Source organism: Leucopleurus acutus (assembly GCF_964270905.1).
Source record: "Leucopleurus acutus genome assembly, chromosome: 11".
Lineage (NCBI taxonomy): Eukaryota > Metazoa > Chordata > Mammalia > Artiodactyla > Delphinidae > Leucopleurus > Leucopleurus acutus.
The window spans coordinates 4,715,639-4,787,475 of record NC_139152.1 but is presented as its reverse complement, the minus strand read 5'-3'; the positions used below and the strand labels follow the sequence as shown (position 1 = coordinate 4,787,475).

General features: G+C 45.2%; 1 protein-coding gene across 2 annotated transcripts; it reads left to right on the top strand.

The window, feature by feature from the left end:
• The first annotated feature begins 15,860 nt into the window (after positions 1-15,860).
• PARP11 (poly(ADP-ribose) polymerase family member 11) lies at positions 15,861-50,688 on the top strand. Of its 2 annotated transcripts, XM_082850862.1 has the most exons (8): positions 15,861-16,025; positions 33,463-33,591; positions 34,455-34,575; positions 36,902-36,977; positions 40,044-40,116; positions 40,196-40,326; positions 47,869-48,020; positions 49,769-50,688. In XM_082850862.1, the coding sequence occupies exons 1-8, from the start codon at positions 16,008-16,010 to the stop codon at positions 50,083-50,085; spliced, it is 1,017 nt and encodes a 338-aa protein (XP_082706988.1). In that variant the 5' UTR covers positions 15,861-16,007; the 3' UTR covers positions 50,086-50,688. The 2 variants fall into 2 exon arrangements, with proteins under 2 accessions (XP_082706988.1, XP_082706989.1); XM_082850863.1 differs by lacking the exons at positions 15,861-16,025; positions 34,455-34,575 and having other exon boundaries at positions 33,489-33,591.
• Positions 50,689-71,837: the final 21,149 nt, after the last annotated feature.

Genomic DNA, 71,837 nt, shown 5'->3' with positions numbered 1-71,837 from the left:
AGAAATTCCTGCCATCACGGAGCTTACTTTTTTATAGGGAGAGACAGACCATAAACCACCAAACAAACAAGACTAAAAAGGAAATATATATAATGTCAGTTGATGATAAGGCTGTGGAAATACTCAAGCAAGGCAAGGGAGTTAGGGAGCTTTTTCTGAACGCTCGTGAGGCAGATCCAGTGGAGCCTGGGGTGGGGGGGAGGGGAGAACTGCTGGGCCAGTGAGTGAATTTGAGGGCTGGGACCCCGCACACGCGTGGGGGAGCAGGCCAGCCCATCCCTGGGGATGGTATAAAGGCAGAGACAGATAGGCTGGTACACGGGGTGACCGGAGCTCCTATAGCCAGGCTGGTCACCAGGCTGAACACGGGGCCTGAAGGGAGGGGACAACTCAGGAGCCGGGACCAAAGGCCCACGGAGAGGTCGGTAAGGGGAGACGTCTTTAGTTCCAGTAACTGAATCTAGAGGACAGACCTTTAAACCATGAGACACAGGAGAGCTGCGAGTCACAAGGAAATGAAGACCATGGAAGCTTCCATCAGAGCCTGAAAACCGGGGACGGGATGAACCCTCTAAGAAAGAGGGGAGCAGAGAGAGGAGCCCGGGCCAAGGGGGCGCCTTGCAGGAACCCCCACTCAGGGAGCCGTGTGTGTGTGTGTGTGCGTGTGTGCTTGTGTGTGTGTGTGCGCACGCACTGGGGTGGAAGAGGAAGCAAAGAGCCTTGCTTTGTCTGTCGGTTCAGACCTACTTTCTTGCCTGAAGAAGTGGAGACAACGGAACCTGCAAAGGAGTGGAGAGCATCGCTTGAAGGAAGGAAGGAGCCGCCAGCTGGGCCACCAGCCTCGGGAGGCCACGCAGAGGGGGATGGTGGCTTCGAAAGTCTCCAGACTGAGAAGAGGAAGGTCCCCGGCTTTCGAGGGAACAGCTGCAGTAGAGGAAGGTGGGCAGATGCCTGTCGCGGGGGCTTAAGATGTGATTAAAGGACGGAATGGAGCCAGCACGTGGGTGGCAGGTTCCACATGTTGAAGTGGTGTCCCTACCAAGTGAACAAACAGAGGAAAAGCCATACGGTGCCTCCAATGACCAAGCAAGACCTTTTAAGGGAGTTGGAGGATGACATCAGGAAAGGGACCCTTGGAGCGGGCGGGATGGTGGAGACGGTGGTTACCACGCCCACACGCGGCCCCGGGCTGTTTCTGTCTGGGCTTCCTCAGCAGATCCGGCAGCTGCAGGACATGTCCAGACCCTTCACTTGTCTCCGAGCCTCCTGGCAAGATGGTGCACAACAAGGACACGGGAAAAGGAGAAGCACGGTGTCCTAACATCTCCCAGATCTGTCTGGGTGGGAGCCTCCACGGCTGGCACGAGATAGCGTGAAGCAGAAGGTGTGGGTATCGGTCTTGTGTTGCTTTCCTCATTCTCTTTTTGACTTATTTCCCCACTTGTCCCTAAGTCTGGATGCAAACGTGTGTCTCTGGGGGGCGTTCTAACAGAGCTCTATTCAACATGAGAAGTCCGACGGTTTCCTCTTGCGGATGGTGACTTCAGGGCTGGACCCTGCCTCATTTGGGAAATAATAACACATTGTGCTTTGGGTCCCAAAACATCCTCCTAGAACCACCTTACGAAGGCCTTCATGGACACACATAGCCAAAACCTTCAGCCACAGTAGAGCAGGACCACTTCACGCCCCCCTCCTGCTATGTACTCCTCTTACGCTCTTAGAGAAGGTCTTATTAAACCTTTTAGAGCTAACGCACCAGTGAAAATGTTTACTCTGGGAAAGAACTCCTGTTTTTCTTATATTTTAAAGATACATGTACTTATTTTTTTATGCATTGATTAATTTATTCATCAATACGTTAAAGTGCAGAAAATAAAGTTTAAAAAAGATCGCCTCTCCACTTAAGGGAACAGCCATTTTCATGGAATAAAACAGATATTGCTGATAGTACGTGAAACGTGCCAATCCTGGGCCCCGTGTCTGATGTACGTGATCAGATTTACTCTTCAGAACAAATTGATGAGGGACGTAATTACTGTCCCTATTTTATAAATGCGGAAACGGAGGCTCAGAGACGTTCACCGGCCCAAGAAGTGGTAAAGGGCAGAGCCAGGGCCCCATGCCCCATCTGCTCCCCTGAACGCACGTTTCTACATCATTGGGATCCCCTGGTGGGGTTTAATGAGCATTTGTTCACCACCGCGGTGATGAGGGGCTTCCCCGTGGGAGGAAATCCTGCAACCCATCCCTTCTCATCCTGCACTAGTGATGCCCTGGTTCCAGGAGGACCTGGACTACCTCCATTCCTGTCTCAGGAGAGCCTCTGGGGGTGGAAAGAGGCAGGAATGGAGCCTCCTGCTGGTGGGAGGCCGGCTGTGCAGATGCTCAGGGGCTCACAAAGCAGCCCCGTCCTGTCCCGGGGCCCCTGGAAGCCTGACCTTGCCCTTCACTTGCTCAGGAGGAAGGAGGGGCTGATCTTACCCTCCTCCCTTGAAAGATCCAGCAGGGGAGTGGGAAGTATCAGACACCAAGCTGGAAGGGAAGGGGAAAGACCGGCACAGCAGGGGTCCAGGCAATAACCCGCCTGGAATTTGCAACCTGGAATGCTGGGGGGACGAGGGTCAGGGGTTCAGGCACGGGAGGGATAAGGCTGGCTTCCCAGGTGTAGGATTTCCCAGGGAAAGTACTTCCTTAGCTCCTAGTGACAAGGTTTGGCAACAGCAGGAGCTGTGGCTTAGGTGGTGTCATTTCTGGATGATCGTTACATGAAAGGGAGCCAGGGTGCAGGAGTTTACGTTCCCACGTCTGACGATCCGTCCAGCAACACATGTGGCTGGGCTGTTCCTTCAAACACTTTTGCTTTTGCTTTCCTGGAAGGAGTTCCAGTGTTATCGTTATGTTTAACAGTTATAAACACTCCCATGTATTACGAGCTTACTAAGCACCGGTTTCACTTCTCTTTGCCTGGGAAATTTGCGTTTATCACCCCCAACCAGGGCAATGAAAGCGCTGTACAAACACTGCTTTACAAGCTGGGAGTGACTTGTTAGTCTGCAGCTCCATTATAGCAAGTAAGCGATGCGGCCTCTCCGTCCCTGACTTCTCCTGGAGATGGAAGACTCCCCCTAAGGCAGAGGTAGTGACCCCAGGGAACTGAGAGAGCCTCTTCTGCCCTGTGTGGGGAGGTCTTAGGAGTGGGGAGAAGGTGTTTGCTAGTGTGGCCCAGGGCACTCCCCACGGGAAGAGAGATGTTCACTTCCTCCTAAGTTCTGGGCTGTAGCCTCACCGATCACTGTCACAGCTCTTCTCATATCACAGTTTTTTGGCAGCCTCTCCCCCAAGACTGCGAACTTCTTGTAAGCAAAGTCTCTGCATCTTTTCTGTATCTCTGCATCCCTAGCGCCATGTCTGCAGCAGGGTCTGGTCCCTGGGGGATGCCCAGTGCCTGTGTTTCTGACACGCTCAGGAAGCATGTGAGTAGCTTATTTTTGGAAAGACTTGACTTTTCCTTTGTTACGGTCTCATCACAAGTCTCTCCTCACAACTCTAGTACTTTTATGACAGTGGTGTGATCCTGCAGTGTTCTGTTAAGATTACTCACTACAGTTTACAACGTACTACGGACAAGTATCTCACAAATGGGGTGCGGGGGAGAGCCCGTCCTGCCTTTCCATGTGCTAATGTCTTTGCGGGTGTTCACCTGGTACTGATGTAGGACACACAGAAGTCGTTCTCCCTTACTAAGAAATGTAACTATACTATTTAGCAGGTAAGTATAAACCTGGCCTCCGACCCAAAGCTTTAGGTATAGGAAAGGTTGGACTAGCATAGGCACCAATGAGTCAGGCTCCATCCTGAACCAATTAGTAATTTTGTACATTCAGCAACTTTTCTCCAATCCCTAATCTGCCCTGGCTTCCGGAAGAAAGTGAGCCAGTTTGGGCTTCATTATCAGCTGTGTTAGAGTCCCTTTTTTGTCTTGAAATATATCAAGAGGTCAAGAGTTCAACTACTGGAGCTCACCTTTCCTTGACTCCTAAGATGAAAAAGGCACTTCCTGGTGTTAGGGAATTACCTCGATGTTCTTTTTTTACAGCATAGAGACTTTTTTTTTGGTTTAAAAACATTTTTTTAACATCTTTATTGGAGTATAATTGCTTTACAACGGTGTGTTAGTTGCTGCTTTATAACAAAGTGAATCAGATATCCCCATATCTCCTCCCTCTTGCATCTCCCTCCCACCCTCCCTATCCCACCCCTCTAGGTGGTCACAAAGCACCGAGCTGATGTCCCTGTGCTACGCGGCTGCTTCCCACTAGCTATCTATTTTACATTTGGTAGTGTATATATGTCCACGCCACTCTCTCACTTCGTCCCAGCTTACTCTTCCCACTCCCCGTGTCCTCAAGTCCATTCTCTACGTCTGTGTCTTTATTCCTGTCCTGTCCCTAGGTTCTTCAGAACCTTTTTTTTTTTCTTTTGGATTCCATATATATGTGTTAGCGTACGGTATTTGTTTTTCTTTCTGACTTACTTCACTCTGTATGACAGTCTCTAGGTCCATCCACCTCACTACAAACAACTCAATTTTGTTTCTTTTTCTGACTGTGTAATATTCCATTGTATATATGTGCCACAACTTCTTTATCCATTCATCTGTTGATGGACACTTAGGTTGCTTCCATGTCCTGGCTATTGTAAATAGAGCTGCAGTGAATGTTGTGATACATGACTGTTTTTGAATTATAGTTTTCTCAGGGTATATGCCCAGTAGTGGGATTGCTGGGTCGTATGGTAGTTCTACTTTTAGTTTTTTAAGGAACCTCCATACTGTTCTCCATAGTGGCTGTATCAGTTTACATTCCCACCAACAGTGCAAGAGGGTTCCCTTTTCTCCGCACCCTCTGCAGCATTTATTGTTTGTAGATTTTTTGATGATGGCCATTCTGACTGGTGTCAGGTGATACCTCATTGTAGTTTTGATTTGCGTTTCTCTAATGATTAGTGAAGTTGAGCATTCTTTCTTGTGTTTGTTGGCGATGATAATGGCCTGGAATTCATTCAACATCCAGGAGGGTTTATTGAGCACCCCGGGAGTGATGCGGAAACACTTCCCAAGGGAATTGGTAATGGGAACTGGGTCTTAAAGGAGGAGTAGAATCTGACTGAGTGAGGTGGCTGGGAATAATAGTCCACCTTGGGGAAGTGACCTTAGGACGGGGAAGAGCCCACACACACTGAAAAGTGGGCATGTCCACCTGAATGGAGAGAAGGCCGGTACCTGGGGAACATGGGTGGGATGGAATGTCAGGCCAGGTGTGTTGGCTCTGAGTGACACACTGAGGTGTTTGGATTCTAAACCAAAATGTATCCGCAAAACAAAAAAAGGAGGACCTACTTACAGCACAGGGAACTCTACTCAGTATTTTGTAATAACCTATAAGGGGAAAGAATCTGAAAATATATATATGTGTATACGTATATATACACATGTATATATATCTCTGAATCACTGTGCTGTACACCTGAAACTAACACGACATTGTAAATCGACTATACTTCAATTAAGAGAAAAAGGTAGAACAATTTTGCTGAGAGGACACTGAAAGCCAAGATAAATGAGAACAGTTAGTTAGAAAATGTTAGCTGGCTCGAGACGTAGCACAGAGACCATCAGACCTTGAAGGGGCCTTCAACTTCATCTGGTCCAAATGCCTATTTCCCAGATGGGGAAATTACAGCTGAAATAAAATCAAAACCTGCCCGCGTGCGCTCAGCGGATAAAGCCAGAGCTAGAAACTAGTGTGGTGTTTTTTCCCCGCCCCTGTCCCCTTAATAAATTCAAATCTCCAGACTTAGACAAATCACATCCCAGGTTGCTCAAAGAACTCCCAGAACCCTTGTCAATAATGTTTGAAAAAGCATGGAGAATAGCGGAACTGTTAACAGACAAGAGAAGAACAAAGTTGTCCCGATTCTCAAAAAAGGGGGAAAGGGGCACATTATAAAAACGAAAAGCCAGTCAGCTTGACAATTATCCCTGGCAGAATATTCTAGAACAGAATTTTAAAAAGCTATTTACTCCACGACCATTATTATAATGATAGAAACGAAGGGGGAAATAACCCACAATTTGACCACTTTAACCCATCAACTGAACAGATTATTAAGTAGACTCTTTGTAAGTCTTTAGAAAAGCAGAGATCGCTCAGAGCCAACCCGAAATCTCAGAAAACAAAACACGTCTTCATTTATTCCTTTTTTGATGGGGATGTTGGACTAGTAGAAAGCAGTGACGTCAAAACCATACTTGCTCTTAGCGCGGCGCTTGACAAGATCCATCATAATCTCCTTGTGGCTAAGACGTGAACTGGCTCCCAGCCAGTGGGAACAGCCATGGCTGGTGTAAGAATTGTACCTAGAGACTGCTGATTAGTGTGTATATCAGCCTGAAAGGACGCTATGGTGGTGAGCCATGGAGGTCTCTCTTCACTCTTCCCTGAGAGTATTTTTGTCTTACAGGGGACACTTATCAGATTTTCACATGACATGGCCAAGGAGGAATAGCTAATATGAAGGACCCTTGCTGTGTTCTGTGAATTATGTTAACTATACTTTTCCCACAAAATTATCACGCTTAAATCGTACCACCCTGGGAGGCAGGTAGGAATGTTATCTCCATTTTAGAGAAGAGGAAATCGATGGTTTGAGATGAATCGGTTGCTTAAGATGACACAGCTCAGGAGGGGAGGGAACAAAATTTTGAATCCAGGTTTTTGTCTGGCACCAGAGTCGGAATGAAAAGATCGTGTGTAATTTGGACAGACCACAGCTATGAGCTTAAATCCACATGGTATCACAGAGCTTAACACCTGCATTTTAATTCTAAAAATCAATTGCATATCCAAGGATTGGGCCGATCTGACCTACCACACCCATGGGAATGACCTGGGGGTTTTAGTTGCCCACAGGCTCCATCGGGAAAAAAAAAAAACAAAAAACAAAAAAAAACAGTGAAGAGAGTTAACCAAATTTTGGCTGCATTTATTGATAGTGTTTAAATCAAGGCAGTTAAGGGTCCTGCTGGCTATGTGATCAAAACATATTTGAAGATAAATCAGAGAAAAGTAACCAAGAAAGATGCAGAAACTATGTTGTATGAAAAATGGTTGAAGAAGCTGATACTATTTTAGGCTGAGAAGGCCGGAATCATCACATATTCAATGAGAAGTCATATAAAAAAAACAGCAGAACGGGATCCGGGAGTAGAAGTTATGAAGGGCCAGGCTTTGGCGCAATCCGAGGACGAACTTTCTAACTGTTGGAACTGTCTGGAAATATAAGACAGTGGTCAGTTTGCAGTTACCATGAGAGTTTAAACAGACTGGAGAGCCCTCGTTAATGTGGAAGTGGTTACCGTGGGAGCTGAGAGGGAGACAGAGGCCACACATTCTTCCCTCCAAACCCCAAATCCCGACCCCGCTTAGATGTTCGCTTATCGGAACTTGGTTAGTCGTTAGAGTTCAAACAGTGAATTATTCATCAACTGACCCTTCAAATAATCCTCACACAGATCCAGATTTGTTAAAACCATATGGTTTCTTGGGAAGTAGGAGAGTTCCTACTGTAATTCCTAATTGCATTTGGGGCTACCCGAATTCAGGTCAGCATTATCTCACTGGCAAAGACCCATCCGTATCAGAATAAGAATCTAAACCTTATCACCAACTCTGTTTTCGGACACTACTTAGTTAAGAGATTTATGGTTCTTTACTAATACTTTTACCCCGAAGTATATTATACTGCTTTCATTCAGTCCGGACCATTTCGCTGATTTAGGGTAAAACAGTACAGTTAGATCATCGCTATTCCAGAAAGCTATTCTGACATGTGCCTGACAAAAGCTGATCGTGGTCATCCGGAAACAAAGGAATTCTCCGGTTTATTAGGAAGTGTGTGCTCACATTTTAACATCAGAGCCATTCTTGCCTGTCTGCCAGCGCCATCTAGTGGTTCAATGAGCACATTTTTTTCCAGCCTGGGAGTAACAACCCAGTTTTGAATAATCTAGGAGGGACCACCCTGCTTTTCTGGACCCCAGAATATTAGGATTGGAAGAAACCTCTTGGGGCCCCAATGTTTAATACCCGTGTATCATCCAGGCAGGCCTTCCCCAAGATCCCACCCAGAGATATCAATTTCTAGTCTAGTCTCCAGAGTGAGTATGAATCCAGGAGGCCAGAGTGAAAATGAACAAATTGAATGGGAGAGATCATAGTGATTTTTCCCGTCTATTTCCTTGTCATTTCAATTTTTTTAGAACTCAGGGCAGCTTAAGACTTGATGCAAAGGCTTGTGACCGGAGACTTGCAGAGATGTTGCAGAAACAGCCCCGGAGAGTAGGTGGCACTAGATAGGAAAATGCACAAATATCCTACAAAGCGGTGTAAGAACTTAATTTTTTTTAGGGCACTGATTTTTGAGAAGTGGTTGCCGGGCAGATATTGTTCAAGTCTATGCCAATGACAAGACTCGTCTTAAACCGTTTCTTATTTAACCCACTGGGCTTTGAAGAGAAGGATATTATGTACATTCCTGTTCTTGTTTCAGGTTATTCAGGATCGAGGATAATGTTGAGGATATTCTATCAAATTATTATAAGCCCAAGACAAGCATCCTCCCAAATGCTACATGGAGATGGAGGTGTTTGGACTGGATGATGCTAAGATCACTTTTCTCCTCTGAGAGTTTCTTATTTGGTGATTTGAGACCGTCCACAAGATCGATAAGGTGTGCCTTTGTATTAGGGGCACCCAGCCCATGAGATCCAGGACTCGGCAGGGTAAGAGCCTCCTTGTTGCTTTAGGCGCACAGGTGAGTCAAAGCAAGGTGAACTGGACCAGAGATCTGATCGCTCCTGATTCTCAGCTACTTCCTGTCCCTGGCATTCTTTACATGGTTTATCTTATATCTTTGTCAAGTCTTACATGTGGCTCTCTTTTTAGTATCCTCCAGTAAATGAAAAGTTCCTCAAAGGCACAGAGTGTATCTTTTGCTTCCTGTATCTCTTGCCTGACATATCTGACCCCAGCATCTCTTTATGGCATCAAATCATGGGCTGTGAGAGCTGCCAGCCACCTTGGAGATTACCTGGTCCACTTATCTCATCAGATGAGAAACACAGGCCCCAAAAGGGATGTGACTTGCTTAACACCATTCAGCTCATCAGAACCAGAACTTGGATCAGCCCCTGAATCTCCTGACTGTCCTAGACATTAACACGGCACATCCCATAGTGGCAGAGAGGCAGGACGCCTCCCCACCCCCAGCTGGGAGCAGCTAACCACGAGCAAGAAACTGCTCCAAACCCTCATGTATGTGAATATTGCCTTCTACTCCATAATATGTACGTGTTTGTTTTAACATTAAAATGTTAGAATTATTTTTTCTCGTAAGGAAAATTGATACTGAAGTTATAATGGGAAAGAGTCGTTTGTCTTCCTTGGCATAAAGCTGTAACCCTCAGAGTCAAAACAGAGTTGTAACTTTTGTGCTTGGAGCTGAGGAACCGTGAACATCTTTCTGAGTGTGGCTCTGGGTCCCTGAGGATAGAGGTCAGGAGGAGGGGAAACCAGGGAGGGGAAAGCCAAGATCCTATCTTTTTAAAAAATTGATTGTTTTAACAGGCTTATTGAGCTATAACTCACATACCATACAATTCCTCCATTTAAATTGCATAATTCAGTGGGTTTTGGTATAAAGGTGCTTTGTTTTGAGTGAACGGCTACAAACACACATCCCCACACAGCGCCTGATGGAGTAGAAGGAAAGGCGAGATCTCGTTTTTAAATGCAATTTACGCTGCACCCTGCCTCCTCAAGATCTGTAGGGCGTTCTTAATCCACAGAAGCACCCCTTCACTGCTCCCCAACTCCCCTTCCCAAGCTGAACGGAAGCTCTATCCATAGACAATTATTTAATTTTCTGGGCAGAAGCAATGGACCGCAGTGATGAACTTGCAGGAGACGCAGTTCTAGGGTTGGTAGAGAAGGGAGCAAAGGGCCAGGGAGAGGGTTGTAGGTGATAAAGCAGGGAACAACACTGCTTTTTTAAAAAGAACATACATTTGTCCTAGCAGAGTACTTGAATTCCAATTGCGACTGGGTGACGGGGCTGGTTGTAGAAGGGGATGGCTAGAAACCACGCAGAGTAGTGATCAGGAACACAGGTTCTGAGGCCAGGAACCGAGGTTCAGATTCTTGTGTTTGGACAGGTTCAATCATATCTCTGTGCCTCAGTTTCTTTTCAGGTAGAAGGGGTTAAAGAGAGTACCTACTTCACAGGGTTGCTGTGAGAATTCTATTTGTTAATTACATAAAGCGCTTATAACAGTGTCAGGCCCTAAGTTCGTGTTATACCAGGCCCTGTTCCACCTGCACACCTTCTCCTCAAACACATACACACACAAACACACACACACACACATGCTCTCTCTCTCTCTCTGTCTTAGGGACTCTGACCAGCTGTTCCCTCTGCATGGAATCCTCTGTGCCCAGATATCACTCAGCTTGTTCCCTTACTTCCTCAAATCTTAGCTTCTCAATGAGGACCATCTTGAATACTCTCACCATCCCTTACCCGTATCTGTGTTTTTTCTATAGCGCTTATCACCTTACAGCATACTATACAACGTGCTTGTTTATCACATCACGTTATCTGTGTCCATCCCCCCACACCCAAGCCCCAAGCCTGCCCCCCCTCACCTTCCCCAGCACATAAATTCCACAAGGGTAGGGATTTTCCTCTATTTTGTTCACTGATACAGCCTAGGAAGCTGGGGACAGTGCCTGGAACATTGAGGGAGCTTGCTAAATATTTGCTGAATGAAGAACCGAAGAGCAACTCATATTAGATAATCTGCTGTGGTTTCCTGACCTCCCTGGATGTGATTCTTAGGAATGTCTGCAGTGACCCAAGCGCAGGCGGGACACCCTCCAGCTGCCCTTTCCACCACTCAGGGCTTGTACTTGCCTCCCTCTCTCCTAGTGACCCAAGCGCAGGCGGGACACCCTCCAGCCGCCCTTTCCACCACTCAGGGCTTGTACTTGCCTCCCTCTCTCCTAATTTTAAAAATGATATCCTATTGACGTGCTTTCCTGCTTCCCGCTTCTCACCTTGAAGCTTCTCAAACGCTAAGTCGTTTCTGTTGTCTCTTTCCAGATCATTCCTATTAAGTTCTTTTTGACAATGCGATGACCAAAACCCTAGAGTGGCATTCCTGGAAGGAAAGCACCAGCCAGGAATGTCACAGCCCGAGAGCCTTTTCAGAGTTCTCCATCCTCTAATTAGGATGGCCACACATCTCAGCTGCCGCTTTGGACTGTGCTGTGAGCTGCATGTTGATGTCTACATCTTCCCCCCACCCCCGCCGCCCCCCCCCCCCCACCCAGCAGCAAAAACTAATCATCAGTGGTATTTGCAAGAGAGCCTTTCCGTTCAGTATGAGTGAATTAGTTAGCACTTCATTTTTTTTTTTAGTTGAATTTAATTCCTTGTCCTGTTTCCTAATTAGGAAGATTTACAGGATTCATTCTGATTTTTTGGAAAAAAAAAATTCCTTCCTAGGGACGCTTATCTCGGCTTCAGCAAATGTTTCATCTGCTTGTCTCACCTCTTAATTCCTGCTGGAGTTGTTAACTGTCAGACTCCAGCAGCAGGGCTGATTCTGGCGCTGCCTCACTGTTGGCTCTTTTTCAGACTGAGGCTGGGTCTTTACATTCAGGGCCGATGGGCACAAATGCAGCTTTTTCTCCCTCACTCCTGGACCCTCTCGCGGCCCCTCATCTCTCCCTGTGCCTCTTCTCGTCTCCTGCTTCCCCCTTTCTGTCGAAAACAGCCTGTCCCCCATATACATTCCTAGCTAGCCCCCTCCATTTCTGGCTGTCCATGTGGCCGTTAAAAATAAAAACAATTATGAAAATAACATTTTTAAAATAGATAATACTATATAATGCATCTCACCAGTTACTTGGTTCTTTTTTCTCTTTCTGTTGTCTTAGGGGAGGTAGAATTCCCCCCCCCACACACACACAAATTGACCTTGCCATTCTCTTCTTTCATCTGCCCGTTTTCTCCATCTGATTATTTTCTTGCTTTCCAGACATAAGATAGGTCTCCTCTGCTCCATTTCCCCCCCTCTCCTTTCCCCTTGGGCAATTCCTCCCTGCTCTCCTAGCATTCCAAGATCTAATCAACTCAACCAGGTGTGAGGGAGGCTGCCATCCCTCAGGATCCCTGGGCTGGGTTTAGCGTAGTTTAAGTTATCATCACCCAGAACACACACAGGACACATGAAAGATAAAGGAAAATGTCTTCTATTTGTCTGGCTTTCCTGAGAAAACTAGTGACCGTGGTCAGGATGCATAGTTTCTACAGCTGTGGCACTTAGCCTGGAACGATGATGCAGAGGGAAGCCGTCCCAGCCCCAGACCGTGTCACAGAGAGTCATCTCTTGGAAGACCATGAGAGGCTGAGCCCCATGTCTGAACCCTCCCTGGAAAAAGTTATGGGAAAGTGTATAACGTTGTTTCCTATGAGAACATTCTAGAAAGTCCCAGATCCATTCCACTTCTTCAGCAAAATAAGAGGTGGATTATCATCAGTTATGAACCCAAATACCTAAGGGGCCCAGGAAGGTAATTTAAACAAGGAAAAGAGATACAGGTCAGGTAACTCAGGTAAAGCTAAGAACCCGTTCCCAGTCCAAAGGGGTCAGTATGACCAGTCGTTGGCACAGGAGGATGGTGTGTAAGGGAAGCTGGAGAAACACATTATTTAATGTGAAATTTCCCGGTTTTAAAATGGTGGGCACTTATCAAAACTTTTAAAATACTTTGTGGGCTAAAGCTCATTAGCTGTTTGTGACCCCTGGACTAAAGGATCTAAGGTCCCTTCCCACACTTGCTCTCTAACAGTGGTCATAAATCCAGAATAATAAGAATAAAGATAATTACCAGACTTTTCACAGCTCTTTTCAGTTTATGAAATGTGTTCTCTTCATATTAGGGATATGGCAGTATATTTTAAAAACATATCCACCTGAGATATATATCCACGTCAGCTGTGTTCTCTCCATCTCCCTCTCTGACCACCAGCCCAGGCAACCGCAAGGCTTCAAGGAAATGAAGTATAGCTCCAACCGCCCCCAAAAGTTAAGGACTTCATCCTAATCTTTCCAATTAAACTTGCTTCGTAAAAATCCACTCCACCTTCGAAGAAGAGCTAGTTCCTAAATTATTTAAATTGCTACTGTTCACTTTGCAAAACTTAAAGACAATCACCAAAACCCACCGATAACAATGGATCAATTTCATGACTTATAAATAAATTTTATTCCTAAATAAAAGATTAACAAATTGAATGCAGCAGTTTTTTCAAAGAATAATGAATATGTGACTAAGCAGAGTTTATTTCAAGAAGGTAAGGATGGGTTGAACATTAGAAAACCTACTAGTATAGTTCATTATATTAATGAGTCAGAATAAAAAAGGAATATAGTGATAGAGCTCAAGAGACAGTTGATAAATTTAACATCCTTTCCCAATTAAAAGCTTATAGTGAACTAGGAATAGAAAGGAATTTCTTTAAAGATGATAGTGTATTTAAAGAATATCTAGGGGCTTCCCTGGTGGTGCAGTGGTTAAGAATCCGCCTGTCAATGCAGGGAACACGGGTTCAAGCCCTGGTCTGGGAAGATCCCACATGCTGCGGAGCAACTAAGCCTGTGCGCCACAACTACTGAGCCTGCGCTCTAGAGCCCATGAGCCACAACTACTGAGTCCTAGTGGCCACAACTACTGAAGCCCACATGCCTAGAGCCTGTGCTCTTCAAGAAGAGAAGCCACAGCAATGAGAAGCCCGCGCAATGAAGAGTAGCCCCGGCTCACCGCAACAAGAGAAAACCCGCGCAGCAACAAAGACCCAACACAGCCAAAAAAAAAAAAAAAAACAAAAAAAAAAATCTAGCACCAACCAGGGGCAAACGTTTACCATACCTAACTAAAAACTGAATGCTCATTACCTTGTCCTGCATTCTTCAAAAATTTTCTGAAATTTTGGCCAATGCAATACTAAGAGTGAAAACTGCATTATTTGTAGGTGATGTGATTGTTAACATAGAAATTGCAGAGAGATTGGCTGACAAGCTATTAAAACTAATAAGACATTTTCAGCGTGGTAGGATGTAAGATACACATAGCATTTCATAGCTTGTACGCATGTTACACACATATACACTTGAAATAATCCACTGTGATAGTTAAGTAGTTTTCAATTTTTTACTATTCCAAAAAATACAGCAATAAACATTCTTGTACAGATTATTGTGTACATTTGTCTATTTACCTCCTTGAAATTAGTTCCTAGAAATGGAATTGTTTAATAAAAGATTATGGAAATTTCAAATTTTGATACATAATGCCAAACTAGACTCAAGAATAGTGTGTGTTGGGCTTCCCTGGTGGCGCAGTGGTTGAGAGTCCGCCTGCCGATGCAGGCGACACGGGTTCGTGCCCCGGTCCGGGAAGATCCCACATGCCGCGGAGCGGCTGGGCCCACGAGCCACGGCTGCTGAGCCTGCGCGTCCGGAGCCTGTGCTCCGCAACGGGAGAGGCCGCAACAGTGAGAGGCCCGCGTACTGCAAAAAAAAAAAAAAGAATAGTGTGTGAGCAACTAAGACCCAACACAGCCAAAAATAAATAAATAAATCTTTAAAGAAAAACAATTTGCACTCTCTAATTTATTCTGGTAAATGGATTGGGATAGGGATCTTCACTTTATCTTTTTTTTTCCCCTCTTTAATTTTTGCCAAATGCTAAACCAGTCGCCCCAGTATCACTTCTCGAATAATCCTTTCTTTCCCCACTACTTTGAAATAGAATTACTCTACATATTGGAATGAAGGATAGCTATATCATAGTAGGTGAAAAAATCTGTAGGTATTCTTTGATCAAGTAAAAAAATTTTAATGTGTGGAGGCATAGAAAAATTCAGAAGGAGCTTAAACTGTTCCTTTTTCATTTCCTATGGGTAGATGGTGCTTCTTTGCCTGGAAGATTCTTCCCCTCTTGTAGCTCAGGTAACTTCAATAGGAGGGCATCCTTGAAGTTTTGGCTTAAACCTCTTGGTGGGGGGGTTGGATTGGGGGGCGGCAGACACCCTGTCCTAGGTAGGCACCCTCTCAAAGAACCCTGTACTTGCCATACTACCTGTAGACCATCCTGCACCTTTTAATTTTATCTAAATTACTTCTTACTTTTTTCTCTAGACTCTAAGCTCCATGAGGACTGCATATAGGTCACTTGCTCATTGCAGAGCCTAGCACAGTGTCAGTATCTGGCAAATAACCGTCACTCATTGAGCACTTCCTGTATACCAAACACCATGCTAGGTGCCTTCAATGAGCACACTACACGCTTAGATACTATTATTATCACCTCTGAGCACGAGGAAACCGAGTCGGAAGCTTGTCCCACAGGCTATTAATTCCCAGGCCTGTCTGCCTCTTGGCCACTACACTCCCTATACGGTGATCAATAAATATCGGAGGTCATCAATAAATATCGAGGCTTGAGGATCACTTGGAGGGGACTTTGCTGGAGGGATGCAGCCCTGGAGGGTGGCTGGGCTGGTAGCCCTTTAACAACTGCATTACAACCCAGACCCTCGCAGGCCCCGCCCACTCCGCGCCGAGGCCGGAAGGGAGAGGCACTGGCGGGTGCGAGCTTCCGGGGGCGGGGCGGGGCGGGGCTGGCGCTGGTTGGCCGGCTTCGGCCGGAAGTCGGGAGGTTCGAGGGGGTCCGAAGACGCTGGTTTATGACGGGGAGGCTTGCGTGGAGGTTGTCTCTCCGTTCTTTCGCTCCCTGGGCCCTCGGGAAAAACCCAGCACCCCGACCCTGTGGCCAGCCCCTTCCGCCAGGCTCTCTCCGCTCGATTTCGCCACCGTTATGTGGGAAGCGAATCCGGTGAGTAGCCGGGCGGGACGGGGCGGACCGATGGGCGGGGTTGATGGGAGAGGGCGGGAGGGTTTCCCGGGAACTACGCCCTCCCCCCCAGGCTGCGCAGACCGGCTCGTGAGTTCCGGGGACGCGAAGGCCCCGGCCCCGGGGGCTCGGGCAGTCGCCTTGGGAGCAGTGGAGACGGCTCGGTGGGTCCCCAGCGCCGTGCGGCTGTCCCGTCCCACTGATTGGACTCGCTGTGGTTTCTCCGGCCCCGTCCCTCCACCGTCTTTGTAAACTTGGCGTTTTGCTCTCTGGCTGGAGTTCCTGGGCTTCGGACCTGTGACTGACTTAGGCTCAGGTGTACCTGCCAGCCCCACCCCCATCCCCGTCCAAAGCGAGGGGACTCGCCCTCTGGGTCCTGAAATGGGCCTAAGGGGAACCGCCGGGGCTCCTTTTCCCTTCCTGGTGGACAGCCATGGAAAACTGGGGTGGTCGAGCATGTGTTCTAAGCCTCTAGATGGTGAGGTTCTTAGATTTTTTTTTTTCCAGTGGACAGAAACTGATGACCTGGAGCGTTTCCACTGCAAGTCTTGTGTCTCCCTCCGGTATTTGCATTGTGTCTGCATGCGTTTTTGTTTACCTTGCTTTTGTACATTTATTTATTTAATATGCCGCCTTCAAAGAGTGGAATCCGCTTGCCAAGAGTATTCCATTAATCTGTTAGAATTGAAATCGCCTAGTTACACGGCAAATAGACACTATTTACGCCTTTGAGTTGACTGGAAAAATGGCAGAATCACGTATCAGCAAATTGTTGACCTAAATATGTGCAGCTACCCCACGTGCTGAGATAACTTCCTAAATTTAGTTTAATAACCCTGTTTCCATATTTGCAGTAACTCCTTTGCTGTAATCATTACTTCTTTTTTTTCCCATTCCTGGCATATATTTCCAGAGAGAGAGTTTGTCTGTAAATTTGCTTCTGTTTTTACGTTTTTACCCGGTAGAAACTAGTCTGTTGGTCTGGATTTTTTTGGTTGCGTATCATGGTTACATCCCAGGCCATCGAATAGCGATGATCATTATCTAAGACCCACCCCCCCTTTTTTTTTTTTGGTTCAAACATACAGTCCTTTAAGGCCACATCAGAGGAAAGTAATTGCTGGGGTTCGATTTTAGCAAAGATAATTTCAAATTGTGAGAATGTGCTCTCTCCTTATATATTCAGTGTCACTATCTGTCATCAATAAGTTTCATTTTCTATTATTATGTGTGTGTTTGTGTTGTATTCAGTTTTTATTGGCAGTCCTTCTCCTTCCTGGCTTCTCCATAAGATACCCTTTAGTCATCCAAGTACATGTCTTGCCCAAAGTCACGTGTCTTAAATCCTTCACCATGTTAGAAGCTCCATATGGGCAGAGACTTTTGTCTGTTTTGTTTACTGCGGTATCCTCAGACTAGGGAACAGAGCCTGACATATAGTAGGCACTCAGTAAATATCCACTGAATTAACAAAGTGGTTGCATCAGTACTAGAAAGAGTCCTTTGCTCCCGTTGTTCATTCTCCCTCCTCCATCACATATACAACAGAACTGGCTACTGGGTCACTCATGTGTTTGTGAGGATTATAAAGGCATTAATGAGTATCTCATATATTTGCTTTGTTACAGCATTATCTCACTTCTTTGGAAGGAAGGCTTGGTTTTCTCCGAAATCTCCCTAATGATTTTGCTTGATTTCAGTAGAGCAGACTGACTTTTGTTAATAGTGGTGAACCTTCCACCTACAAGCCCACATTCTTCTTTTGACCCTTATCACGCTGCTCTGATAGATCTTAATGCTCCTGTGTTTTCTTACCGGTCCTGTTTTTCTTCCTCTGAGCATATGAATGTTGTCAATAAGGACAGTTTCATTTTGTAAAAGTACAGTGAACATTCTGCATATGGATTTCCTCTTGTAATTTGTTAGTTTCTTTCACTAGAAGAGGCATCTGAATAGTCTGTCCAGCTGTGCTTGTGGGATGAAAATTAATTTTAATGTTTCTCTAAGCCAAACACAATTGGAAAGATGAAAACAAAACCCACAGTACATCCTAAAGATAAATACAGACGACTTTTTTATTACCCACCAATTTAAATTACTGTTTACCATTTCTTCCCATTGAATGATACAATAAATTCTGCTTTGTGGAGGAAGGCCATAGAGAGCTGCTTTAACTGAAGACTTCTGCTAGTTTCTCCCTGTATTTTTTTAGTAGCTTCCATGACTTTGATATGCCACCTGTGATCTGCAAATTTATCTCCTATTCCGCTCGCAAGTGTTTTGAGGAAATACTACACTGCCTCTGGCCATGAGAATGCTCAGAAGCAGTCGCCCCTTCTACGTGGAAAGTCTCCAGGACATGGTTTGAGTATGGAAAATCACCATTGAACTGGGAACATTTTCTTGGGCGGGGGAACCCAAAACAAGATAACCAAGGAGCTATAAATAAACTTTATCTCAGTACACCATTTTATTTTATTTTTCAAGACAGTCATGAGGTCAGTGATGATTCTGTTCAAGCCTGTCACCGACCAGGCCCCTTGAGGTCCCTGCCGAGGCAGAAGCAGGTTGACAGGGCTCAGGCACTCAGTTCTGGTGTGAGATCCTGGCAGTTCTCCACCCACCTGGGGGGAGGGCATGGCCCTGGACTGATGTCCCCCAGTGTAGGAAAATGGCAGATCTGTAGGAAGGAGTTGGAGGGGATGCCGTCACTGCCTTGACTCTGTGTACCCTGACTTTGCCCTGCTTTTTTCTGTATCTTTGTCGCTGTCTTCCCCCTCTTTGCAGGAAACGGAGTCAGTATCAGCATTACATAGGAGGGAGTTTCAACTTCTCTCTGACGACAGAAAATGAAAAATGACAAACATCTGTTACGATAACAAATCATCTGTTGCAGTGATAGGACCTTACTTTGTAAAGAGTGATAAACTCTTCAAAATTCCTTTTCGCTTATTAATTCATATGATTAGAACAATCTAATGAGTTAGCTAAGGGAGAAGGAAGTGACTTCCCCAAGATCTCGCAGGTGGGTGAGCCACAGAGTCGTTTAGCACCCGTGTCCTCTCTGCCACCACCCTGCCGCTTGGTTGGGGCAGTGATAACGTTTGTAAATCGGTCCAGCGCTTTACCCGCTGAGCCTTCCTTTTCTCTGTTATTTTATATTCACAGCTGCTTCCACGCTCGCTTGGCACTGTGATTCTCTCCTTCCTCTGTCCAGCGTCTTGAGAGAATAGTCTTATACTTCTTGTCCTTCGTACTCAGGCCTCAGCCCCCCCAGCCCTGGCTCTGCCCCAGCAGCTGACTTGCTAGGGGGTCACCGAGAGTTTCTGAATCGCCACGCACAGCAGCCACCTGCACACCTCACTCTCTTCTGTCATTTTGCAACAGTAATGCCACTGGAGATGTTTCTCAAAACTCTCTTTTTTTGATTTCCTGGGACTGTATTCCTTTGGATTTCTTCTCCTTTCTATGATTCATCCTTGAATCATAATCTTGGGTGAGCTGCACTGCCTTCTGCCCCTGAAATGTGCCACCTTAGCCTTTTTCTTCTCTCAGCACATCCTTTTTTGGTGAGCCCCAAGGCTTCAGATATCTCTTTAGTGACTCTTCCTGCCAAATGGACGTCTTTAGTCCTGACCCACTTTCTGAACTGGGTGATGGACAGCTCTACTGGTTGTCCCTCCGGGATTCAAAGTCAGTATGTCTAAATCCAGCTCCCTCAGTCACTGAGTCATTATTTCACGCAGTCAGTCAACAAACACTGAATAAACATCTATTGTCTGGAAAACACCATTCCAGGCACTAGGAAGGGGCAGGGCAAACCTGGACCAAGTCAGAGCCTGCCCTCCAGGGCCTGGAGATACAGTTTGAGTGGGGACAGTGTTACCAGAGGGCATCTGGGGGCCTGGGAAGGTTTGTTGAAGTAAGTTACACTTGAGCTAGGTGTCCAAGTCCCAGGAGTGGTCTTGTGGGAAGGGCAGAGGAAGCAGCATGGCCAAAGGCCACGGAAGTGAGAGAGAGAATGGCCGCTACAGCTTGGATGGAGGAGTGATGTGGACAAAGCGCATGTCCTGTGGTCGTCTCGGTGAGGACATCGCGAGAGGAGGGTGGGACGCTGCGAGGACAGCAGCTGGCATCTGTGGGACATCCTGGCTGAGGAGGCAGCGTATGCTATAGACGTACCTTCGGGCTGGAGGGGGACAGAGGTAGGATGTGTTCCTGGCAGTGAAAGTTCTAGAGAATGTAGTGTCTATGAAGGTGTGTTCTTAGGGTCAGCGTACGCTCACGGGTTCATAACTGACAGTTTCATCTTCGTGGCATTCTTTGTAATTGTTCTAGCAATGGGTTGAGCTGAGCTGACAGAGGAGTGTGACGTGCCAGTGTTTGGTGGCTGGGGGCAGTCTAAATTGAGTATGGGGTCATCCAGTACCTCTGAGGTGGGGATTTATAAATGATTGTTCTCTTTTTTAGTGATGAGACTAAGGCTCAAAGTTGGGTGCACTTTCTGAATGAGGACAGCCAGGTTCTAAACCCAGAACTTTCTGGCTCCAGAACAGGTACTCTTCCCAGTCCAACTTAGGATTTAGGATTTAAAGTGAGTAGAAAAGACCCTGTGGGAGAGTCACAGGGACTCAGAGCTAAAGGAAGGGTTCTCGAACTGCAGGAAACCTTGACGTTTCTGTGACACCAGCTCCTGTGCGCCTGGACCTTTGCTAGTGACGTAGCCCATGAGCAGGAGAGAAGTACTGTGGCCTCTTCCCAGGGTTGGCACGGCAGATGCTGCACAGGCTAAGGAATGAGTCTGATAGTTTTTGGTATCAGGGGAGAAAAAGAGTTTGGGAAGCAGGCTGGAGGCACGTGTTTGTGGTCGAGGCCTGAGGGATGGGGTGAGGCAGTTTGCTCATTGTGACCCACCTGGTCTGATGCTCAAGCAGGCTGCCGAGGTCTTTGGCTCATGCAGCTCCCCCTCTAAGAGTTAGACCTGCTTTGGAAATAATGTCTGAGGGCAATACAATGCTCATGTATTTATTTAGCACCTACTATAAGCCAGTCAGCTCTAAATCCCAGGGTTTACAGTGGTGAGCAGAACAGAACAGGCCCAGCCCACACTGATTTGCAGTCTGTGCAGGGTGGCGACGTTAAGCCGATAATTACACAGTACCATTGAGCTCCAGTTGTAGTAGAAGCTCTGAAAGAAAAAGTACGGTGACATGTAATAGGAGGAGCTAGTGCTGGACTTGGAGGTCAGGTCAGGCCACCCAGTGAAAGTTACTTCTACAGAGATCTGAAGGACTGAGCAAGAGTTAGCCACGGAAAGGCTGGGTAGGAGGGGAGGAGGGCTGTTCAGACAGCCGAGACAGCCTGAGCAAAGGCCCCGGGGCAGAAAGGAGCTTGTGAGAGAAGCCGCGAGTGGCTGGAATGCGGTGAACCAGGAGTTAGGGCCAGCGGGTAGGTAGGAACAAGCCATGTGTGGCTTTGTGGCACATGTTTAGGATTTGAAATTTATCCTTGGAGGAGTGGGGGCCATCGAAGTGTTTTACACAGGAAGTGACATGAACATACTTGCGTTTTGAAAAAGATCATTCTGGCTGCTGTGTGGAGCACGAGTTATTTATTAGAGAGTGTACGAGGCAGATGATGGCCTGCCACCGATAACCGTGTCCGCGTCACCAGGAACTGGGAAAGTGTTCTGTCCCAGAGCAAAGGGGAGTTAAGATTGCTGATCAGCCGACTACTGACGGAGATTATCTTGGATTATCCAGGCTGGGTCCTTAAAAGTATCCATAGAAGATGCAGACAGAAGTGAGTCAATGTGAGGATGTGAGGATAATCAAAAACACCAAGGGCGGCGGGCGGGGGGGGGGGGGGATTGGGAGGTTGGGTTGACATAAACACACTATTGATGCCATGTATAAAATAGATAACCAACGAGAACCTACTGTAGAGCACAGGGAACTCTACTCGGTGCTCTGTGGTGACCTAAATGGGAAGGAAATCCGAAAAAGAGGGGATATATGTATACGTACAGCTGATTCACTTTGCTGTACAGTAGAAACTAATACAACATTGTAAAGCAACTCTAATCCAATAAAAATGAATTTAAAAAAACAAAGATATACGAGGTTGCTGGCTTTGGAGATGAAGGGGGCCACGAAGCAAGGAATGTGATAAGCTTCTAGAAGCTTCCCAAGGAATGTGATAAGCTTCTAGAAGCAGGAAAAGCCAAGGAAATAGATTCCTGCCCCCGCCCAGCACCCCCCGCCAACAGCCTCCAGACAGGAATCACTAGTTGATGTTAGTCCGGTGAGTCCCACGTCAGACTTCAGCAGAACTGTAAGATAAGAAATTGTGTTCCTTTAAGCCACTAAGTTGGTGGTAATTTGTTCCAGCAGTGATTAAAAACTTAACACAGAGAGGGAGGGAGATGCAGGAGGGAGGAGATATGGGAACATATGTATATGTATAACTGATTCACTTTGCTATAAAGCAGAAACACACCGTTGTAAAGCAGTTATACTCCAATCAAGATGTAAAAACAAACAAACAAACAAACAAAATAACAAAACTTACACAGAGAGCATCAGAAGGTCTGTTCAAAGACACTTAGGAACCTATAGTGTAGTCCGGGGTGAGGGTGAAGGGGACTTGGACTAAGCGGGAGAGAGACAGGAGTGGATCAACCCAGGCTGCATTTCGAGTGATGGAGGCTGGGTTCCTGGCCCAGGCAGCCGGGAAGAAGGACCACTTCCACTGAGATGGGGAGACTGGGAAAGGGGAAGATGTGGAGGGGACCAGGAGTTTGGTTTGGGGCCTGTGATAGGTTTAACGTGCCTGTGAGGCATTCAAGTAAAAAGTCAAAGGGGCAGTTGGATAAGTGAGTGGAGCTTAGAGGAGAAGGCCGGGCTAGAAATGGCTGTTTATGGCCTTAGCCTGTATAGACAGAAGGTGCTTAAAATCTTGGGAGCAAGTGAGATCCCTAGGACAGTGTTTCTCAAATTTTCAGCACCCATGCAGATCACCAATTTTAAACAATATTTTATTGTTTATTTTAATTTTATATTATGTATTTTAAAAATGAATAATGTTTTTATTGTTAAAAAGATGACATTTTTGCAGCCTCTTACAAAGTATCTAACTTGATAGGTAGCTTGAGATGTGGGTTAGACCCAGACACTTGAATTTTTTACCCTATATTTCTATTAAAATACGAAATCCCATGCTGTAATTGTAGATTGTTAAGATTTGCAACTAGTGTTTGCTGGCCCTGTTAGATGTTTTGGAATACCAAGATAAAACACAGACTGAGAAATTGTGGGAATTCTGGGACTATACCTAGTCCCTGAAGACTGTTCCTAGAGCTGTGGCAGTTGCCAACTTGATGCACTTATAATATTAAATAACTGTAGGGGTGGATGTTTCACCCAGCCGGAATGTTTGGAAGCAGGGAGTGAATGGATTCTGGGACTACTTCAGTCTCCGGAAAATATCTGTTCGTGTTTTCTTGTAACGTTGGCTGTGTTCTTTATACAGCCACAATAGTAAAGTCAGTCTCACTCTCTGATGAGTAAAGAAAACCATCAGATTCTGGGAAGAAATCACAGCCTAGCAATCGAGCCATTTGCAGCACAGTTTGCTGACTTTGAGAAATCTGGTATCTTACTCTCAGCATTAAAATTTGGGGTATTTTGGCCTTGAAATAGTAGGTTCCAGTTATTTATGTTGCTGACTATATTTCAGCATCTACTTCAGTAGGCCTTTGGAAATCAAGAATGGCCATTGGTGGTATTAGCTTCATGAAGAAACGTTTTTATCTCATCCCTCCTTTCAGAAACTCTTGTCAGCACTGCTGTCCTTGACAGCTAGTAAACTTAGGTGGGAAGAGTAATCTTGCACACACTGCCGTTGCTTTCCGCAGCATCTGAGAGCACATGCTCTGAGTTGCCAAGATTTGCTGGTATTCAGTTTTCACTGTTTCCTTCCACACTCGGTTACCATCAGGAGGCACATTGGTGCCTTCTGACTGGCCCAGATGTTTAAAACATCTTTTAGGAACCCAGCCGCACCTTTCCTTGCTATTCGTATAGCTCATGCTCTGTCAGTTTTGAATGGATTGCACCTTTTTCAGCCCATGTCACACCTCGCAGAAATACCATCGCCTGAATGAAAACTGACTTCCCTTGTACCGTGAGCTTCCAGCCACAAGCAGAACAAAAAGTGGTCGAGTATGTCTGCCCCGTTACATACTACCTGTACTGCAAGAATGGATTTGTAGTTTTGCTCAGGTAGTTTGTTCAGTTTTAAAACTAAACATGTTGAAACACTTGTGGTAATAATTGCTTCTCTATGTCATGTGCCGTTGATAAGATGTGACTTCCAACAGAGTCATTTAATAAAGAAATTTTGTCAGTCGTTGATGTTTTTGTTGTTACAACAGTTAAATTGGGCATTAAATGTGGATTGACAGCTTCTCAGCAATATTCAGACTTTTGCCAGCTGTAGCTGGGTGGCGACCCTTTAGTCTTGGTCCTTTCTCTGTCCTTTTCAACAAAGCAGATTGACTTGGGGCTCTGTTAGAAGATTATGTGAAAACTTATTTGGTTTTACACCATTGTATTTGCTGAACACTAGCTGATATGAACTCAGTAACACAGACTGAACATATTGAGATGCTATGAAAATAAAAGGATTTTTGTGAAACTTGTAATTAATCTTATATTTCAGCTTTGCAAACTGTATGCGATCAAATTTCTTTCATTACTTTTTTTGTGTGAAAAATGCTTTTGAACTACTTCCTAATTCTTGAGGACCATGTTTTAAAGATGCTGAGAAAGACAAAAAAGGGCTAAGACTGAGCCCCAGTAACCTCCAGGTTATAGGCTGAACCGAAGTAAAGTTGCAGAGGATTGAGAGTTTGTGGCCAGAAATCTAAGATGCCCTGGAGAGAGTGATTTCATGGAAACCAAGAAAAAAGTAATACAGGACAGTGGGTAAACTGTGAAATGTTACTGAGAGGTCAAATAAGACAAGGTCTGATAAAAGTGCATGGGATTTGGTAACTTGAAGCTCATTGGAGATCCTAGCACGTGCCTCCTTCTGTGTGTGTGTGTGTGTGTGTGTGTGAGAGAGAGAGAGAGAGAGAGAGAGACGGTGGTGGGAGATACTAGCCCAGAAGCTAGAAAAGCTAAATTAGAGTGGGTTTTGGCATGTATGGAAAGTGAAGAAATAAACCGTGTGTGTAGACACACAAAGAGTTATAAGCCACCAAAGGAGATAAAGTGGAATCCTGAAAAGAAGGTATATGATAAGGGGAGCATAGAACAGATGGGACAAAGCAAGATGATAAACTTAAACCTAACCATATCAATAATCATACCAAAATAAATGCTCTAAACACCCCAATTAGAAGGCAGATTGTCAGATTGGATTAGAAAGCAGGACCCAACTGTAAGTTGTCTACAAGAAACAGACATTGAAAGCAAAGACACAAGTAGGGGGACTTCCCTGGTGGCGCAGTGGTTAAGAATCCGCCTGCCGATGCAGGGGACACAGGTTCGAGCACTGGTCCGGGAAGATGCCACATGCCGCGGAGGAACTAAGCCCGTGCGCCACAACTACTGAGCCTGCACTCTACAGCCCACGAGCCACAACTACTGAGCCCGCGTGCCTCAACTACTGAAGCCCGCGTACCTCGAGCCCGTGCTCCACAACAAGCCACTGCAATGAGAAGCCCGTGCACCGCAATGAAGAGTAGCCTCTGCTCCCCACAACTAGAGGAACCCTGTGTGGGACAATGAAGACCCAACACAGCCAAAAATAAATAAATAAAAAATAAAATAAATAAATTATTTTTTAAAAAAAGTAGAATAAATAGAAAGAGATATACAGTGCTAACACTAGAGAGAAAGCTTGCGTGGTATGTTAATATTAAAGTAGGTTTTTAGAGGTAATAGTGATAAAGAATGTCATTTCCTAATGATAAAGAGGTCCGTTAATCAGTAACAATCCTAAACATTTATACACCTAATAATAGAGTGTCAAGATACATGAAACAAAACTAATAGAGCTGTAAGGAGAAATAGGCAAATCCCATTATAGTTGGAGATTTTAATACCCCTCTCTGAATAATTGATAGAATTAGTATGTAGAAATAAGCAAGGATGTAGAAGACCTGAACATCATCAACCAACTTGACCTAATTAATATTTATAGACCAGTACACCAGCAACAGCTGAGTACACATTTTTTTCAACTACACAGAGAACATTTAACAAGATAGACCGTATTCTGGGCTATAAAAGGAGTCCCAATACATTTAAAAGAATTCAGGTCTTATAAAGTACACTATCTGATTAAAATGGAATTAAATTAGAATTCAATAAAAGAAAGATCTGTAAAATCCTCGAGTATTGGTAAATAAATAGCATGCTCTAAAATAACCCATTGATGAAAGAAATAAAAAGGGAAAATAGAACATATGAAAGCATATCAAATTTGTGGTGTGCTGCTACAACAGTTCTTAGAAGGAAATGTATAGCTGTACTGATGCTTATATCAAACAAATGTCACAAATCAATGACCACAGCTTCCTCCTTAAGAAATGAGAGAAGAGCAAGTTAAGCTCAAGCAGGAGCAAAGAAATAAAGTTTAGAGTGCAAAGCACTAAAGTGAAAACAACAGAGAAAATGAAACCGAAAGGAAAGAGGGGATACAAATTACCGATATTGAGAATGAGAGAGAGAATATCACTACATAGTCTACAAAGGTTAAAGGATAATAATGGAATGTTATGAACAACTTAATGTCAATCAGTGTGACAGCTGAGATGAAATGGACATATTTTCTAAGACACAAACTACCAGAGCTCCCTCAAGAAGAAATAAATCACATGAATGGCCCAAAATCTACCGAAGAATTTAAATTTAAAGAAAAAGCCTACCCACAAAGAAAACTCTAGGCCCAGTGGTTTCACTGATGAATTCTAACAAACATTTAAGGAAGAAATAATACCATTCTGCACAAACTTTCGGAATATAGAAACGAAGATAATACTTCACAACTCACTCTATGAAACTGGCATTACCCTAATTCCAAAACCAGTCAAAGACATTATAAGACAACTACAGACCAATATCCCTAATGAACATAGATGCAAAACTTTGCAAAATTTTTGCAAATCAAACCTAACAGTATATAAGAAGGTTAATGCATCATTATCAAGTGATGTTAATCCCCCAAATACAAGGTTTGTTTAATATTTGAACAGCATCAGTGTAACTCATTATATAAGCAAACTAAAATGAAAAACTGTGATTATTTCAATGCATGCAGAAAAAACATTTGACAAAATCCAGTATCTATTCCTGATAACAGACCCTCAGCAACCTTGGACAAGAAGAGAACTTGTTCAGCCTGATACGGGGTGTGCAGAAAAGGTTAACTCAGCAGGCCTGGGTTGCTCAAACCTTGCACATTCTCAAGAAAGGCCTGTTTCCATGACTGTCCTTTGCCTAGCTCCAGAGAACTGAACTCCTGGAATGGTTTGTCTCACGAGTGTATCTGCATGCCTGAGAACTTCAGCCATGCTCCACCAGTCTGTCCAGAAAGTTTATACTAGCAGTGTGATTTATGGTGAGTTCCTTCCCTCTGGAGATCTGGAACTTCAGCAGCTGAGGACATTCACACAGGCGCTATAGGCTTACATGACCAACTCCCAATAAAAACCCTGGACATCTAGGCTCAGGTGAACACCCCTGATAGGCGACACTTTGCAGTTGTCACACATGGTTACTCGGAGAATTAAGTGTGTCCTGTGTGACACCACTGGGAGGGGCTGCTTGGAAGCTTGTACATGGTTTCCTCTGGACTTCATCCCACCTACTTTTTCCCCTGTGTTTATTTCACTTTGTATACTTTTACTGTAATAAACTGTAACCATGAGTAGAACAATTTCTGAGTTCTTCTCTTATGAACTAGAGAGTGGTCTTGGGGACCTCTGACACAAGGGGCATCTGCAAAATACCTGTATCTAATATCAAACTTAGTGGTCAAAGGCCAAATGCTTCCCCACTAAGATCAGGAACAAGGAAATAATGCCTGTTCTTTATTCAGCATTGTACTGGTGATTACAACCAGTGCAGTAAGGCATGAAAAAAAAATAACAGGCATCTATATGCTAGAAGAAAGAAGTAAAGCTAGCTAGCTAGCTATCTAATGCCTATAGGAAATCTGATGGAATGTCCAAAAATCTCCTAGAACTAATAAGTGAGTTTAGTAAGGTTGCTGGATACAGGAACCATATCCAAAAATCAGTGTATCACTATGAACTAGCAACATTCAATCAGAAATTGAAATTTAAAATGCAATTCCATTTGCAATAGTATCAAAAATATGAAATACTTAGTCGTGAATCTTGCATAAGTGATATGCAGGACTGTACACTGAAAACTATAAAACATTGAAACAGTTAAATAAGACCTAAATAAGTCAAGACATGTACCTCATTCATGGGTTGGAATACTCCATATTGTTGAGATGCCAGTTCTTCCAGATAGGTCACTATGCAATCCCAATCAAAATTGAAAAGATCTAACCAAAGCAGTTCTGAAAAAGAAGAATAAATTTGGAGTGCTAACACTACAGTGTAGTATTGGTATCAAGATAGAGAAAATGTTTATTAGAACAGAATAGAGGGTCCAGAAATAGGCCCACAAACAAACAGACAACTGATTTTCTATAAAAGTAAGACTCAGTGGAGAAAGGATAGTTCACTCAGTGTTTGGTCAGAGGTTATGTTTAACCCCCTTGTGCCAGTGAGGCTACCCCCCTGTGTTGATGGACCTGTGTGCAGCCTTAGGAATGCTGTCACGTCTGCCCCGTGACCTGTTCTGACCGCTCCTGGGTAGATACAGCCTAGAGCTTGTGCACAGCCTTCCCGACTCCCACCGTTGACTATAATCCCAGGAGGGCTTCCTTGGCTGTCCCTGGTTCTCTATATTAAATTTCTGCCTACTGTGCCATTCTGCTTGTATCAGAGCTCCGGGCCTCTCCTTAATTGTTTTTCATCAAAGATTTCCATTTTTTTCGATAATGCTCTTAGACGTGAGGTTCTCTATACTCGGTTACACGTAGAATCAGTCCCCTCAGGCAGAGTCATGGATCTCTTTGTCCTTAGGATGTGCTTTTCCTCCTGCAGTAGAACCCCTGTGTCACTGGAGCTGGAGTTGGGAGCCCACTCTTCCCAGAGTGACACCCTGGGCGGGAGGGGTGGTGGCAGCCCCTGGTCTACTTGACTTAGCCCTCCTGCCATGAAACCACTACCCTAGAAACCACCCTGTACCTGGGTGGGAGCAATCAGGGCCCAGTATTCACAGCTGGCTGGGCTTGGACTGGAGCTTCCACCAAATGAGTGGGGACCGGGTAGAGGAAAGGAGATCGGTCCTCTGTGTTGCCTGCCCAGAGTAGACCTTCTGCACTTGTGGGCAGCCTGACCCTTCCGGGGTCAGGAGGGAAAGGGAGCCCCTGTCTTCTCGTCTGCAGCACTGAGCCGGTGGGGTGGGGAGTGGTGGACCAGATCTCGCCCCAAATGCCTGTTCTGGAGATTTAGTAGATTTTCTTGAATAAATATTTCTCTATTTGCTAGATGATCTTAAGACAGTTTCCAGAGACGTTAAATGTTGTTGTTCTTTTAAATAATGCCCACCAGTTAAAATGCAGTTTTGCTGGGGAGGGGCCCACTGCACTCCTTACTCTGTCATTCCAAAAGTTCCACCCTGTTTGTAAGCTTTCAGTATCCAGTTTTGGACCTTCTTCCTATAAGAGACAAGGAAGTTTGCATTACAACTATGATTTCCTCAAGGTGTTACGTTTATCCTAACAAAATAAATTATATTCTGTGTATTTTAATAAACTCATCAGAAAGGTTTTAACCAATCTGGAAGGTGGCATTATTTTTCTCCCATAGAGCAGGATTTTGATTTTAAGCCCATCTTCCACCCGGCCTTTCAATTTGATGATCCAGATTGATTGCTCCCAGGCTCCATAAATATTCCGGTTGGAATAGCTAGCATTGTAGACAGGTTCCACCAGCATACCCATTGCACTGGAAAATTTACAAAATGCTTTTCCAATTTATACTAGCTTTTTTGTCCTTCTTAGCCTGAAGTGCAGGAATTATCATCGTCTGCCAATTAAAAACCGGAAAAGCATGGCAGATTATGGTGTCGTGGCTGATCTAATTCATTCCACTAACATTCATTCACTGCCTTTTCCCTGGTGGACACCTGGCGCACACTCCTTTTGTTGCCTGTAAGTGTATTCTATCCTAGATCCATTACTATGCTGGTTACAGTATTTTAAAGTTACGCGTTGAAGCTTAACTTAACTCTTTGAGCCTAATTATACAGAATAGCCATTCCTTTGGAGGATGAACTTGTAGAAAACCATGAGTCAGTCTTATGAACTGAGTCTGAGTCTTTGGAAAGAAAGCCATAGCATCTGTGAAGCAAAGCAGTCACATTCAGCTTTGGCCCCAGAGGAAAGAAGGAACAACTGTCCATGTAGGAAAACGAGGCAGGGGACTGACAACTTAGGGAAGAGCTGACGGTCCGGAGGCCTCGGGTGTTTCTAGAATCTTCTTTGAACTGCCAGCTCCATGATCCTAGACACATAATTGTATCTTCTCTGCTTCGTTTTTTTCCCCTAAAGTTAATTAGAGAATGACTTCTCCTGTGCTTTGGGTTGTAGAGGAAAAAATTAGTGTAAACTGACAAGGAACTTTATAAAATTTGAAGCACTTCAGGGCAGTGGTGGCTGTCTGTGGTGCTGCCCTCTCCGCATAGGGATGAATATGAGATGAGTCTGTCCTACCCACCTCCCCCTGCGAGAGCTGCTTATGACAGGATGCTCTGAAAGGACTTTTGTGAAACACGTCCACTTGTAACCTGGCTCACGGTGTGGTCTTGGGAACAGTGTGACGTAGCAAAGCACACATGTTGCATGTATGCTGTGTAAAGGGGGCTCCTATTTCCCATTCCCTTTTCTCCTAGATGGAACTCATAAGCCACATATTTATCTTAACTATTTCCTTGAATCTCATCCTTCCAAATTTTTCTGGTTATTTTCAGAAGAAAAATAAATTTAAGTCACTCTCGCTTTCTTTGTCTCTCAGTAAAATGAGCAGATTATGTGAACAATAAGTAATAGAAGGAAGAGCAGGTGTTGTGAACAGTTAACCTACACAACTGATCTTAAATTTTAAATCACTGCCTTTTTTATTGGGTTAAAATAGATAAGGTAAATAGTGGGCCCCAAATCTGCATCTCTTGCTCCTAGGGTGTTCTGGTTTTCATTTCTTAGTGGCCAATCCACTTTAAAACATGAAGGAAAAATCCCGAACATAATCACAGAGCATCCCTTGGAGAGAGTTTCCAAACGTGGATGAGAAAATAACAAGTCCCATTCCCTGAGCTCAGGTACTGTGCCTGGTACTTCACTGCGGTACCGAGCATCACCTCTCCCAGCAGCCCCGGGAGGAAGGAGCCTTTCATCTAGGTTCTGTGAGGAGGAAGCTGTGGCCTTAACAAGGCCATGGAAGCTTATCCCACGTTACACCACTTCTGTACACTTTAAACAATGAAATGTAAAGCAAATATTTTCCAAATTACCCAAGTATAGTACATATTCTTTGTTTAAAAAAAAAAAAAACAGAGATATAGGAAATCACATTTTTAACAAATCAGCAGAAACCGTATAAGTTTATATGTGTGTATATGATGAAACGCGCGCACACACACACGCACGCACGCACACGCACGCATGCACGCACACGCACGCAGAGAGAGAGCAAAGCCTGACAGTCGCACAGTAAGCAAACAGTACTGATTAACCCTGGCGAAGGAAGGTGAGAGGCGCCAGGAATGGAGGTGATAGTCGAAAAGAGTCTAGCTTTATCTTAAAGGTTCTGGTGTTTTGCAAGGAGAGATTTTCATGTATCAGCTGTGCAAATTTAAATTAATAATTTAAAAACCCTTAAAGAATGAGGACAGAAAGCCGCATTCCAGATAAAGTTGAATCTTTGACTAACTTCTTCGTCCCTTTTCTGATGGCCTTTTCTTCATCACAGTCTCCACCCAAGAATGTTTAAAACTTTTCAAAGATAATGTGTACATAATATAGGCAAGATTATAAAGTCATTGATCAAGAAGTATAAGGTAGTATTCTATGGTGCTTACATGGACAGACCCTGGATCCAGACTGCCTGGCTTTGAATCCTGGCTTCCACGTTGTGTGACCTCCTCATTTATAAATTTGAGGTATTAATAGTACATATCTTAAAGGGTTGTTGTGAGGCCCAGATGACTTATTGTTTGTGCAGTACTGAGGACAGCACCTGGCACATAGTAAGAGCCCTATAAGGGTTACTATTATTATGATCCTAATATTCAGGAAAAACTATGATAAGTGTTGATGTATCCATCCAGACTTTTTCTGTGTGTATGTACATATGCGTATACCCACATCTGTATTTCATGTGGGTAAATATAGATGTATTTTTTATTAAAACCGGATCATACTATTTCTATTTATCGTAACATTCTTTGTACTCAACACTATATGTTATAAACTCTTTCTGTGCCACTAAATGAAATATGAATACTTTATTTATTTGGCCACGCTGAGCAACTTGCAGGATCTTAGTTCCCCAACAAGGGATTGAACCCAGGCCCCGGCAGTGAAAGCGCTGAGTCCTAACCCCTGGGCCGCCTGGGAATTCCCGAAATATGAATATTTAAAACAAAAATCAGTTGTATTTGGTCTTAACTAGTTGTGATAGTGGATCCTTTTGACCAAATACATGAACATTTGATAAGACAGAAATTTCTTGGCATTAAACTGAGAATCTGGAGTGCTTATAGGTGTTGATACCGCTTACTTAAGTGGTTGCGTGGACATTGATATATCCACCTAAGTGTCTGATTGTTTGTCTTATTTGTTAAGTGTGAGGATATTCAACATTTTTTAAAATAAAGACCAGATTTTTTAATCAGATCGTGGACAGTTTAAACAAAAAATTAAATTTGTGGTTTATTTCATAATCCCAAACTGAATCTTTCCTTTTTCTTTCTAAACAGTCCACTATGGAATTTTTCCTATAAGCAATTAACCTAAAAGACCCGAATCATTTCTGTAGCAGTTGCTGCTAAAAAACTGGAATGTTAAGGTCCATGTCCAAGAAAGATGTGCAGATGTGATAATTTAACATTTTAAAATGTTTATCTTCAGAGCCAGTATGAGAGATAGAATGCTATTTGTCAACATCACTGTTGGAATACAGCTGTTTGTGAGAAGAAAAATGATATGTGAAAAGCACACTGGTTATTAAAAGAACGATTTCTTCCTCTCCCTCTTCCCGGCACTTCAGGAGATGTTTCACAGAACAGAAGAATTCTTATCCAAGACTGCAAACAGCGAGACAGATGAGATGGACACGTCGGACACGCAGTGGGGCTGGTTTTACCTGGCAGAGTGCGGGAAGTGGCACATGTTTCAGGTAGCGCCCCTCGGGCGGAGCAGGCGGGGTTTAGACTCACCGAGCACCGTTGTGCTGGTGTGAAAAGGGAGTCTGGGCGGCACCTGAAAGAAATCAAACCTCAGGGAAGTCAGAGGGTGGAACGAAAAGAAAAATCAGAAATTCTTCTGGTCCTTTTCCTTTCCCCAGGTTTTCACAGTGTTTACTTAGAAGAAACGGTGTGTGTTTTCTGTGTGTCCAGAGTGCAAGCGTGACTGAGGGGTACGTGGTCTCGGCACATGGGAGCAAGGCCAGGCCTGCTTTGGTGGACAAAGGGAAGGGGAAGCGACCAAGCCGGTCTTAAACGCCTCTGTGCTTCTGGTGTTAGGTTAGAGGGTGTAGAGATGTCTTCTCCTCCAGCCTCACAGCAACCCGAAAGCAGATGCTAGCACTCTGTCTTACAGCCAAAGACAGTGCAACTCAGAAAAGTTACTGTAATTGGTCTTGAGTCACACAGCTCGTTAACGGTTAAGCTGAGACCTGAACCCATATTCAAGAGCTTGTGGATTTTTTTTTTTTTTTTTTTTTTTTTTGCTTACAAGGCTACTTAAGGAAGATTTGATTTGAGCCACTTAAGATGTGTAATTTTGGCAATAATTTGGAAACACTGTAATACTTTGGAAAAAGTCCTTATAACCAGTTACCGAAGTTTCTTTGCTGGAAATCCTTAAGCTATTTTCCATATGCTGTCTTAGCTGTGATTCTCCCCGTGTGTTGGGAACTAGAACAGGTGATTAGTAAGTTTCCTCTGTCCCTCCACTCTGTCTCCGTCCCCCATTACTGCCTTTGTGGCCAAGCCATTCCTGTGAACAGCTGGTAAATGAACTTTCTGGTTTGTCTTAAAGCCGGATACCAACATTCAGTGTTCAGTTAGCAGTGAAGATATCGAAAAAAGCTTCAAAACAAACCCTTGTGGCTCCATTTCTTTTACTACTTCCAAATTCAGCTACAAGATAGACTTTGCAGGTATGTCTTTTTCCCTAATAGTTGTGTGTTCTTAGTATGTTGATATGGTGAAATCTGCAGTTCTGAAAATCAGGATTAGTTGACATACTTGCAAACAACAGAGTAAATCCTTTTTGTAACACATAAAAATACCTGTAAAAAGATTCAACATTTAAAATCTTTTTGAGCAACATTGCCTTTTATAAAGGTTATTTATATGCTTATAGTTACTAACATATATGGAGACTGTCATGTATTTTCCTGTAATGCTTCTCTTCTAAGGAACACAAAACACCTCTAAGCCATTGTTTTATTCATCATCCTCTCAGCTTTTCAAAATAGGTAGGATCAGTCAGATTTTAAGGATCAATCAGAGAGGTTACACGCAGAGTCATAGGTAGCTGGATTGAGTTGTAAGACCACAGTTCAGCTGAATGACCCATCTCTTGGTGTCTTTCCTAGAAAACTATTCTTCAATGGACATTGCCTCCTGCCACTTTCTGATTTTGTTGGCTCTTTCACAGATTAACCAGCTAATCTGGAAATCAGCCCCGCTTTGTATTTCATCCATGATACATGGGCATGTTTTTAGGGACCCCATGAGAAACCTGTTGGACTCACCCTGCAGTTTCAAGCTGCCAGCCTCAGCTGTTTACTGCTTAGAGGCAAACAGAACCTGGAGGGGGAGACTTTCTTAACAAAAGCGCCTTTGGGCTGCCACACAGCTCAGGCCTCTAGATGTTCTTTCCTATTTTCTGTGAGTAGAGTCCTTATGACAGAGTCAGTGCTATACTGTGGTGAGGGAGGGTGTTGAAACCCTAGGAGATTCCTTTGGAGGATCCAAGGCCCAGTCATGCTGCAGGAGATTTGTCCACTAAGACACTGATGGAATCAGATCTCTAATGACTGTTGTGCCCCCAGAGTGAGTTTTTTTTAAAAATCAAGAGTTAAAGCCATTAGATTCTTACTCCTGACTAAGCATAACATATTTTACGACGTTAGGCAAATAGGCTGCCTTTAAGGGGGCCCGACATTTGTCTTAGACGGAAGGTGTCAGCAGACACTTCAGTCTTGAGTACACCTGTCAGTGTTGAAGCCATACTGAGACATCGCAATGTGCAGACATCAAGCTTCATGTAGAGCACGGAGTTTGTCAGAGCTTTTGGTAGGTAGCCCACCAAGCTGCATTTTCTGAAAGAATATTTTCTAGTAAGCTGTATTTTTTGGAAGTTTTCTCTCAGACGGTGCAGTTTATTTAAGTCTTTATCAAAGAATTGGAGTCACATATAATAGCGCCAGCTCCCGCGCCTCTGTGTGATGACACAGTTTCAGAGGCACAGGTATTAGCATTCCCCGTGTACCACTTGTAAAGTTAGCCCCCGTGGTTCTGCCACAAGCCAGCTCGGCTTCTCTGTAAAAATGGTGAAAAGCAAACTCAAAACGAGGTAGTATGAGAAGAACGCAGCACAGGCTTCACCCCATGTGCTGGGATGACCTTTCTTTTTCCCTGCGCGGTGGTCAGACGCCAGTGTGTGCAGAGCCTAGGAGAATACGGAAAGGACAAACGCACTTCACACAGCATTGGCCTGGATGGGTGAACCCCTTTATCTTGGAGTGGAATGATGCCAGTTAGACAAGGTAGACTGACGAGAATCTCACATTAAGACTTAGCACCTAACTTTGTGGGAATGAAGAGGGGGACCTAGTAAATATTGCCACAGCTGAGGAACAGAGGTAAGAAGAAAATGATACTTTAGTTAGTTCATTAGTCTTTCATCACTAGAATCTTTCATATAAGTCTGTGTTGAGTCTAGCTAGGTTTTCTGTTTTTTTGGTTTAGGTGTACAATTTAAAGAGAAGGCAAGAAATGTACAAATTTTTGAAACTCTGTGAATTGTACATGTTTTATCATGGTAATGTATCTTTTTTATCATTTCCAAAATTTTTGGAGAAATCAAAGTAACACTTTTTACTTAAGAAGCCAACCAGAAGATTCAGTACTGTAATTTCTTTCTCTTTCTAGTACTCTTAATTTTCCTAAGTTGAGAACTCTCCTATTTTCAAGTCAGTTTAACCCAAGTATGGTACAGAAAGGGATAGACCTTACATACTGAGCCATGTATGAGGTTAGCTTCCTCCTGTGTGAGCTTAGGTCAAGCAATGAAGCTGCTTTTTATGCCATGATAAACAGATGTTGGTCAAGTATCCCTAATATACTGTGCTTAGTAGCTACTCCCAAAGCTCCATGATTCCCTGACCATCATGTAGTGTGGCTAGAAATTTTCATGACAATTTATAGCACAGTGTGTTTCTGTGACTTATCTAACATCTTTGTCTTTTTGCACAGAAATGAAGCAGATGAATCTCACCACCGGAAAACAGCGCTTAATAAAAAGAGCCCCTTTTTCTATCAGTGCTTTCAGGTATTGTGGAGAGAATGGGGTGGAAAGCAAGAGTGGGCTTTTTTCTCTCTCTTGTCTTCCTTAATATTTAACAGAGGAACAAATAAACTGAAAATGTTTCGGTAGGTTATTTTTAATAATCTTAATATCGATCTTTTCTCTACTGAATTTCACATTCATTGATGCAAGAGCAGTGTTGTTATTTTCTGCTGGCATTTCCTTTCCTGTTGTCCTTTTCATTTCCCCTTATATATTTGTATTTTTCAATTCTTTAGAGCACTTTGCATGGTAGTTACAAAATGCTTTATGCTGTCTGCTATAAATCCTTAACATAACCTACTGAGGTAAGTTTTAATTAGCTTGGAAAGACTCTCACAGGACCGTCCAGTTATTTGGGCCGTAAATCCTAGGTAATTACCCACTTTGTCTTCGCCTGCACTGAACCCCATTGGGCAACTCCTAGAAGTAATTTCAAATCTGTAGTGATTAAAGGGGACCTGGGAAGATGGGGGTGCATGGGACAAGGGCACAGCTTCCTGCCCCCTGGATCTGGGTGGCGAGTTTTCCTTTTTCTGTCTCCTGCCGTCTATAGCCTGAAAAGAGAGTATAAATGCCAGAAGAGAATAAATATTTGTTACTCATATGAATGGAGTTGAAGGGCATGTCTGCTGTTTTCTGGAACGATTCCTCAATCAAGTATTGAAATTCCCATTGTTCAAAGAATTTAAAATGAAACAGAAACAATGCTAGCATGTGAATTGTAGGAGATGCCCATTTGTTCCTTTCAAGGAGATATTTTGAAAGGATTAAAGATAGAAATTTTTAAAGTTTCTGTCAGTTAGCTTCTTGAGACTTTTGGCTTACATTTTAGGGTCATGATTTAAAAGTTACTCAAGTACTTATGTAATGAATGCTCTAGTACTTCTGTGGAAGGGAGAGAATCTTACTTCCTTACCAGCTACATCACATCCTCATTCTTAAGTGTAAGGGTTTTCATAAAGGAATTACTTATCTTCAAAGGGTATGGAATCTGGGAGAAAAATGAGACATAATAATGGAAAATTGTTACTGTAACTGTGTGTTATTATATCTGGTACCCTTTGGTGGGGAGAAGCACTTAATGGGGTCAAGCACTTTGTTCTCTCACAGACTATACAAGCCATAGAACAAAGATAGGAGAGGGAGAGAATTAGCGACAACAGAGGACAAAAAGCAAGATAATAAAAGAGGAAGAACAGTTAGGTAGGATACAGCAGAGTGATGAAGATGAGGAGGTATTGATATACAAATGTTTATTAATTACAGGAATACACTGGGCATTTTTTGACATGCAAAGTGAACAGTACATTTCCTATTGACAAGGAATTTATAATTAACTAAGGCTACAAACATTAAACAAACAAAAATATTTTCCATGGCTAAAGGATACATCAGGCAAAGTAAAAATACAAAGAAATCAAAGAAAACCTGGGAAACGTATTGTCACTCGGTATCACAGTCAAAGGGTTCACCTGTATAGTATTTGAAGTACTTTTTGGAATCTCTAAGTAGAAGACCAGCAACCCCTTAGAAGGATGAGAACAGAAGAATTCTTTGAAGAATTTGAACGGTTCATGCAACCTCACTCATACTAAGAGAAATACAAATTATACCAGATTATTTCTTACCATCAGATTGACAAAAATTCTCATGTTTGACAGCACACTCCTTTGGGGAGGTTGTTGGCAAATAGGCGTTCTCTCCATTTCTGGGGGAAATGCCTGAGTATAGCCTTCGAGGAGGGCACCTTGGCAGCGTCTGTCAAAATCAGGAATAAATACATGCTTGGACTCAGAAATGCCATTTCAAAGATGTTATCCTGAAAATCGACACGTGGCCACGTACAGTGACAAAGGGACAGACTTGTTCTTTGCAGCATCCTTAACAGTAGCAAAGAGTTGAAAAAGGCTAAATGTCATCAGTAGGGGACTTGTAATCAGTAGGGGTGGTATCCTTGCATGTCAGTAGGTAAGAGAGCATCCACGCAACAGTGTCTGCCGTGTGCCAGGCTCTGTGCTAGGATGCTCTCTCACCTACTGATATGCAAGGATCTCTAAGAACATAGTCAGTGGAAAAAAAGAGCAGCTGCAAAAGACACATGATTATGCTACCATTCGTGTGTGCCAAAAAAAAAGGCTTGTGTTAACCTAGAGAAGTTCTGGAAGAATACCCAAGAGACTAAAAGCAGTGATTACTTGGAATGGAGGCAAGAGGTGAGAAGTGAGAAGAGCAAGAGGTGAGAAGACCAAGGACTGGAGTGGGAGGGAAACCATCCACCGTTCACTTTTTTATACCTATTCATCTTTAAATCATACGATTGTGTGATCTTCCCAAAGTTAAAATGAGTTAAAACATACGCTAAAGATAGGCTTGACATTTATGAATGTCTTCCATAGCCTGCAGTCACCAGAAAGGACTCATATCAATATTATCAGTCACAGCCTTTTGCCATCCAGCTCGCCAAGATCATGTCTTTTTCTGTGTTCACATCCAGTGGCTTACACATGGTGGATTACTTTACTGGCTTCTGCGCCGAGTGAGTTGATGCGGACCGTGCCGGGGGATAGTGGACAATAAAGAGAGAAAGGTTTAGGTTTGCGTTAGATCTTGAAGGATGTTGAGTGTGCGGCCGAGGGTTTTGGATGGTATTTAATAGGCAGTATACATCTGTTAAAGAGGTTTGTTTTTTTAATCAAGAATTTTTGATTTTCTTCTTGGAAATTCCTTTTCTTCACCTAAAATCTTCCTCCATTTAAAAGAAATTCTGAAAAAATAAGAAAAACAAGACCGAATTAAACGACTGTTTTTGAAATTTTAATGTTATGTAGGATTAGACGTTTCCCATCAGATTTCTTAATTCAGCCCCTAAAAAGCTGCACACAAGCGGATATTCAATAAATATTTTAAAATAAAGAAACCAAGGACTACACTTAATTGCATTTGTCACAATAGCGCAGCATGGCAATTCAGCTCGGGAGAAAACGTCTAAGTCATTGACAGTGATTCTAATCAGCTTCTAATATTTTGTTTTGTCTTTTCTGTTTAAAGTTATATCTGTGAAAATGAGGCCATCCCCATGCCACTCCACTGGGAGAATGTGAATACCGACCTGCCCTACCAGGTGAGAGCAGCGCTGACCAGCTGCAGGTGGGAGAGATTGGAAAGGACCCCAGTAAAACTGTGCAAACTTCTCTTTCCAGCTCATTCCTTTGCACAATCAAACACACGAATACAATGAAGTTGCTAGTCTCTTTGGGAAAACAGTGGATCGCAACAGAATTAAAAGAATTCAGAGAATTCAAAACCTAGACTTGTGGGAGTTCTTTTGCAGGTGAGACAGTTTCTACTCTGAACCCCCTCCTTGGCCTCTGAGACTTTTACAGTCTCAGGGACAGTGAAGCACGAATGTTTAATCATATTCATTGGCAGTGGCACCACCACGTGAGCTGTGTAGATGCCCTATGCGTGTTCTGACCTGGTTTTTCAGCTCTCGTCCTCATCCTCAGGGAGAGCTGCTCTGTAAGCCAGCACCAGCATCCCGTGCAACACTGTCTGACAGCCTCTTCTGCACTGCTTTCAGAGTTTCGAGCTGGGCATCGTGGCTGAATCAGCATTACCAGGGGGTCTGGGGAGCTGTTTAGTTCTGTTACTATGACTTTGTTGGCTCAGACTTCCCAGCCTGCAAGTCATTTGCTTGTTTTTAGTTTTGAAGGACATTGTAAAACGTACCTTCAAATTCCATGCTTAGCCCAGAGTTTATGTTCTAGATTTGAAATCTCCATTCATTACTCAATTTAGGTTGGAAATGACCCATTGGATTGCTTGGTGTGCTCTTAACCTAAAAATAAAGCCCATTACAAGAAACTTAACAGGTATTGTCCACATGAACACATTGTGCTGTAGTTTTTTGAATAACATTATAATATAATGTAATAACAGTAATAAGCATTACTTAAAATAAGTGATTTTCTGAAATACTTTTATTAAATCTGTGTTCAAGGTTTGATTTCTAATATTTTTTAATACAAGCATTTAACCTTTAGTCAGGAAAATTTCAAATAATAGAGTCTAATGTCGTGAACCCTGTGTATCCATCATCCTGATTTAACATTTATCTCAATTTACCATCATAATCTATCTCCTCTTTTGCTATGTTATTGTTGTTGCTGAAGTATTTTAAAGCAAATCCCAGGCCTTAACTCATTTCATTCTCATATACTTGAAAATCAGGCTGACTTTTGTTTGGTGATAATATGCGGAATTCTTTGATGCTTCTGGTAGGTCAGTTCCCACAGCCTAAGTAAACTCCAGGTTTTATTCTCATAATAGTTTATATTATAAAATAAGGGTTTTCAGCTTGTATTCTTTGTAATTTTGAGTCTTTGGGCCCAGCCCACTTTTATTTCTGACAATAGTGAGTTTAACTGAGTTTAGGTGTTTTTTTTTGTTTGATTGTTTTTTTAAATTTATTTTGGGCTGTGTTGGGTCTTCGTTTCTGTGCGAGGGCTTTCTCTAGTTGCGGCGAGCGGGGGCCACTCTTCATCGCGGTGCACGGGCCTCTCACTGTCGCGGCCTTCTCTCTTGTTGCAGAGCACGGGCTCCAGACGCGCAGGCTCGGTAGCTGTGGTGCACGGGCTTAGTTGCTCCGTGGCATGTGGGATCTTCCCAAACCAGGGCTCGAACCCATGTCCCCTGCATTGGCAGGCAGATTCTCAACCACTGCGCCACCAGGGAAGCCCTGAGTTTAGGTTTTATTCAGGGGATAATGGAGGATGGAAGCCTCCGTCTTCTTTGATCTTATTCTCTCAGTGAATAAAGTAAGTTTTCCTAAAATGTTCTGATGAAGACTTAATTCCTTCTTCGTAATCAGGCCTCTGAGGTGGAATTCCTGTCAGTCTTCCTCGTAATTTGAGACCTCAATTAATTCCTAGTGGTAGAAATGTTCCAGCGAATCGCCAACACATCATATACTGAGAATCTCAGTGGAGATGTTTTTACTCTGTAGATGCCATTCATGATGTTATGTGAGGTCGGCCTATAGACATCTGTGATGGGAAATGAACCTGCCACCTGCCACGACAGCAGAAAATACTGAGTCGCATTTTAAGGACAGCCTGTCATTCTGATCTCTGCCTGAAGGACGAAAATAAACTCATCCACCCCACTGTCACGTAACCTGTGACTCACTGTACAGGTGGGAAGCCCACATGAGTCCAGCAGATAGATGTCAGTTTGCATGTTGTCCAGGCCTTCCTTCCTTCCTCCCTTCTTCCAGAAACATGTTCCAGAACCAGTTTTGTGCCAGGCACCGCTCTAGGCACTCGGGATGTAAGAGTGCACAGGACCAGAGCTTGGACAGAAGTAGGTTGTGTGGGGGGTGTCGCGGAGCACTTCCTAAGCCAGTGTCATCTAGGCTGGGTGCGGGAGGAGAGGGGAGGGCACCCCAGGCATCGGGAGCAGCACGGGCCAGAGATCGATGACAAGAGGGAAGGTAGAACATTGAGAGGATTTCAAATAGGACAGAAGATAGGATGGATGGCGAGAGAAGATGCTAGAAAAGGACTCAAGAGGTAGAGCATGCAGGGGTTTGTGGGAGACCCACTGGGTGGTCGTGTGATTTTCTCCATCAGCCTTATGAGTTGGACTGACCTGGCGTCTGGGTCAGAGGGTTGGCACAGGCCAGGCCCCGCGGGGCCTTGTAAACAAACTAAGGGGTTTGGGTTTTTTCCCTGGGGTGGTGGAAAGCCATTGCAGGACTTCAAGCAAGAGAGTGATGGAGCTGATGTGCATTTTAGAGAAATGATTTGTCAGGCTGCACAGTGGAGAAGGCGTTTAAAGCGGTGGTTCTCGGGTGATTTTGCCCACCAGGGGCGTTTGGCAATGCCTGGCGCTGTTTTTGATTGTCGTGGGGTAGGAGGCGGGGGCTACCACTGCATCTGCGGGGTGGAGGGCAGGGATGCTACACATCCTGCGAGGCACAAGACAGGCCACACAACAAAGAGCTCTGCAGCCCAAAACAGTCAGCAGCGCTGAGGTTGAGAAGCTGGTTTAAAAGGATCACAGAAGGATGACCAACCAACTTAGGAAATTGTTTCAGTCGTTACAAATGTGACACACTGGATGGCCTGAGCCAAGGTGCTCTCGGTACCACTGCAGTGAAGAGGACTGTTCTGAGATATTAAAGATGTAGAATGATATTGCCTGGTACTCGATTTAATGTGCGTGATGGGGACACGCACATTAGGGGAGGTGGGGGAGATGGGAAAGGTAGGTCCAGGGATTCAGACTTATTTGTTCTCATTGACTGAGGGAAATGGGCAGGAACGGGTTTTGGTCTGGGGAGGACGGGGCGGGGTTAGCAGTTGATACATGGGTTGGGAGCTCAAGAGAGCAGTGTAGACAGAGATAAAGGTTTTGGAGTTACTGGAAAGTGTGGGGTCATGGAAGCCAAAGGAATTGATAAGATGACCAGGTATTTTATGTCGATTAGGAAAAGAAGGGGGTAAGGACCAAACTCTGAAAGGGATGAACAGAGGACAAGAAAGCTCAGGGAGGAGACTGAGAAGTAACCACATAAAGTGGAAGAAAACCCATAGAATGTGGAGTCACGGGAGCCAAAGGAAGAACGTGGTTGACACAAGTATGTCATCCTCAGGGTCACATACGGCACAGATGCCAAGAAAGATGAATGTTGAAAATGTCCTTTGGATTTTGCAATAAAATGTCCTTGGTACCCTAGGCGAGAGCACCGTTGGTAGATGCTATACTGTGTGTACAGCAAACGCTGACAACCGTTTCAAGGCGCTCGGCAGTGAAGAGTGAGAGACGTGAAAAGATGGTGCTGTGGGCGTGGGACGCGTGCTTGGTTTTGTTTTTCGAATTTAAAGATGGGAGAGACCTGAGGATATTTACATTATTATAGGAAAGTACCTATGCAGAGGGAGAGTTTAAAAGACAGCAGAGGGCTTCCCTGGTGGCGCAGTGGTTGAGAGTCCGCCTGCCAATGCAGGGGACGTGGGTTCATGCCCCGGTCCGGGAAGATCCCACATGCCACGGAGCAGCTGGGCCCGTGAGCCACGGCCGCTGAGCCTGCGCGTCCGGAGCCTGTGCTCCGCAACGGGAGAGGCCGCAGCAGTGAGAGGCCCAGACAGCAGAGAGAGGGAGGGGTAATGGGGTGGGATTCAGAGAACGCGGGTCAGAAGGAGAGAGACAGAGTGGTCCAGTTAGATTTACAGATGAGGATGGGGAGGGGATCAGAGATGAGGTAGGTCAGGGAGTTCTCCCTGATACTTTGTTTCCTTGCGGAAGGAAGCAGTGAGGTCTCCTGCAGAGAATGAGGTGCTAGGGAGGGGGATGTGAGGGAGAGAGAGGAAAAGCGGAGAGAGGAAACAGCCACTGTGGAACACGGAGGGGAGAAAGAGCTAACCTGGGAACCATGGGGTCTCCATCAGTGTCGAGGGCTGAGCTGACGTGGGAATGTGCGGATATGGGGTGGGAACCATGGCGATGTTGTTTGATTGATTCCAGCACTCCCAATTCTAAAGCAGTGATGGGAGACGGTTGGATTGGTCCAGGGTTGGGAAGGATAAGGCAGCAGGAAATAAGAGCAGGGAAGACTGCTGCTTTGTTAAGAATGCTGATTTAGGTGCGAGGTTCTCCATCCTGGCTGCCTGTCAAAATCACCTGGGGAAGCTCTTTAACCTGTATGGGCATCTGTCACCCATCCCAGAGCCACTGAATCAGAGCCTCTGCGTTCTGACAGTTTTATCTTTAAAAAGGTCTACAAGTGATTCTGGTGTTCAGCCAGGAGGGAGAACCGCTGGTCTAAACTGGACGAACCTATTTCAGTCCAGAGCGCGAAGCTCTTGCTGCTGCATTTGGAATGTGGGGCACACCCAGCCTGGCCCGGTTGGCACCCTAGTCCCTGGGGGGGAGGGTACTTTTAAGACATCTTTGAGAAGTGGGTGCAACAGCATTTTCAGTAAGTTCAGAGATGAGTGTGGGGTTGGGCAAAGGTGGGCAGGGTGGTGGAGAACCTAGTTTGGTTTCAATCTGTGACTTTCCCTGAAGGTTTAACTGGAGCCCAAGAGGCCCTGGAACCCAATGTTAGCCTTTCTAGATCAAGGTCATAGTGTGAGTCTCCGCATGTCCTGGGTGCCTTGGCGATGGGCACTAAAGTAAACCGTGCACACCATGGGGGGTGCAGAGCTGTGATCACCCCATCCCATAGACGCTGTACCTATCCAGTGACTGAGCAGAGTTTCAGTGCCCACACTTCCGGCTCTTTCACTAACCACCACTTCATTTATCTTATCTAAGAGAGACTCGAGTGAATTTTCAAACCAAAGTTCATTCTAATCTGCACCTGAAAAGTAGTGATGAGTGAATATCCTGATTATAGCGTGGATTCTAGTCATTACAGACCGTGAAGCTTAATATTTGAAGGACGTATGTTCAAGAAATGTTTACTTAGAAAAAACCCGAATGACTTCACTGATGCTCCACTAAGAGGACTGCCATAGTGGTAGGTGGATAAGCCCCTTAGACAGTGTAACTTGATTTCTACGAGTGGTTGAGAAAGGTCCTTACGATGGAGGCGAGATGGAGAGATGGGTGCCAGGTGACCATACAAAGGGAAAAAGTAACATCTGGTTAAAAGTCTTATCAAAGAGTAACTTGCATGGCATGCATGCTTTCCTCTTGAGCCCTTCCACATCTGTCAGGAATGTGGATGAAAATGTAGGAGGCTTGCTTATCACACTTGTGGAAGGTTCAAAACTAGAAGGGGAAGCTTACTTGTAGGGTGAACTAATCAGGAGTCAGAAAGACCTTGGAAGATTGAAACAGTGAGTCTAAACAAATGTGATTATCTTCTCTTAAAAAGATTTTTTTCTTAGTTAGAAAAGCAACAAATGTGCATTGTAAAGAAAACAAGGCAGACAGTACATAAAGGTCTAAAAAGAAAGTTGGCATAATTTGTTCTTTGTGAAAACATGCTGGCTTTTTCTGAAATAAATGTTTGTTTAATGCACATCCTCCTAACGTCATGCTTAATGGTCTGAGAAGACTGTCTCCAGTAGATGAAAGCGTATGCATTTGAATTTTGATACATGCTGCCAGAGGGCTCTGAGAAGGACATTTCCATTCTCTCATCATTTAAGGGCAAGCGTCCTTCCCCCAACCCCGAACAGTCCCTAAGCTGCCTGCTCTTTATAAATTCTGTACTTTTAAAATGACTATATCAAGATAAAGCTTAATTGAAATAAACCTATTGCATGAGATTTAGAAATCAGTTGCACAAATCTGGCGAGCGGAGAGAAGCCTGCTTTGGGAAAGCGCCAGCAGTTTTAACTGACTGCAAGCTTCCATCAGTAGCATGATGCCTGGTGCAGAGCGAGCTCAGCTGGGCGCCGTCCCATGACATCTAGGCCCTGTTTCTGTTTCTTCCCAGCGTTTTCGGACTAGAAGGTGTCCAGCAGATTCCTGCCCACTAAAGGCTGTCCAGGGTGGAGAAAGGCCTAGAAGCTATGCCATGGGAGGAATAGTTGAGACAGTGGCGTCTGTTCACCTGGGGAAGGAAACCTATCAGCGTCCAGAGTTATTCCTGGATACTTGGAGTTGTTTTGTGTTAAGTGTTTTGTTGTTCTGTGTTCAGAAGGGAATAACTGAGACGACAGTAGAAGGACCAGGGAGGCAGGTTCTGGTTCACCGTCGGGGGGGGGTGACTTTCTCACGATTACAGCTTATGGCCAGTAGATTGGCCGCTGTGCAGGGCGGGGAGCACCGGGGGCGGGGCAGCTCTCATTGCAGAGCTAACGGGGGAGGGTTCTTTTTCATCTTTAAGACATCTTTTGAATGAAATATGTTTAAATGAAAATGCAGCCAACAGTTTACAGACACCCATGTACCTACCAATCAGATTTGACATTTTAATATTTGTGACATTTTCTTCATCTTTGTGTCTGGGTTTTTTTTTTTTTTTTTTAAATACACAGCATTAGAGATCAAGGTGGAGTGTTTCCCCCATCCCCATCCTCTCCTCGTCTTTCGCCCTCAAGTTGCTGTGATACCTTCTTATCCACGTTTTTATATTTGTTACTACCTATGTTTGTATACCTCTACAATATGCATTATTATTTTGAGATAGAAGTCTCTTTTTGCATCATTCTTTTTACATTAAACATTTTTCAAGAGGTATCTATGTTAATACTTATAGATCTAGTTCATTATTTTAACTTTCATGTATAAATATATAATTATTCATTTTGCTGTGAAAGAATTTTAGGCTGTTTTCAGTTTGTTTGTTTTTTTACTATTACAATAAGTCCTACATCGAATAGCATTTTATGTGTTGGAAGAGGATTGTCCATTGGCAAGAGGTTTGAACTGGATGGCTTCATGTCCCTTCCAGCCCTAAGATGCAAAGTTCCGTTCAGTTTAACCAACATGTCCTACTGTGGGGATAAAAAGATTAAGACATGGTCCGTGCTCAAGGAATTCACTGTTTAAAGACTCTGTGAACTATGTATTATTTACTGTTTGTAGTGTCATTTTTAGGCATCTGTAAAGCTTGGCTGGTTTAGGCGATCAGTCACTTTACTATGATGGGGCATTGTCTGGGATATCTATAGTTTTTGGTATAATTTTCAACATTCAGTGTCAATATTAACTAATAATTTTTGATGAGATGATTTATGTGTCCAAGATCATTTGACATTATTTTTTTTTTCCAGAGCTATTTGTCCACTTATGATGTATGTTAAAGAACTGTGTTCTGTTTTACCCTTTCTATTGAGGTTTGCTCCTTGAAAAATTAATAATGCCACTTATGGTAGATATCTGTGTGTTTTGTGTCTGTGTATTGTGTTTTCAGGAAAAAGGCTCAGCTCAAGAAAAAAAGAGGCGTGCCCCAGATTAATGAACAGATGCTGTTTCATGGCACCAGCAGTGAATTTGTGGAAGCAATTTGCATTCATAACTTTGATTGGAGAATCAATGGTATACACGGTGCTCTCTTTGGAAAAGGTAACTATCAGAATCCAGTTGGAGCGCTAGAAGAGAATCTCCTCTCCTGAGAGAGGATTGACTGTTTGTATCTCAGGGGCTTGAGAGTCACTAAGTTAAAAGTTACTGTACTGGGTTCCTGGCACACCCTCAGAGTTTCTGAGACGCCGAAAAGCCACTTCCTGCGTGTGCAAGATGGAAGGAAGACTTTTTACACCTCTACCAGATTAGATAACCCTCCAAGTCCCAGTCATTCAGATGGGGCATCATGTCCAGATTAGCTGATTTTTGCATTATGACGTTTACTTTCCATGCATAAGTCCTTTCCATGGATAAACCCATACAGTGAACTGTTTTATGTCAAGTACACAGAGCACTATAAAATAAATCAATTAATGTGTACATTGTACGTAGGTCTATTTTTTTGTTTGTTTTGTTTTTAAAAAAATGATAGGTAGGAATATTAATGAGCATGGGGGAAATCCTCGCCTTTTTTCTAATGTTGTGAAAGTCTAAGTTCTCCAGTTGGTGCTCACTACTCAAGCAAATTAAGGAGAGAGGGGAGGGGAAAAGGTAAGGGGTGGACATTTCTTTGCTTGGTCCTTATTTTGTACCTTTCCTCCAGCAAGAGAAGTGGCTGCCACTCAGGATCAGGAGGTGCTACATTTTTTTCTTTCTTTTTTTTTTTTTTTTGTGGTACGCGGGCCTCTCACTGCTGCAGCCTCTCCCGTTGCGGAGCACAGGCTCCGGACGCGCAGGCTCAGCGGCCATGGCTCACGGGCCCAGCCACTCCGCAGCATGTGGGATCCTCCCAGACCGGGGCACGAACCCGTGTCCCCTGCATCGGCAGGCGGACTCCCAACCACTGCGCCACCAGGGAAGCCCATGAGGTGCTACATTTTTAAGAGTAAATTAATTTTTAAAATAACGACTTTAAAGGCCATCCCATTTATTTAACTGTAAGAGGATCAGAAAGGTGTTACATTAAGTCCCGTCGGATTTGGGTAATAGGAGACTTTGCAGTTCATTTCCGAAATGTTTTAGGGTAAGTATTCCCTTCATGATGTCAGCCTCCTAGGCCTACCCCTTTGGAAGAGTCGGATTCTTCGTGGAGGTTTCCTCTTTAGGCAGCGGACAAGTGAGCTTGTCCTTTTGGAACGTTCAGGTGTGAATAGGATCACACTCTCCAGAAATCTTTTCCTGGATATGGGGTTCTCTCAGCTCCAGAAATATTATTGAACAGTTACCCGGTAGCACAGAAATGTGGTTTCTTGGGGTTTGAAATCATCTCTGCAGACCCTTGGCTTCACTGTGCTCTCCAGTGGCTGCTTAGATGGGTGGGTGGTGGATGGGGAAAGGGTGGAAGGAAACAGAAGTGGGAAGGAGGTCCGAGCAGTGACAAGGCAGGTCCTGTCACTTGTAATCACAGAAACCATTTGTATCCATCTTACCTATTGGATTTCTTTATGAGGCTCTTTTTGAAAACACAAGTCTGGTTGCTCCGTTTTGGTGGGGACGGGGATGGTGGTGGTGGTGGGGACTCTGGTCTGTACTAACAGATCTATCCCAGTGGCAGCCTGCATCACAGCTGTCCATAACAGACGGATTTCTGTTCTTTTCTTTAAAACCTACCGGCGAGGAAATTCCATGTCTATTCCTGTTACACAATTCTGTGTGTCTCTCCCCCTAACAATCACAGTGTTTTTTTTGCTTGTGTTTCATACACTCCTTGGAGTAATCTTGGCTCTTCGGGCTCCTTTTTGTTTAAGGAACCTATTTTGCTCGAGATGCTGCTTATGCCAGCCGCTTCTGCAAAGATGACGTAAAGCACGGAAACACATTCCAGATTCACGGCGTAACCCTGCAACAGCAGCATCTGTTTAGAACGTACAAATCTATGTTTCTTGCCCGAGTGCTGATTGGAGATTACATAAACGGAGACTCCAAATACGTGCGCCCTCCTTCCAAAGACGGGAGCTACGTGAATTTGTATGACAGCTGTGTGGATGACACCTGGAATCCCAGGGTCTTCGTGGTGTTCGACGCCAACCAGATCTACCCCGAGTACTTGATAGACTTCCATTGATTTCATTTCCAAGCTTCCATGATCGAAGAAGTTTTATTTTTCGCAGGGAGATCTGCTTGCCGGTCACCTAGCTGCTCAATGTTAATTATTTGATCGTTTTGAAACAGATATGAAAGAAAGGGGCCGCCCTATAAAAAGACATACTGACTTTAGGGTTGGTTGGTTGTTTGTTTTTGTCCATTACTCATCTTTGTTACAGATCGATACCATTGCTCTTTTAACACCTGGGGTGAAAGACAGCGCTTAGAACGCAATCAGCCGAGTCCCTCCATCTTTAACGTTTACATCCGTGTCTTCAGGGTAAATGTTTTCAGCTCAAATAGACTGATTCATATGTATGTTCAAAAAATAAAAATATAGGCATAAAGGTGTCCCTTCAGAGGAACTGAGCCTTTGTAAACGAATTCTGAGATGATGGTGCACCGATCTACGTGTTGCCTTGTTAGTCTTCCGAAGAGGGGTGGAATTCAAAACCTTGAAGCAGCCTGAGTACCTTGAGGGAAATAGAAACAAGAGAATCGTTGGCAGTGCTGCCAGACAAGCCAGAAGGGGAGGATCAGGACAGGGCGCCCTGCTCCCGGTGCCTTCGGGCGGCAGGCTGCACACTCGACCTAGCCCTTCTCCTCCTCTTCTGCTGAACTGACTGTAATCAGCCCGCGCGTCATCCCCCAGCGCTCCTGAATTCTTGTACCAAGACCTACTGCACGAGGCTTTTATTGCATCTTCAGAATGAAACTTTTATTTATTATTTAAAACACATACTTTCCCTTTGTTGTGGGGTCCCTACAATGATTACTTCTAAGAGATTTTTTTTATCTGCCGCCCCCCCCCCCACAGCTATTCAGCAAGGATTTATAAAATCCACACTTCTAAATCGTATCTCCCCATTTTGAATCGTCTGCAGAAAGCCTGGGATGCTTGGAACAACTCTGGGTTACTCTTTTGAGCAGCAGTTGACAATCTGCTAACTCTCTTGAAAAGTTAGGTATAATGCATAATCGCGCCCAGTGGAAGTTTGCTTACCTGCTGCATCTGTTTGGCTCTTCTGTTTTAAGGAGGGCTGAGTGACGTTGGAACAGCCCCTCAAGCTATTCTAGCAGAGGCTGGACAGCAACGAGGCAGAGATGTTACACAGGAGTTTGGGTGTCAGGTGGGGGAATTGGCCATACGACTGTTAAGTGTTTTTCCAACCTTGATTTTCTATGATTCTACCTGAAAAAAAAAAGAACACTGGTATCTTTTCTGAGAAACCTTTTTCTAACTCAGTTTAATACTAAATTCCCTCTCCATCGTCTTCACTCCGTTTGGGCTGAAAGGTAGTGAACGTAATTTAACTTCTCAAGAAAAATCCAGTAAATGTCTATGCCTGGGACGCTTGTTCCCTCACTTGAACTGGGAAGGCATCTAGAAATAATACAAATAAGGAGTAGGGAGCATGATTAGGTGTGTAATTCTTCAGCTGCCACATACCCCCAGATCCTCATCGTAGCCCAGAGTACACGTGATTGTGCAGCCGAAAGTAAGTCGTGCACAGGGAGTACCTAGTACTCAGGAAGTTGCATGTCCAATACTTTGCAGTCAAGTGACAACAAACGTTTCCCAATTCTGATGTGCAGACTAACAGCCGCTTTCGATGAAGCGCTGTTAGTGTTTGGAAAGGACACATCTTAGAAACACGCCGAGGTCATCAGGGAAATAAAGGCGGGAAAGTCACCAGGCTGCCTTGTGGGAGGTGGCACACCGCTGCTCCGGACTCGCTCCCAAAAGAGGACCTTAGAGACATCAGGGAGTCAGATTCTGAAAAGCTCTTTCTTCTGCTTACTTGTTATTTGCATACAAAATGATGTCAAAATGGTCTGCACTTCAACACGGCTACCTTTTTTTTTTTTTTCCAACTTAACATGATTGCCTCTTGTATCACTTGAATGGGATAACTGTTGTAGCTTTGGGGGTTGTTACTCCTTTGGACACGTGCCGATCTGATCTACAGGAGACTAAGAGCCCAAGGTTGAAACTTGCAAGGCAACCGGTGTGAACTCTGCACTTCGCTAGCTGGCTTGTCTCTAGTAGGCAGAGTGCCCTGCGATAGACACTGTGAGTAACAACTGTGCTGTTATTCATGTCTGAGACCCTACTCCAACCCCCCTTTTATAAGAAAGGGCTGATCGTGATGACCTTTTTAAACGTGATAGTGTTGAGTTCATCAATGTTAGTGTTCTCTTTGTTTTCATCAGTAGATCGAGTTGAGAATCGTATCATCAGTGTAATCAGACCAGACACCGCCGTTTGCCATCTTTTCTCTTGTCCTCACATGGTGTTGGGGGTGGGAGTGGGAGAGAAACATTCCAGAGTCATGAATAAATGATTTTTAAAATTCTGCATTAAATACACTCCAGCTGATAGTAACTCTTCTTTTCCACTTTGGTAACATCAGCCTCAGGGTGAAAAAAAACTGTGTTTATAAGAAACAGTCTCCTAAATCTTGGCGGTAACGAACAGGAAGGTTTTGTATTAATGCCAAATACAAAATACAATAGACTGTTCCAGTGAGGGTGGTCAAGACTTGGGAGCCATGTTGGATGTATGAATGTATTGTTTCTACGTGGAGTGATTAAAGCTTTCCGTAGCAGGTCCTGGAGGTCTGTGTGTGCCATGATTCCTGTGTCTCATCTCCACCTTGCGTTATTCAAGTTTTCAGCTCAAACTTAAGGGACTCCAGAGGTGGTGGTTTCCTGTAACTCTTATGTAACCAACTTGCAGGTGGGGGAAGACCCTTGCTCTCAATTTGAATCATCACGAGCACTAGCTAAGCATATAACCCATGGGGAACAGCATTTACTCCGTGCAACTGAAAATTCTGAAATAGACCAAGGCCTGGCGCCTTTGCTCTCAGTGGCTTCTGGCACAGAGGAGCATTCTGGAGGGTGTCGGCCGTCACCCGAAGAGCAAGCTACCTGAGTCCACCAACCTCCAGCCACTCCCGGTATGTCCTTTTGAAGTACGTTAGACATTTCACTTAATCATTTAAGCTTCTGTTGGCCAAAAAGGAAGGTATCAAAGATACCTTAATTGTAGAGCTGCGAGAAATGCAAAGCAGAATGACTAAGGCTTATCTACCCATGGAAACAGTCAAGATTTCCGTTCGCTAAAACCGTGTCCCAGTCTGTCTAAATGCCGGACTATTATTGAGATTCATTATGATGAAAATTCACCTGAGCTTTGATGATGTAGAAAAGTGACACCTTTACAGAATTGTGCCTAAGCCATCCAGGTATTTGAGGTCACCTCCCGGGTCACCAGGAGCAGTGCTAAAAACAGTCTTAATAGTGAGCGGTCCTGCTCGTGCTTCTGTCCCAGACTGCCCTCTGGCCCCAGGGAAGGAGGTTTTATTTATTGTTCAACAAACATTTTATTTTGCGTAAAACAGTCCACTTCTAGATGAAAGTATACATTCTGTACTTGTAAAGAGAAAAAGGAAAGGTAATGAAAAGATAGCAAGGAAAAGAAAAACAAAAACCTTGTCAAACATAATTTTTGATCAGAAGCTTTAGCAAAGTGATTTTGCTTCATTTTACCCCTTTGCACTAAATGCAGGAAGAGGTTTGGTGAAACAAGCCGCCCTGCCTCACTCCCTGTGAATAATTGGATCATGATGCTTGGGCACCGCTGATGGAAGAAAGGAACGTTTTAAAGAACTATGAGGTACCTGGTTCTCGGGGGCTGCCTGGTCAGTGAGAGTGATGTATAAGGGAGAGGTGAGCCCAAACGTCTCGGAAAGGTGTTCATAGCTCATCATTAACCTTCACTATTCCGCAGGAGTAGTTTTCTTCTCATGTTTTCCCAGACTCCAGGCTGGGAGCTAGCTGGGGAGCTGGTTTGGTCCCTCTCTTCCCCCGCCCCGCCTCCTCTGCTGCCCTGGGCTCCATCCATCCCAGGTCAGAAGGTGTCTTGCTTATTCCTGACACCTGCCGGCTCCTTCCTTGCTGTGACTCAGCTCGGCCTCCTGCTGTAAGATTATGTAATGCGTTTTCTCAACTCTAATTTCCTGGCTTTTGTTCCTCAGCCCTGCAGGCTATGAACTTGGCTTTTATTTGAACTTTCTCCCGGTGTGGCTGTGGATCTAAGAAATTAGCACTGGTTTCTTGTGAGAACGGAGCATAGGGCCTTGCCAAAGACATTTGTGGTCCCTGCAGCCTTTTAGCTTTGCTGTACCTTCTATGGAGACGCTGCCCAGCAGGCTGATTCCGGCTCTCATCTCACTATTTAAGCCAGCTCAGGGGAGTCACAGTCCAGAATTGAATCCAGATCATCTCTGCAATCTTAGCCATAAATCCAGATGGTGCTTCTTGTGTTTTCCTGTTCCTGTTCAAGAAATACCTTGTCCTGAGAGGCTCCTTACACTTTAGTATCTCCTTGGGGCACACGTGGAAGCTGCAGGCATTCTAAGTCCACACTCGATGGCATTCTGAGAGAATCAGTATTCCGGCCCAGTTCCTCCTCTTTATTCCTTTAAGAGAAAGATCAAGGAACTTCCCTGGTGGTCCAGTGGTTAAGACTCCACGCTTCTACTGCAAGGGGCACGGGTTTGATCCCTGGTCTGGGAACTAAACTCCTGTAAGCCATGCAGCCAAAAAAAAAATCAAGCCCCGCCTTTTATTTTTTAACATCTTTACTGGAGCATAATGGCTTCACAATGGTGTGTTGGTTTCTGCTGTGTAACAAAGGGAATCAGCTGTAGGTATACATATCAAGCCCCATCTTGAGAGTGCCGATCTGAGTTTTCTTTCTGGCTTTGCTCTTTGGCTCCGTGTCACCTTGGATAACTCAGCAGAGGGGGAAGGTCACTTCTCAGAAGGTGAAGTTTGTGAAGGACTGACTGGACTCTTGTTAGAAGAAAAGCCCGTGGGTGGATTTCTCTAGGCAACACCTGACCTGACTGAGGCCCAGGAGGCAAGCATTGGGATGGGAAGGGAAAGGGATTGACCTGGTTCTCCCCGAATCTCCCGCCACTCAGTCTGTTCCCCCTTGAGTTCATGACTCTGAGTTCCCGGGGTGCGCCCAGCAGTGAGCGAGCCCAACACAGCCCTGCCCTCGCGGGACTTACCGTCCAGCAGGAGGACACATCCTGAACTGTCACAAGAGCCACCAAAAGGGAAGCTGAGGCCACTCGGGAGCCTGTGACAAAGAGATCTAACCTATCCCGGGCGTCAGAGGAGGCTTCCCTAAGGAGTGACATCTGGATGTGGAGACCCAAAAGAGGGGTGGGCATTAGTTAGGTGGATTCTGGATTCCGGCCACACCCAGCTACCCTACCAGGCTCCGGGAGATGAGGGACGAGGTGTGGGTGGAGGCCCGTGGAGCACTTTTTATCATTAAAGTGAAGGTGACAGGATCAAAGCCACTTAAAGAACCAGAAAGTGTTGCCCTAATGCCTGCACTGGCCCTGGCCCTGGGAGCCGGCCTTCAGGGAGCCCGGCCAGCACTGGGGTTACCCGGGGACAGCAGCGGGGCTTGCGAAGATTTTTACTCAACTTACTAAATGTCCAGATGCGAGTTAGGCCAAGTTGTTACTTCCTGCCCCCGGGCCTTTGCTCATGCCTGCCTGTCTGCCCCCTCCCGCCCTCCCAGAACACACGCTACATACCTCCTTCTACCTTCAGGGTCCTGTTTATCTGAGGCTTGGGCTCTGGAGTCAGAGGACCTAGTTGAACCCTAGCGCCACCACTTGCCAGCTGTCTGACCCTGGGGAGGTTACTTAACCTCTCTGTGCTTCACCTCCTCATGTGTCAATAGGGATAATAACAGTGCTACCTTGCATGATGAAATGACGTCTGTGAAGGGCTTAGGATAACGCCTAGGGAAGTATTATCGGGTGTTAATATATAAGACCCTTCCTCTTTCAGGAAGTGTTCTGTAACGAACACAACTCTCACAGCCCTGGGATCCTTACAGGATCCACGCTGCACTTGGGGTTCTTTTTGTTTCTCCTTAACATTTACCTGGTCAATGCCCTTCGGCCAGACACTCGCAGAAGCAGCCCTGGAGCTAAACAAGCAGGGCTGTAGTGAGTGAGAGTCCAGACCAGGAGCGGTGGAGTGTCCCAGGAAGAGGGGCTAGAAGGAGCTTACTGAGGATTTGGGGGAACATCTAAGGAAATGGGGCTTTGCCCTAGATTGGAGGCTGCCAGGAAGCAGACAGGCAGGTCTACGATTAGGTCTTATCTGCAGGAGGGAGAGACAAGCCTGTGGATAAGCTGCAATTTGTAAAGCAGCAGCAGCCCCCGTCGTGGCTGAGGGATGGGTGTTTGGTGTCCTGTGGGTGGCACGCTGACCTTATTTTTGTCTGTGCTTAGAAAAACTTATGAGGTGGCCTTGCTGTGTCTCATCTGGTCATAGTCTCCTTGTAACCTTGCCCAAGGTTGGCATCCCGTGAGTTGATGAGCAATGGGAGAGTAACATGGCGGTGCAGTTGCCAGGCGAGGTTCTAAGTGCCGGGGCTGTTCTCTTTTCCTCTCTCAGCCTATTAATTAACTATTTATTTGGACTAGTTTTCTTCTCCCAGGGAAATTGTAAGTGAATATATTCATTCATTCAACAGAGCACTAGCTGAGTATCTATCTGGCCTAGGCACCAGGCACTGTGTCAGGCAGGATATAGTGGTGAAAACCCTGCCTTCCTTCAAGGAACTCAGAGTCAGGCATAAGGGAGACTTAAAGACTGTCTGTGTCACTCCATTTTGCTAGTTGAAATGCCTTCTTCAACTTGCCCACCAAGAAATTCTCCATCCTGTCTGGAACTCCCCAACATCCAAGCCCTGCACCCACGAGGCGGGGCTAGAAACTCAGCATGGAGTTTAGACCTGCCACCCCTCCCCGTACCTTGCACCCCTCGGACTGTGTCTACCCAATAAAGATACCCAGACCGGGTGTTCTGCGTGTTCCCCGCTGCACCCCTGTGCGGTCCACACTCAGGACGTGTAAGGGAACTCGACATCCTCACATCCCAACACTGGACTGGCTCCTCTCATAGTTTTCTCAGAAGGATATTTTAATTCAACAAACAACTTAATGTTTTCTGAATGGCTTTGCTATGTAGGGCGATTCTGTCTGGGTGGAGGACTGACACCACGATGCTGGGGGTTCCTAATTAGACTGGCATCTGGGCAGTGAGATGCTGTTGAGGGTGGAGCAGCAGGGCACTAGAGGGCAGCATCTCACCCCAGAGCCCAAGCCGCAAAGTCAGGAACTAAGCCTCAGAGAACAGGGTGGAAGGCCCCTCCAGAAGGTACCTGGTCTCCTCTGCCACGAGGTGGCGCCGTCCCTGGTCAAGTCCATCTGGGTCTGTATTCATCCCTTTTGTAATACTTGCTGGGAAAAGCAGGCCCCTTTCCAACAGTAACCTCTTCAAATGTTTTAGAATCTGGCCTGTCGGAAAGCGCTTCCCAGATAACCTCTTTACGTACTATCATTGAATCCTATTTTCTTTCCTTTTCTCATGAAATTTTATGTCATCCAGCAGATAATTTGGGGATACTTTCTGAGTCTATAAATACAAAGATACCCTTCAAACCTTCCCTCTTCAGGCATCAAATAAAGTAAACTCACAATCTCGAATCCTGTAACTTCTCTCTTGCCTACTCTCTACCTCCTTATCTCCCCATGAGGCTGCCTCCGGGGACGCTCTGTGTCATCATTAAGGTATGGCGCCCCAGAGTTTCACCATCCTCCTTGGCACAGACAAGAGACTCACCTTCTTACAATTGTGAAGTCACCACCTCGGAACACTGCATATCTGTGCTCTTTACCAAATGTGTGTCCAAAAGTTGGGCCATAATCTTAGCTTAAAATTGGAATCTATGACATATCAACACACATTTCTGAAATACTTTCTCAAAGTCCGAGGAATTGAACTTGGTACACTGCAGATTTTTTAAAGGTAAAATTTCATACCGTTCCTGTGAAACTGAGGTGGGGTCAGATAGTCATTTGTCACTGCTGCGAGGACAGGAAACGCTGACTGCCGAGGTCATGTGTCAGTCTCGGAGCTGGCAGAGATCCCAGCCACAGGCTTTGTGATCATGGGGCCAGCGATCCGTCTTTTACTGTAACTTCGTTGTAATGTGGCTGTAGTTGCCTGCTCTGGGCTCTGATATCCTCCATTTAAAAACTATATGTATTACAAGATCAACATTTAAAAATTATGTGTGTCCTGGGTTTAGCATTTTCTGTTTGCAAAGCAATGTGATGTAATGAAAAACATAAGTTTCAGAGTCAGACCACTGCGTGTTACAGATGCAGCTTAGCCACTTTCTAGCCACGTGGGCTGGGAGAAGTCGCCCAGCTTCTCTGAGCTGCTGTCCCCTTGTCTTTTAACGCTGCTGTGAGAATCACCCGAGACTGGGCTATGAAAGAGCTTGGTACAGTGTCTGATGCACACTGGCTTCTCCACACTTACAGTTTTATCCCTGGCTGAGCTCTTCCCAGAGGAGGGCATCTATCAGGCCAGGGTGAAAGCCCAGAGGCCTGGGAAAAGTGACAGTGGAGAGCTAGTGTCAGATCTCAGCACAGGCCTTCAGTCTCTCAAGGAGCGTAAGAGCACAAGATGCAGGAGAGGAAAACCAGGCACGGACAGGCCAAGCGGCACGAATAAGAATCCATCTGTGACCGAGGTTCCATCCCCCGGCTTCCAGACAGCCTGCTGGGCTGGGGGCGGAGCAGGTTGTTGATAAGAGTTCCTTCCAGCCTGAGGACTCTCTGTTGAGAGGTCTTCGTACATTTTCATCATCAACAGTGACAATAGCACCTAATGCTTTGGCTCTTCCTAGATTACCGTGGCCTGCGTTAGGAACCCGCCATCAGCCACTGTCAGGTCACAGGGCCAGTTGTAATTTCTCTTCTCGTTTCTTCTGGCAGAATCTAGCTCACTGTCTTAATATGAGCATGTATATCGTTGGCTTTACAGTGATCTGCGTTAACTTGCATCTCATCTTGGCTCTTCCCCAACCTTGGCAAGTCACTTCCTCCCCCTGGGCCTCAGCTCCACACCTGTAACATGAGGGGGTGGTCTAAGGCACATTCTAGCTCTTGTCTTCTGTGATCCACAGCTCTCAGTCTCTCAGAGCCGCCAAAAATAAAAACAAGGTCACTCCTGCAAAGCAATTTATGTTCCCAGTTCTCCCAGTTTAGCATCAGACTTGGACCATAAAAAGGTGGGTAGACAGAACTCTAAATAATAAGCAAAGTATACTAAAGGATGAAGTAGCAGAGATTGAGGGTATTTCAGTGGAGCCAGAGGTTTTTTTTGTTTTGTTTTGTTTTTAAATATTGGCTATATTACCAGTGCTGTACAATATGTCCTTGTAGCTCTTTTATTTTATTTTTATTTATTTTTGCTGAACCGGGTCTTAGTCGCGGCACGTGGGATCTTCGTTGCGGCATGCAGAATCTAGTTCCCTGACCAGGGATCAAACCCAGGCCCCCTGCACTGGGAGTGCAAAATCTTACCCACTGGACCACCAGGGAAGTCCCTAGCCAGAGGTGTTTGAGAGAAAGTGGACGCTCTTGCCAGGTGACCTTTGAGAGTCTGGTCCATTGTAATAAGAGGAATGATACCAACCTGGGGTGTTCCCTGCTGCCATGCAGGTTAGATGACATCCACAGGCAGGGAGCATCCTCATAGGGAATCTAGATTTCGAGGAATTCCCCCAAATGTCTGGGGCTGTGAAGCATAAGGTAACTGGCACAACTCTGGGTGCTAAGTCCCCACCTAGAGCAGAGGGAGTGCAATGGCTTCGCAGGAGCTGGCTGGCTGACTTCATGCCTTCGTCTTCTATGTGAGAAAGCAAATTGCAGGGGAATGACGTGGGGGGTCATTCTGAATAAATTCTAATGCGTATGCAAAGTTGGATCACTCAAAACTAAATGCTCTTAATTGTAATAACAATTTACACAGCACAACTGTCTGGAATCTTTGCGGCTGAAACCTGCTAATCTAGGGAAAAGACTCAGGACTGAAAAACAGGCATTTGCCTTGTTTAGCATGTAGCCAGCTCCACAGGTACATTGTCCATTCACTTGTCAGTAGCGCAGGGTGCACTTTGGAGCCCAGGGAAGATGAAAGTCTGTTTACCGTTCGGACTAATATGACAGTGAAGAAGCTTCAAAAGTGTATGGCAATATGGGGCAATGGTTGTTACAATAGCATTTGGCGAACTTGAATAAAGTATTTTGGATGGAAATAATGAAACCAAATTCACCCACTCATTAGCCTTTAATTCACTCTCATTTCCTAGAGAAAAAAAAAAGGAACTAAGGAGTTTTGGTAATGTGAAGTTTCAGCTATTAAAACTACCAAATGAATTCTCGAAAGTAGAAACTGTTCATTGTTGCTTTAGTCGTTAAACATCACAACAGCGTCCTACCGTAGAGCACAAAGAACTATATTCAATACCCTATGATAAACCATAATGGAAAAGAATATATAAAGAAAGAATGCATATGTATATATCACTGAATCACTTGGCTGTGCAGTAGTAATTAACACAACATTGTAAGTCAACTGTACTTCAATAAAAACATTTCTTAAAGAAACCACAAAACATTGATGACCATCCACTATGTGCCTGGGGATAGCCTTTCCCGTACCAGGCCCAGTGCTAGAACTGACTTCAGAGATGACAATGGATGGTCCTTGCCTTCCAGGAGCTCTTGGCCTCACAAAGAGACACATGGGTCAACAAATAAATGATAATTCCTTGTGATAAGTGTCGATCAGAGAGATGAATTCACATGTCCTGGGAAATACAAAGGGGTCAGACGCACCTGGAGAGCAGGGTAGGTTTGACCTAAGGGTAAGGCCACTTTCTACCTCGATCTTGAAGGAAAATACAGGTGACAGAGTGAAAAAAGATAGTCCAATCCAGGCAGAAATGAGCGTGGGTGAACTTGCGGGGCTGGAGGGGGGCTGTGTGTCCAAGGAATAGTGAGCAGGCGTGGCAGCCACGTGTGCTTGTTTGGGAAGCAGAGAGTGGAGCAGCTGAGTCAGCGGAGGTACGGCCAGAGGGATGGCTTGGGCCAGGTTGGGATGGGCTTTGTGTTCTAAACAAAGAAGTTTGGATTTTGTCTGGGGAACTGACCAAAGGTTTTAGGAAGTTCGGGCACAGTCGGCAAGACTGGATAAGTAGAGATGTCGTTAGTGGAGATTAAGAATACGGAACACAGAGCATCGCTGGAGAGCGTGGTGGACATTCGCGTTTTAGTTACCTGGTGCTGTTCCCATCTCCTGGGAACAGCAGACACACCTGGGCGCACCTGTTCTCTCCTGACCCAGCTTGAATAAGTGAGCCTTAACAAGAGCTACCTTTTTAATTTAAAAATAATAAAAATATTTTAATACAAAAGGCATCTCCTTGGCTATAATGATTGTTCTCAGGGTGGATACCAGATACAAGCTAGTTCAATCATATTGTCTTATTTTCTCCACTGTCCAGAGTGTTTGACCAACCTATGGGCATGTGACCTAATCTGACACCTTCCGTGATAATTCTGAATTTTGACTTGTCACTAAGGGTAAGGGCCTTTTTTTTTTTTTTTTTTTCCTGATGCTGAATCTATCAAGTTCCAAACCTAGAGATGCTAATGGTTATGTCTCTAATATTTGGGAAAAGCTCATCTTCAGTAGGAGAAAAAAAAAAAACAAAACCTAACATATGGAGAGAAGTAGACGTGAGAGACGGAAGGAAGAAAGTTCCGGTGGCCTTCCAGCCTCTGGTGCCAGGCATCCCTGAAACTAGTTTCATCCCTGCCTGTCCTCCAGTTTGATTAACACGAGCCAATAAATTGCCCTCTTTGTAGGTAGTTACTATTGGGTTTCTGACACTTGCAAACGAGAGTCCTGACTGATGCAGACAGGAAGATAATGAAGTCTGACCTTGATCCATTGCAGTTTAAAAGACTCTTCTCTGGGTGCTAATGGAGCTCAAGGGGAAGATCAGGACCAGGGATAGAGGTTTGGAGGTCATGTTTGGATTAGTAGCTGTCTGGGCCAGGGAAGCAAATGGGCTCCCCCAAGGCGAGCGTAGGAAGTGACTGGCGGTGGGAAGTGACAGGCGGTGGGGAGGCATCGTGAAGAATGCCAGCATGCAAGGGCACAGGAGGACCAGCTGCCTCGCTCTCAGGCCTTTTCTGATTTCACCCAGCTCTTCTGTTCTCATGGTCCTCCGCGGGGAGAAGGCAAACTCCAAATCCACGAGGGGCCGCCAGCGCGCTCGCTCTCTCACTTTTGACTGTTCTAGGGCCACATCTTTTGAAATCTGCCTCCTATAGCTTTCAGGCATCAGAGCAATTCTAATTCTTCTTCCCCCAAACGCTCTTCCTTATATTTGAAATCTGTGATCTCATAGCTTCGGTCTTCTTCTTCAGGGTTAAGTCTCTCACGTCTTTCAGCCGATACTCATCCGACAGTGATTGGATTTTCCTGAACCCTTCGGGTCTTTTTCATGGATGGTGGTTCTGGGGGGTCTGTAGATAGTCGCATTGTTGGTGTGCTTGTGAGAGGAGGTGAGCTCGGGGTCTTTCTGCTCCGGGTCTTAGCTGCTCTCTGAACTCTTCTAGATGCTCGTCCATGTGGCTTGGGAAGGGTGGCGTCTGGAGCAGACACCGTTTCCGATTTAATGTGCCCAGCACGGAGCACAGTGGAACTAATGTCTCCCTGACCTGAGCACCATGCTGGTTGAACGGTTGGGAAATACTGCCCTTGTGAGCAACCAAAAGGTCCCAAGGCTTTTTCTTTTCTTCTAGAAATTGCTGGGAAGCCAGCAGAATAGAATCCATAGTGGTGATCGTGTTCGAGCCTAAACAAAGGCCTTTACATTCTTCTCTGTGACATTGTTTTTAATATAAGAAGATGATCATTGTAACATTATCCTTTAAGACCAAATACAAGCACACCTCATTTTACCGCACTTCGCAGATGTGTTTTTACAAATTGAAGGTTTGTGGCCACCCTGTGTCGAGCAAGTCTGTCAGCGCATTTTTCCAACCGCATTTGGCTCACTTCGTGTCTCTGTGTCACATTTTGGCGATTCTCACAATATTTTAGACTTTTTCATTGTTATTATGTCTGTTATGGTGATCTTTGATGTTACTGTTGCAAAAAGGCTACAACTCACTGAAGGCTTACATAATGGTTAGCCTTTTTTAGCAGTATAGTATTTTTTAATTAAAGTATATATATGGGTTTTTCTCGACATAATGCTATCGCACAGTTAATAGACTACTGTGTTGGATAAATACAACTATTACCTGCACTGAGAAGACAAAAAGTTCACGTGACTCACTTTATTGAGATGTTCACTTTATTGCTATGGTCTGGAACCAGGCCCACAGTTTCTCTGAGGTCTGCCTGTAATTAGAAACAACATACCTGGTCAAAATAGGAGAATGAAAAATATATTTCATTACATACATAAGATGGAATATTGTGTGTCTGTGAAATGGTCTTTCTGAAGGAAGGATTTAGGAGGTAGTAAATGGATTTAAAAAAAAAAACTGCTAGTACCACCTCAAATTATTTAGGATCAAATTAAAATATAACATTGATTTCTCTCTTTATTCCTCATTTTGCCACTTGCCTCTCCCTAAGGAGGTGGCCATCTGGGTGGGGAGCAGACTTCCCTTGCCCCCTAAAACTGCAGTTGCAGAATGAACTTCTGTGGGTTTTAATAGCGATGACGTGGTCCCAGGGTGCATCCTAGTCTATTTATTGTCTTTGGGAGAAAATCACTAGCCACCTTGCCCCTGCCTACATCCAACCGCTTGTCCTTGGCCAAAGGCAATTGCATTGTCTTCCGTGTCACTAAATTTGGCAGAAACTTGTTTGCGTGAAAATGAAGGAACGTGTCTGTGTCCTGTTACCTCTGTCGGTCCATGATGGGCAATTGTGTCTGGAGCTCTGGAGGAACTTCTTAACTGTCTCCAACCCCCTAAAGGGTTGTGATGCAGAAGATGGTGCCCAGATGCCCTCCATCCTCTCTGAGGACAGACCAGAGGGGCCAGATTGAAACTACAGAACAAGATGTTTCCGGAGACATCAAAAAGAATTGTCTATCGTGGTTTGGTTTTATTTTATTTTATTTTTAAATTAATTTTTATTGGAGTATAGTTGATTTACAATGTTGTATTCGTTTCTGCTGTACATCTATCCACTCTTTTTTAGATTCTGTTCCCATATAGGTCATTACAGAGTGTTGAGTAGAGTTCCCTGTGCTCTACAGTAGGTCCTTATTCCTGTCATGGTTTTAAAACGCAGAATTGGTGACAAGGGCAGCAGTGGAATTCCTTGCCTCGAGGATGTTTAAGGACAGGAAAGACAGGCAGCTGGACTGGGCAACCTCCTAGGGAAGGTGACGTAGCGAGGTCGCCCCTTCATGAACGACCCTCCAGGCAGACACGCGCTTGTCCGTAGAGCTGCTCTCGGGGCTGATCACGAGGTGGGCTCGTGCCTCATCTCCCCCGCTGCCCCAGCCTCTAACAATGTTTGGGTCAAGGAGACTATCTGCCGTGGCCCCTTGTACATAGGAGAGACTCAGGAAAGGTTTTGGAGGGAATGAATCAGTGCAGATGAAAAGTGTCTTCGGAATTCCCTAGTTCCTCACCGTTTTCACCTCTTCCTCCTTTCAGCCCAGTCCCCAGCTCAGGTGAGCTCCCAAATCTCTTCCAGCTCAGGAATTTTACTAGTCCGGGTTTGCTTGGGTTGTCACGACACGCTTTCACCTTTCTTGGCAAACACAGACCTCACAAGTCACACCTAAATGTGAATTTCCTAACAGTTAATAGCTGCAGAATAATATACATTATTCCAGTGAATCCTCACAATGCTGTGGACTGGCATCATGATCCCAACTTTACTGATAAGCAAAAAAGCTCAGAGAGACTGACACGTCCCAGGTTCAGTAACTAACAAGGATGTAAGCTCACATCTGTCTGACTCCAAAGCCCGGCACTTAAACACAAGGCCAAGTGAGTTCTCTCACCCAGGAATATACAAAATTATCTAAGTATATGGATACCTATACCTATATCTATACCTGTATCTATACATATACCTATATCTATATATCTATCAAGGAGGAAAAGCCCAAGAGACGTTAGTCTCTTTGCTTAGTCTCCTGTGATGGGATAGCAAGTCCTGTTCACCAGGGTGAGGGAGACATAAGTTGCATCGTATGAGGGACTAAATCCCCGCCTACCCTGGAGACCAGTCCTGGTATCCGGCCGCCTGAGTCTAGCTGGCCCCAACCTGCTCTGCTCAGCCTATAAGGGGAGGCAGGTCCCCAGCTGTCTACCGGCATGGGGGTCACCAGGTACCTTAGGGATGCTTGGCGCCCTGATACTCGAGCGTGTGTTACTGCCTGGCCAGCGTGGGCCTCAGCATCGCGCCCACCCGCAGGGCCAGTTTCCATCACCTCCAGCCTGGCAGCTGAGCCATGGGAAGCAGGATCTCTGTCAACAGCCCAGTTTTATGGTTTCTATTTCTCTCCTTCAGTTGGTTTGTTCTCATTTTGGGTCACTAAGCCCCTGCGGGGAACTGATGCTCAGACTCAGGTCACAGAGGACCAAGGCTGTTACGGATTTAACTGCTACATCAGAAATAGCTAATACTGAAATCCGGTGCATGTTACCTGCGGGCCTTGTGCATTGAGTTCTCCCGGCGAATTTCTTACTTTTTGACCAAATATGTTGGTCTTCTGAGACTCCTTTTTAAGAAAGTTATAAATTCCCTCCTTGTCATTATGGTGTAATTCACCAGGAAAGTATGATTTAATTTGCACACAATTTTCTTGGATTGAATGAATCAGCCTGAAGCAATTGTCTCTTGAAGGTTTGTTATCCCATCACTGGAGAAGACGGTCTAATTAGCATTTTAGGGCAGGGACTGGCCCGTTCTAAGGTGAGGGCTGAAGGGGAAACACGGGTTTATTTTCAGTGGCGCTGGCCTTGGTTTCCAAAAACTTTCATCCTCTGTGCTGAAGCGAAGACAGGGCAGGGGGAGCTGGGACTTGGGGGCCCTACTTTGGAAGGGTAATGAGCTCTGGGAATACACCCACCAGACTGTGTAATTCTCCGTGGGTGAGGCCCATTGCCATACACTTGCACAGTGCCGTGATTAGCAGTGTAGACTCTGAAGCCAGGCACCCTGGGTTCAAGTCCTGCTAGGAGCACTCGCAGGCTGTGTGGCCCCTCTGTGCTTCAGCTGCCCTGCCAGTAAAGCATCACGTGTCTCCCAGGGCTGCTGTGACAGCTCGATGGGTCAGTACCCCTCAGTGTTAGAACACAGCCTGGACTGTAGCAAGTACTTCACATCTAACACGGTGCCCAGAGCCTCCTGGGCTCACACATGTCTGTGAATGAATAGAGCAGCCTTCCATGGCTCACCTGTCCTAATTCCCAAGGATAAGGGGTATCCTTACCCCTGGATCAGAAAGGTAGGGACACATCTCTAGAAAGAAAAAACTGGCTAGTGGGAATGACTGACCGGGAGGAGAGTGAAATCTCTTTGTGGTTCTCGTAACAATCCTGACTCTCCTGGGTCTGGGAGTCCGGGGTGTAGTCCTGCGTATTTACCAGGAGCTGGAGGTGGGGGAGGGAAGGGGCTCGTGAGTTCTTCAAACCAGAGAAAGGACGATCCTCTGCTCTGAACGTGCGCGGGTCCACGCTGGCTACAGCCGCCGCCGTCCGCCAGAGGGCGCCCTGGGGTTGACGTCCCATAGACAGTGACCGCGCCTACCCCTCCAGAGGGTCTCAGCTGAGTTTCTCAAGGACTGTCCTTGGTCTCTCTTGAATTTTTACCGCCTGGAGCCTTGACACTATCAGCTCCCCCTCCCACCCTTCTTCATCCTCTTTCCTGTGACCCCGAGCCTCTGGTTAAGGACTATGCCCTTACGCGCTTCACAGTATTTAGAGATCACGGTGAACGCGATTCTGAGCTCCCTCGGAGTAGATTGCCTGGTGGTCTTCTAAGCATTATCGCTGTGGCAGATCGTCTCACTGTCAGCCTGTCTTTAACATGTGTGTTTGCGTGCACGTACGCATGTGCACATATACCCACTTGTATGTAATTTATAAGTGAGTATACATACATGCACTTGAAAAATATGGTGTTTGTACTCCTATTCCTTTAAGATGCCTTGCTTCTCCTACTGCTTGAGGCTTCTGGCTTTCTGTGTTCCTTCTACCTTCCCAAGATTGCAATCTCCAGAACACTTACCTTGCTACCGGACCAAACTTGGGTCCCCTTGCTCACGGGCAGTAAAGCCGTTCTACTGACCCTGGGTTGTAGGGAAGGATAGGGCAGGGTTTATTGCAGGTGCCAAGCAAGGAGTCCAGGACAGCTAGTACTCCAAACACCCGAACTCCCCCGTGGGTTTCAGGAAAGGATTTTTAAAGGCCAGGTGAGGGAGAGGAGTCCCAGAGTATGTGATCAACTTGTGTACAGTTCTCCAACTGGCTGCTGGTGAGGTGCCAGGGCAGTGTCCCAGCGGTTCCCATGATCAGTCCTCAGCCTCGAGGAGTCCTGGGGTCTATGTGCTCACGGTCGTCAAGTAGTTAACTTCTCCCATTTGGTGGGGGGTTTCACGTCTGTAAAACAACTCAGGAAATGTGCATCAGATACTATTATCTGGGTCCTTCAGAGAGGAGCTACCGCAGAGGATACAGGGAGGGGTCTGACCCCGAAGGCCCCATAGGTTCCTGCTCGGTTACAACCTTGCACCAAATGTGAGGTGTAGTTCAATGCCTGGAAACGAAAGGAAAGAAAAGGAAAAAATTGTCCCGTCTCATATTCTGCTAGCGTGAGAATGCTTTATATTTTTCAGGAAACATTAACTTTACCAGGAGATGAACTTGTAATTCCTACCAAGTGAGCTAGTTGACCATACCTTACACACACTGCAGGTACACAGACCATACCTTACACACACCACAGGTACACAGACCATACCTCACACACACCGCATCTACTGGGTAGTATACTGTCTCCACATGTGTTCTCCCCGAATTCTCCATCCTCCAGATGCCAGGGTCCTCAGGGAAAGAGATGGCACTTTTCAGCTTTTCTCCCCAGCCTCCCTACCAGAGCCTGAAAGACAGTCATTAGTTACATGAGGTTAGGGTAGTCATTTCCTTGATTGGTTGTCTGTGAGGGTTGGCGGGTGGGGGGACTGCGCGTGTTGTTTGCAAGGAGCAGACATTTCTGCCGGCTCAAGAGGAAAAAGGGGGTTCATTGCAGGATGACATGAGAGCTGGAACTGGAAACAGTACCAGGATTCCAGCAGTTTTAAGACACCTGTCCTCCTTCTCTCTGCCTCAGTGTCTCTCTCATGACACATTTTCTCATCTCTGTGTATCTGCTCTTCTTCCCTTTTGTCCTTGCCGGTCCATCTCCTCCATCCTCTCCAGCCTAAATCCTGATGGGCTTAACCTGCTCCTACTGCTTTATTGGACAGCACGCTTCTTGCAGACTGCCTCATGGATCAGGGCCCAGACTACGATTGAGCTTCCCGGGGTCCGATGCATAATCATCTCATCAGTGGCCACTCCCGCCAAAAAGACTGCCTGGCTGCGCAGCTTTGAAGGCTGCAAGGGCAGTGCAGCTAAATGGAACAATGAACACAGCAGGAACATTGCAACTCACAGCAGAGCATCCCTGGAAAAGGGCACTGCTACCCTGTAGCAAACAAGCAAAAGAGTGACAACGCCTGTGATCTTCTGGGCCAAGTTCGTTTCAAGCCCTTCACACATAGTCACTCATCTGACCATTTATGACGTAGTGTTAGGGTTGCCAGATTTAGCGAGTACAGAAACAGGATGGACACCCCTGCAATATTTGGGACATACTTATGTTGCAAGAAGGGGGACCGCTTCCAGGGCCCGAGAGTGGGCTCTTGTCTAACACTCAGAGATAAGTTGTCTGAGGAGACACACGTGCTGACAAAGCAAGAGACTTTATTGGGAAGGAACCCCGCCCCCTGGGCGGAGAGCAGGAGGGTAGGGGAACCCGGGAGAACTGCTCTGCCACGTGGTTTGCAGTCTCGGGTTTTACGGTGATGGGGTAAGTTTCCAGGTTGTCTCTGGCCAATCATTCTGACTCAGGGTCCTTCCTGGTGGCCCACACATCGCTCAGCCAGGATGGATTCCAGCGAGAAGGATTCTGGGAGGTTGGTAGGACATATGGACTGGAGGCTCCTCTCTCCTTTTGACCTTTCCTGAATTCTTCCGGTTGGTGGTAGCTTGTTAGTTCTGTGTTCCTTACCAGGACCTCCTGTCGTAAGATAACTCATGCAAACCTGGCCAGGGCAGGGGGTTTTAGTCAGTGGTTCCCCTAACACTTATACTAAGGAATTATTTGTTGTTTATCTGAAATTCCTATTTCACATTGGGCACATTGTACTTTATATGGTAAAAGCCTATTTATCCCCATTTTACAGATGAGGACACTGAGGCACAAGGAGACTATTTGCCCAGAGACACACAGCTAGGAGTAGGAGGTGGCAAAGCCAGTTTGGCTTCATTTCCTGTGCTCTTAGCCACGGTGCTAAGTTGCCACTTTAAACCTACGTTAATGGCAAAGACATGCAAACACACACACACTTTCTAATAAAAGAGAGTCTTCTGTGCAAAATAAAAAAGAGTCCTTTCTTCAAAAATAAAAACCAAACACCGCAGTGTACTTAGTGTACTCAGAGTCCAGGCAAGAGACAGAAATCACAGCGGAAGTTTGAACAGTGAAATTTAATAAAGAGACTTTTGACTGTAGAAGGGGTTGGCAACTGTGCAAAGGGGTCCAAGAGAACTCTAAGGGGTAGAGAGCCAGTAACTGCAGGAAGCAGCCACTTGGCTGGAGACTGAGGGGAAAGTGAACAGGGAAGAAGCTTAGAAACTCAGAGTAAAGGGCCCACATGCACGCTGGCCTCAGACCCCAGAGGAGAGTTACCTGTGTCACGGGAACACGCTGCTTGCAGCATGGTGATGGGTGATGGTGACCAGGATGGAGACGCCCACTGCTCACCGCCCAGGGCAGCCTGCCACCCCTGTGAGTAGCCACTGGGATGCCTGCTCGCTTGCAGCTGCTCTGAGAAACAGACAATGGGCAGGGGAAGAAAAAGGCCCTTCTTTCCCAGCCCTGCATTGTCCCACCCACACTCCTATTGTCCAAACCTCACGTCCAGCCAGCTGGCAACAAGAAACCTAGCCTGTAGGGTCCAGCTCCAGTGTTACAAAGCAGGAGAAAGATGGGGGGTTTGGAGCTGAAAGACATTAAATTAATAACTGGCACAGATGGAAGATAGATTTTTCATCCCGAGGATGGAAAGAAACCCAAAACATTGTCATGCAAAAGGGAGATAGATTGACTCAGAGAGGCATTTGCACCTAAAAAACCGAAGGTTTGCATGAAGACATCTCTTGGAGTAGAGCTATAAAATGCAGTCTGCTGGCTGCCAAGGTATTGGGTAAGCAAGACAGGGTGTTATAAAGACTGCTGTGGAAAAATATGCAGAATACTGAGGGCTTTTCAACTGAGCAAATGCCCAATGCCGCGTTACGATAGCTGTCTTTCAATGATTGAGTAAAAACGTCAGTGATTAAAAGACAGATCACTCTTTTGAGAGCCTCTTTAGTTATTACTTTCAAAAATGGTGATAAGCTTCTACTGTGCAAAATAGCATTTACCTCCTGAAATCTTGACATTTCTGGAGAGTGTAAGACTGACGTTTGTAGGGTCTGGGGCACAGACTTGGTGAGCTGCAAAGACCCCACTCACTGCCTGAGGGTGTGAGTCTGAGGATGATGAATGAAGACAGCTCTTTGCACGTGAAGGAGGGGAAGTCAGGCATCCGTCCGGTCTGCTGCCTCTGCTTGCGATGGTGGCCTATTTGTGCAGTCAGCAGTTACTGCTCTCTGCACAGCCCCGACTTTCCTGCCTCCATAGCAGCTTCTCTAATTGCAAAGTGTCCTCCTTGATTTGCTCTGCAGACCATCATGTCCGTGCCGCGAAGTGCTGACTCTCAGCCTTGCTGGGCAAATTGAACACATCACTCTTTGAAATGCCGGCGGTGCCAGGGTCAGTCCAAGGCGCCCTCTTCTATACTGAAGCATGCTTCCTTCTCCTGCCCACCCCAGCACTGGTGTCTCTTAGTATTTATGGGACGTCTGCCCCCAGCTGTACCAGGTCCGCACGAATGGAGTCAAGCCCCAGGCCATCCTGTAGGCACGGAAATACGACCTACCTAAAGCCCATGCTTTAAATGCACCCTCTTTAAACTTGAGACCAGGGTGACATCCTACTCTTTCTTCAAATATCTAAGTGTGTTTTAGGGATTTTATACTTCTAATACTTGAGAAGCAATATAGCACAGCGCTTAAAACCATGAGCTAGACTTCCTGGGTTCAAATCTCACCTCTAACGTTAACCAGATTCATGAATTGGGGAGAGATCTTTCATTCCTCTGTGTCTAGTTTCCACATCTATAAGATGAGCATAACAATAATAGTGTCTATTTCAGAGGGCTATAATGAGAATTAATGTACATAAACGGGACTTAGACTAGAAGCCACTGCTTTGGGAACTTCCCTTCTGCCCTAAAGAATTAGAAGACAGGGGCTTCCCTGGTGGCACAGTGGCTGAGAATCCGTCTGCCAATGCAGAGGACACGGGTTCAAGCCCTGGTCCGGGAGGATCCCACATGCCGCGGAGCAA

Excerpts from the sequence above, each read along its gene's own strand:
- PARP11 (XM_082850862.1), top strand. Across the intron at positions 33,592-34,454 it reads GGAAGTGGCACATGTTTCAG|CCGGATACCAACATTCAGTG; the intron begins GTAGCGCCCCTC and ends TTTGTCTTAAAG. Across the intron at positions 36,978-40,043 it reads TTTTCTATCAGTGCTTTCAG|TTATATCTGTGAAAATGAGG; the intron begins GTATTGTGGAGA and ends TTCTGTTTAAAG.